This window comes from Arvicola amphibius, chromosome 4 (assembly GCF_903992535.2).
Source record: "Arvicola amphibius chromosome 4, mArvAmp1.2, whole genome shotgun sequence".
NCBI lineage: Eukaryota > Metazoa > Chordata > Mammalia > Rodentia > Cricetidae > Arvicola > Arvicola amphibius.
The window spans coordinates 128,436,490-128,490,524 of NC_052050.1; the positions used below are offsets into that span (position 1 = coordinate 128,436,490).

Below are 54,035 nucleotides of genomic sequence, written 5' to 3' on the forward strand. Positions count from 1 at the left end.
AGAGAGAGAGAGAGAGAGAGAGATAGAGAGAGAGATGAGAGAGATAGAGACGAGATATAGATATAGATATCGCATGCGATCGAGATAGAGATTCGATATCCGATATTCCTCCGCTCATCTCGCTCCATCTCTCTCTCTCTCTCCTCTCTCTCTCTGCTCTCTCTCCTCGCTCTCCTATCTCTCCTCTCTCTCTCTGCTCTCTCTCTCCTTCTCTGTCTCTCTCTCCTCTCTATCGCTCTCTCTCTTTCTCTCTTCCTATCTCCATCCCTCCTTCCTCTTTTCCTCCTGAATTCTTTCTGTCTGTCCCTGAAGCCAGGTTCTCATGTCTCATCAAGGTCACTTCTGACACTTCCCTCACTTCTGGGCATGAGGCTTTTCTGGCCAACTGGTGTCCTTGGATACCAAGTGTTACACTGTAGCTTCTGCCAATATGCTGGGGCAGGTGAAACTTAACGGGGCCACCCAGGGCCCAGCACACCAGCAGACTACATAGCAGGTGCCCAGAGTTTCCTCCTCTGAGCTCCTCTTGCTCCTGGATGTCGTCCTCCATGGGGCTACATTAAATTGAAACTACAACACCAGCCAGTCATTTCATCTCCCCCCTGGTGTCTTGCTGCCTCCTTTGCCTGGGGCAGACCACAAAGCCCTCCTTTCTTAAAGACCCCCACCGTGATTTTTTTCTCCTTCTATCCAGGTCTGGAAAAATCTTTATATAATCTTTGGATGGGCAGGTGGACAAGAAGCTTTGGTTTCCCTTTGATATCCTATGATGTGTTTATTGTTTATAAATGGGTTTTCCCTCTCTCCTTTTTTTTTTAAAAAATCATACTAATAATAGACTCTATTCTGATTTCTGAGTGTTTTGTTTTCCACTTCAGTGATACAGTATGTCTTGTTGGTTGTAAGAACAGTGTCTCCCAAAGCAAAGAAATCATGTGAAGATACTAAGGTCCTTCACAAAGGAGATCAAATTGTTGTTCTTCGGTTAAAAAAAAATGGTCTGCGATATCATGTGTTAAAGATTTGTTTATAATAACAAGAATAGAATATTTTGTATGAAACACTAAACACTGGAGGACCCAGTTCAAAATGCACTTGGAAAATCAGTCCAGTCAGATCTAACCGGCTTCAGCCACAAGTGTCAGCAAAACCAGAAGATGTTTGCAGGAAAGGTGTCATTGTAAGATCAACCAAGCCGGAAATTCTAAATACTCTTGTCTTGGATAGAGGAAGGAGAGGTCCTGAGATCCAGCAGAAAATGAAAGCTGGAAATCTATCTTGAGGAAGTGCGGTCTGCCTGACTCAGGGTGGATTGATGTCTGGGGCTGGATAGCATCCAAGCTTCCTTGGCTTCCTTGCCTCAAGCAATCCATGGTCAGCCTGACTCAGTTTCTATGGAAAGCAGAAAGCCTTCTGAGAGCACTTTCTTTCATGAGCGATTCTATGGTTTAGGAGCGTCCCTGCCTTTCCTTAGCCCCAGCTACAAATTATACTCCAGATTCTCCTAACAGAATCTTTCTTCTTTCTTTCTTCCCCTCCCCCATAAACATTTCATAGGACATTGAATACAGAAGTTATGGGAGCAGGAGAGATGGCTTAGCTGTTAGGAGTGTGTACTGCTTCGGGGTGTTTTCCAACAGCTATGTCAGGGAGCCCATTATCACCTACACCTCAGTTCTGGGGTATCTGACACCTTCTTCTGGTCCCCGAGGGCACCTACACTAACATTTGCACATGCTGACCCCCACAGCACACACACACACACTTTAAGAACATAAATATTTAGGAAGCACAGAGAGGGCTCAGTGGTCAGGAGAGCTGGCTACTCTCTCACAAGACCTGAATTTGGTTCCCAGCACTAATTTTTTTTTAGGTACTCAAGACACAAAGATAATTTATTGTACACACACGAGTGTTTCCGATTGCATGTTCACCTGCACACCATGTGTGTGACTAGTGCCAGAGGGGGCTTGAAAAAGGTTAAGGGCTTTTTATTTCTTAATTGGAGTTATAGCTACCATGTGGGTGCTGAGACTTGAGCCTGTGACCTCTGGAAGAACAGCCAGTGTTCATTACAGCTGATCTATCTCCAACCCCTTAAAGATAATCCTCACAAGAGTTAGAAAGTGAAGGTCACACAAAGAGCTGACACTTAGCAGTTTTTGTCTACAAAGCTGACCCTGGTGAAGATGTCAGGAAAACAAATTCTTGGAGCAAAGCCTTCTAATGAATCAATTCTACAAACGCACTGGAGAGTCATGCAATGATAACTGCATTCGATGCAATCCTGGGCCACAAGTCAGCTGTGGGTGGTTCACAACCTGCTGGGACTGCAGTGCCAGGATCTGATAGCCTGTTTTGTTCTCCAAGCACCCCACACCCACACATCCCCCCCACACACATGGCATATACATACAAAGATACATACATAAAAGTAAAATAAACCAAGAACACAAGTTATCACTGTAGCACCTTAAAGATGACCCACCCCAGAGCACACCCAGAGTCTCTGTTTGGATTCTTGTCACACTACACTTGCACACAACACTGGTTGACACCATCCCTGCTATGGGTTCCTCTCTCAGCAGTGACAGCCTTCTGAGCTCTGTGCCGTCAGCATCCTACGGAGTGTTTGGGAACTAGAAGCAACAGTCGATAATACTGATAGGAAGATGAAAAGGTGACACACGCCTTTAATCCCAGCACTCGGGAGGCAGAGGCAGGCGGATCTCTATGAGTTCGAGGCCAGCCTGGTCTACAAGAGCTAGTTCCAGGACAGGCTTCAAAGTGACAGAGAAAAGCCAAAAAGAAAGAAAGAAAGAAAAGGTGGGTGAATGGAATGGGAACCGATTTATGCCATTTCAATTCTGATGGAGAACAGTATGACAAAAATGAATTCACAGGGGAATTGACCAACATAGAGTGAAAATTTTCTATAACTACTGAATTTTAATAATAATAATAATAATAATAATAATAATAATAAGAAGAAGAAGAAGAAGAAGAAGAAGAAGAAGAAGAAAGGGCTGGTGAGATGACTCAGCTGTTAAAAGTAGTTACTGCTCTTCCAGAGGACCTGAGTTCAATTCCCAGGAACTGCACCAAGCAGCTTACAATTGTCTGTAACTCTATATATGTACACACATGGTACATATAAACTCACACAGCCACACACATATACACATAAATAAAAATAAACATTTAAAAAGATGATTATCATAGTTTCCACTGAAGCATTTTGGTAGATGCTTGTAATTTCTAAGTTGTGTGTTTCATGTGGGTGCCCTTAAGTGGGGACTTTACATGCAGATAATTACAGAAAACTTTGTTTTATGATCTATAAGAATCATGGAAAGAGCCAGGTGATGGTGGGGAAAGATGTTCATTTGTTTGTTTTGCCTAGAGCAGTGTGACCTGTGACCTATCTCTGGTCTTTATTGGGTAACTCAAGCATAGTCCTATAGAGTCAAGACAGAATTTAGCTGTTGAGGAGAAAGTCTAGTCAGTAAGTTTGTAAAGCGCTTGCCTTGCAAGCATGGCCTGAATTTGATTCCCAGCCCCCCCCCCTTTTTTTAAGGTGGCCCACTTTTAATCCGGTGCTGGGGAATCAGAGACAGGTAGATAGATCCCTTGGGCTCACTTGCAAGCCCGTTTAGCCTGCTTGGCCATCTTGGCCACTGAGAGACCATGTGACAAGAGAGAAAAAAATGGTCGATGAACCCGAGGAATGTCACCCAAGCGTGTCCTTTGTGCACACGCATGAATGCATAAGTACATAATTATGTATTTTAATTGTCTTTGCTTTATGCTAAAATTGACAGTGTCGAGCGTTCTGCTTCCTGGCGGCTGGAGAGGCACACTGGCTCCCAGGTATTGTGTTAGCACCGCCATCAAATTCGTAGGTGCTTTTCTTTTTTTCCGTGGACGTTTCCTGTTCTCTGGTTCCAATTTGGTAAAAGGGGATTTAACTCTGTAAAACTGTGGATTAAAAAGAAGTCCCAAAAGTCAGTTCAATACCTCATTGTCTTCTCCAGATCACGTCACCCGGCCCCTGGTATACGGTGAGCTAAGAGAGCTCGTCTTCCTATTATCAAGATGCTTGCACCATTCTGTCGCTGGCAGAGGGCCACGGAGCACTGGGGCAGGCTGGGAGACACATGTTCCGCCCTCTCCATTCTGTCCTGCCCTGTGTAAGTGATACCCGAGTCTTGTGATCACAGGCTGCTCATGCTCCTGAGGGCATCTGAGGCCTCCCTTTCCTGAGAAAATCCAACGACAGGGAGGACACGGCTGGGTTTCCATGGAAAGCTTCTTGCGTAGGATTCCAGCTCCGCTCCTCCTCTGTAACAGGATGAACGGAGGGCCAAGGAGAAACGTGGTATCTCAGAAAACAGCAAAGATTCTGATGAATGCAACTGAATGCAGCCATGCGATCGTGACTTATTGTCAGTTTAAATGTCTGTTCAACTTTTTCTAGTGCTGTTTTAGCACTTGAACAGCTGATAGTAAAAAGCCCAGGCATATTAGTTGGTAAGACTTTTTATCTCTTAAGTGTTTGTAGTTTTGTTTTTGTTTGGTCAAAGAACATCAATGAAGGGAATAAATCATAGATCTTTCATTAATTTTAATCCATTGCATAACTTAGTATATGACAAACCAGAATTAGTCTGATGACAAATAATAGAACGAAGGAAATACCGACTTAATAATTAATGTCAGAGACAGCAGAGATGGCTCAGTGTTTAAGAGCCTGGCAGCTCTGCCAGAGGACTCAGGTTTCAGTCCCTTTGCAACCAGCTACAACTCCAGGGAGATCTGACGCCCTCTTCTGCTTTCCTTCAGCATTGCAGGCATGTGGTGCACAGAGATCAACAGAGACACATAAAAAATATCTATAATTATTTTTTAAAAAAATCAATGTTGGGATATCCAAGAATGGTACGGAGAAAAGTGAAATTGGACCCGTATATCCTTATCCTAATGTTTTTCGTCTGTTTGTTTTAAAATAGAATCTTATCATGTAGCCCTGAGTTGCCTGGGGTTTGCTAGGTGGAACAGGCTGGTCTTTGGAGCTCACAGAGACATGTCTGCCGTTACCTTCCACGTGCCGGGATTAAAGGTGTGCACCATCAGGTCCAAACCTGTGTTAGACACCTTAAAAATAACTGAAAATGGTTTTTGTCCAAAATAGAAGAAAACATACTCGTATACCTATGAAGAGTTAATAATCCATTTTTAGAAAATATTATCATAATAACATAACATAAATAATTTTTAATATATTTATAATAATAATTCACTTTTAGCTAGATAAGCAACACTGAGAGAACAATATAAAACAAAAATCAAATGAGAAACAAAATGAAAAATTATTCAAAGTACTTATTGTCTTAATTGTTAAAATAAATACTCTCCTCTTGTGCCAGTGGTCAAGGAAGACTACAAATCTGCTCCCCACAAAAAAAAGAAAGGAAAATTCTGCCAAGTTAAAACGCATCTATAGTATATACATGGCTTCACCACAAGCTCATGAAATGCCACTAATAACTGAAAGATGTTCTTTTTAGGCCAATGTTGGAGGAGGATTTGTGAGAAAGAAGACCACATTATGTTAGTGGTGAGCTCAATTTCTCAAGAATAAGTTCTTATTTTAGTGTGTGTGTGTGTGTGTGTGTGTGTGTGTGGTAGTGGTGGGGGTCAGGACAACTTTCAGGTGTCAATTCTCTCCTTCCACCGTGTTGGGCTTGGGGATCAAACTTATGTCATCAGGTTTGGCCGCAAGGGCCTTGATTTGCTGAGACATCAAAGAGGCCCAAGAAGAATTTTTTTTTTTTTTTCGAGACAGGGTTTCTCTGTGGCTTTGGAGCCTGTCCTGGAACTAGCTCTTGTAGACCAGGCTGGTCTCGAACTCACAGAGATCCACCTTGAATGCGTAGCAAAAGCTACAAACTCTTTAAAATATTCAATGTATCCATTCTAATTTGGGATCATTTGAGAAGGAAACAAAGAAGAAATGAAGGTTTTGCAAGAGTGTTTAAATAGCAACATTGTTTTTCACAGTACCAATAAGCAACGTTTCTACCCAGCTGGTGCCTACCTAGAGTTTCACCCCTAAGGATTGGTGTTCACTGTACTAGAAAGTACTCTGCGTGCTACCAAGGGTAAACATCAACCCAGCTACAATCTACAGTGGGGACCCCTCCCCCAAGGTATGCTAAGGCAATAATGGCACAAAGCTTGTGGGACTAACCAATCAGTGTCTGATTCGATTTAAACTCCTCCAGCCCCGGGTTGGGCCGCCCTTCCCCCAGCTTCCCTTCCCTATATAATCCAGCCACTTTGGCTACCTGACCCTTTTCCTTTACTCTTTACCCTCCTGACCACCCTCCTGACCTTCTGAGTCTGACTTTCCCCCTACCCTCAGTCTGACTCTCCCCCTCCCTCAGTCTGACTCTCCCCTCTCCCTCAGTCTGACTCTCCCCCTCCCCCACCTGACTCTCCCCCCTCCCTCAGTCTGACTCTCCCCCCACCTGACTCTCCCCCCACCCTCAGTCTAACTCCCCCCCCCCTCAGTCTGACTCTCCCCCCTCCCTCCTCATGTGGCCCAGCTCAGGGTCATACTCACTCTGGACTCTTCCAGATAACCATGCCTCTGGCTATGCTCTCCCTTTTATCTACAATAACCCATTTCCTCCACCAAACCTAGGAGCAGCCATATCTTCCTTTTTTAAAATTTCCATTCAATTATATTACAGCTTCTGATTTTGTGTTTTTATGGGATTCCTGCTGCATGCAAACGTGTGTTTCTGTGTCTATATGTGTTTCTTGTGCTTTTTCTTTGACTCTTTTTCTTCTATTTGTCCTGTTTCTATTTGTTTGTTTTTGTTTTTTCTTATTGTGTTTTTATGTTACTCCTTACATGACTGTTTTCTAATGAAAGATGGAAATTGTGTGGACCTGGATGGCAGTGGGGGAGAAACTGGGAAGAGTAAGGGGAGGGAAAACCGTAATCAGAATAAGTTGGATGAACAAAATCTATTTTTTTTTTTTTGTTTTTGTTTTTTTTTTTTTTTTTCGAAACAGGGTTTCTCTGTAGCTTTGGAGCCTGTCCTGGAACTAGCTCTTGTAGACCAGGCTGGCCTCGAACTCAGAGATCCGCCTGCCTCTGCCTCCCGAGTGCTGGGATTAAAGGTGTGCGCCACCACCGCCCGGCCAAAATCTATTTTCAATAAAAGAAAAAAAAGGCTGCAAATTTGCTCTCACCCTTAATAAATAGAACAATTATATGTATATCATAGATAAATTAATTAAATTAGCAACAGCTCCAATACATAACTGAAAGGAAAATGGCTTCAGTTACTGCTCAATATTGATAGGCCAGAATGCAGAGGATACACAGTTATAATTATGACTAATATCTGGATTATATTGTATATGGAAATTGCTGGGTAAAACTGACGAACAGGCAGAACTGTAAAGTCCTTGGAGGGGGGCCCTGGGTTCTTCTTGTGTTACCTTTCGAGGCCACACTTCCTGGTAGACAATGATTACTCACCTAGCTAGAGAACACATAGATGCCTCTGGTGTTTGTCAGTGTCTCTGTCTTCTTTGACCTCCAGCAACATTGTAACAAGTCCTAGCCCGCATAGGGTTCACCTCGTTTCACCCAATTCCAACCTGCCCCAAATGCAGATAAATACATCACCTTTGTGTTTCTGACACCACGCTGACGGGTTCACCTTGTTTCCCCCACCCCATTCTAACTTGCCCCAAATGCAAATACATCACGCATGTGCTCCAGACACCCTGCTAATGAATGACCTCTGCTCTACTAAGTCTTTAGACTCTGAGTGACACACAGCTGCAGCTCAATCAACACCTACCCCGAAGTCGCATGGATCAGCAAACATTTAAAAAGATGAGTAAGCTTTGTCAAATGTCCAAAGGAAGATTAGCAAATGTGGGGAAAGACAGAGTAAGGGGCTTGGAGTTCAAAAAACAAATTGTACTTATTCTCGAGGAAGGGCCAGCAGTATGGAAAAATCTGCACGGTTATATCTGAACGGTCTTTAAAAAGAGGTAAAGGGGACTAAATTTCACATCCATATATTTAAAAAAAATTAACTGCAATCTCTTCCCCGGAATTAGAGATAGCACCTGGGCTCCCCAACCTCAAGCTGACTATTACAAAGGCAAACACAGCCAAGGATTCGACCTTCCTAGGCTGAGGGCTCCGATCCTCAAGAAGCAGCAGCCAGTCAACTGGAACCATTCTGCCCAGAATATGGTTGAGATTCCATTAAGAGCAAAGCTCTCCTTGAAAGCCCTTCCGAGGTCGGTCTATAGGAGAATCTCGGGAGCTGAGAGAGGGCTAAGAGAGGATAAAAGGGGAGTCTTGTTCTTAGGAGTCCTCTGGCTCCGGTGTCGGTGTGACAGGCTGAGTTAACAGAAAACTACACATCCACATTCATTGCCAAAACAGTATCCACCTAGCGGCCCTGCTTTCCGCTTTTTCTGATGGCGCCGAGTGCCGGCGGCGTAAATATTTCCTAGCGGATTGAATGGTTCAAGGATTGAATGGAGGGAAGTCGGAGACGGGAACTGGCCTGACTTTATGAGGCAATCGCGCATAAAAAGATGTTAGCATGCATTTGGGAGGAGCATAATTTATTTGCAGGAACGCAGAGCTCTGCAGAGGACCAAATCCAGGCAGCGAGCTCTAGTTGAGAACGCCTTGACAAGGAGGAAGGGGTGGCAGTCTGAAATCTCTTGGCCAGGAACACAACCGTGCAAGATCGAGGTCAAAGAGAGTTTCGCTTGAGGCACCGGGCCCCCCTCTCTGTCCCCGGCTCTGCCCCAGGCTAAACCCTCTGGAGCTATAAATACAACGGCCCGCGTGCAGCAGAGACACGGTGTTCCCTCGGCTCGCTGGGACAGATAACATGAATTTGCCCTTTAAATGTCCCAAGCTGCAGGCACAGCCCCCCAACCCAGCCCTAGCTCCCGGAAGTGTCTTCGCCCCCAATGCCCTCTGCAAAGGAGGGGGATGGAGAGGGGCTGTCCAGACACCTGCCCAGCCAATGCGCGCTGCGCGCTTGCCGGGGTCCCTCCTCCTCTCGCGAGACGCCGAGCCGGAGATATAAGGAGAGCTGCGGTCAGGCGGGCGGCCCCTTAGCGTCGCGCAGGGACGGAGACGAGGTGGCGGTGCCTGGCTGGGCGTAGGCAAGAGCAAGAGAGCGGCTCCTTGCAGGCTGTGTGCGCCCCGCTGTCAGCATGGGGGATCAGGCTTTGAGCTTCCTTAAGGACTTCCTGGCTGGTGGCATCGCCGCCGCCGTCTCCAAGACCGCGGTCGCCCCGATCGAGAGGGTCAAACTGCTGCTGCAGGTAAGGGACGGCTGGTGGCGCGGGCGGCGAGGATGCGGGCGGGCGCGGCGGGGCGCAGGGATGCGGGCGGGGCGCGGGGATGCTGCGGCGTGGGCGCGCGCGCGCGGCGCTGCGGCAAATCTGTGCTAGGCCCCAAACCCGGGGCCTACACGAAGGGGAAGGTGCCCTCTACGCAGATACAGGTCCGGCGTCAGTGGCAGATTCCTGGTGTCGGGTGGCACCCGCGTTGGGGTGTCTATATATGGAAACCCACCCGAAGCTGGTCTACCTCGAGCCAGATCCTGAGTCTGGTCCTGCAGCGGCATTCCACCCAAGGCCTCTTAGGCCGGCCTCACCCTTCGGCCGCAGCCTTTACACCTTCTTATCTGCACCCACCCTTTACAATAGAAGCCTCAGATTAATCATTGACTGGAGATCACACCGTGTCGCGTGCACTGCGCTATAGCCCGACCTTGATTTCATTCATCATAAATTACCTCTGCAAGAGACGAATTCTTTGCCATTATTTCACGGATGGAGACTCTGAGGCAGAGATTGTGAAGTAATTTTCAGGATAAATTCAGATCACCTTAGCCATCCTGTCCCCAAATCATTTTCTCCCTATCTGGACATCAAAGGGCGTCATCATCTGGTCCATCCCAAAGACAAATGCTGTTCAATGGGGAATAGCCATTTGGGAGTCTGAACGATCAACAACAAAAAAAATGCCGCGACAGATTGGCCACAGCTGTAATCGATTACCTGGATTATCTGCTTGAAAATTTTCTGGCTCTGGAGCCTGGCCAGCATGCTCACATCTTCGAGCGCCTACTGCTCGGCCTGCTCTCTCAAAGGACATTAGAGAGAACTGCAGAAGCTGAGGGAGGGATCTTTGTCCTTTTATATTTCCCATAAGCCTGTGGGAAACTTTTTTTAGTTTTTCCTGCAGATGCCTTGATAATGAATAGAATTTGGATTGTTTTTTAGCTTAGCCAAATAACGAACATTTATTGATATTTCCTTGATACTGTTTGATTTCCTGATACAGTAAAAAAATTAAAGTTCTCTTTTATCTCTTGAGGAGGATCCTGGGGATGGTAATGTTCATCTGTACGTCTGCAATCCCAGCAGTTGGTAGGCTAACACAAGACTTGAGTTCCAGGCTAGTCCTGCCTACATCAGATGATCCTTTAGAAAAAACAAAAACAAACAAAAAAAAACCCCAGAAAATTGAAGGAGTACAAATCTTTTTTTTTCTTCTGTCTTCCCTGTCTGTCCTCTGTCACCCACCCTGCCCTACCCCCAATTAGGTCCAGCATGCCAGCAAACAGATCAGCGCAGAGAAACAGTACAAGGGTATCATTGATTGTGTCGTGAGAATCCCGAAGGAGCAGGGCTTTCTCTCCTTCTGGAGGGGTAACCTGGCCAATGTGATCCGGTACTTCCCCACCCAAGCTCTCAACTTCGCCTTCAAGGACAAGTACAAGCAGATCTTCCTGGGGGGCGTGGATCGGCATAAGCAGTTCTGGCGCTACTTCGCCGGTAACCTGGCTTCCGGCGGGGCAGCTGGTGCCACCTCCCTCTGCTTTGTCTACCCGCTGGACTTTGCTAGGACCAGGCTGGCTGCCGACGTGGGCAAGGGATCTGCCCAGCGTGAGTTCAGTGGGCTAGGCGACTGTCTCAGCAAGATCTTCAAGTCTGATGGCGTGAAGGGTCTCTACCAGGGTTTCAGTGTTTCAGTCCAAGGCATCATCATTTACAGAGCTGCCTACTTCGGAGTCTATGACACTGCCAAGGGTGAGAGAGGGGCTTTGAAGTGAAAGGTGTTGGGAGGGGTGTGAAGAGAAGATTCTGTAGGACCCAAGACCTTTGTGTTGGTTAGTCTTTTCCCATCTCTGAGTTTTGAGGAGTTGATGTGACGTAGTTTGGGTAAATCAATAACCAAAGGAACCTCTGTGTCCTCTACTGATATTTCCTGTGGCTTTGAGGTATTCAGAGGATGCAGAGCTGTCCCAGCACAGCCGTCTAGTTGAACTAGAAGGGAACTCTGTGTCAACGGAGCTGTAGCTTCCCTGATTAAGGGAAGGCAGCAGCCAACTTTGGTTGGCTACCTGGTTGCATGTAAGGGTTCCTTGGGAGGAGAGGAGCTGGTTCTCGTGGAACGGTAGCGCATGGAGTTGGGTCAGGAGCCTTGTCTACCCCTCCACCTGCTTTTTTACCAAGCTGATGAGAAAAACACCTGATTAAGCCATTTGCTTCTTGGCTCTGCTCACAGGGATGCTGCCGGACCCCAAGAATGTGCACATTATCGTGAGCTGGATGATTGCCCAGAGTGTGACGGCAGTTGCAGGGCTGGTGTCCTATCCATTTGACACTGTCCGTCGTAGGATGATGATGCAGTCTGGCCGGAAAGGGGGTAAGCATGGCATGAACTCTCCTGATGTGAATCTTAGGCTTTGCCCCTGGGGACCACTCTTAAGTGCCAGCAGGCCTCGTATTTCTAAATTGAATGGCAGAATTACTCAATAAGAATTTAGGAAGCCGAGACTGTAATTTTCCCCTTTAACTTTCCCTTCAGGGATTTTTTTTTTCTTTTTGTTAAAGAGATTGTAAGAATATAAAAAAGGTATTTAGAGTTGGCCCTAGGCATCTAGCATTACATAGACTCAGGTCTTTTTTTCCTACAGCCTGGATGCATAAGCAAGGGCATGGGATTAGCTGTTCACTTAAAATTTGTGCTTCCTTTGTAGTTATTGGAAGTATGAATGAGAAAGAGGGTGTTTTAGCTGGATGAGAAGTGGCCTGAAATAGTCTACTTTGTTAGTTTTAGCTTCCGTAGGTAAAAGCATGAAAAGAAAGAGAACAAAACCACCAAATGTGAGGGGATTTTGTATAACCCAACAGTCAGACCTTTTCATTTTTCTTGCATAACCTTGGGCAGTGCAATCCGAGACCGGGGCTAATTTGTTCATCTATAAAAAGTCGTCCACAGAGTGTAGCAGTAATACTCCTTCCCCACGTTGCCTTCCAATTTTAGTCTGACAGTGTGTAACTTGGTCATTTGATTGTTCCAGTTTTTACTTTGCTAATCTTGAGTACAGGGATATTAGAAGATAGCCTAACAGTTCTGCAAGGAAGAGGTCTCGTTGACTATTGCATAGGCTGGGGATTGAGGACCCATAACATAAGGTGCTTGAGGTCTCTGAGGAGAAAGGAACCCTTATTCACATTTGTCTCCACAGCTGACATTATGTATACGGGGACACTTGACTGCTGGAGGAAGATTGCAAAAGATGAAGGAGCCAATGCTTTCTTCAAAGGTGCCTGGTCCAATGTACTGAGAGGCATGGGTGGTGCTTTTGTATTGGTATTGTATGATGAGATCAAAAAATATGTCTAAATGTAATTAAAACTCAAGTTCACTGGCTCCCAGTGGACTTGGTTCACAAGTTCACAGATCCATTGTGTGGTTTAACAGACTATTCTTAAGGAAATAAAAAGACAGATCTTGGATGAAACCAGACCATCAGGAATACCTCGGAAAAATGCTTCATTGAGTATTCATTAAACCACAAATGTATTTTGTATTTATTTTACATTAGATTCCCACAGCAAATAGAAGATAGCTTATCATACTTGTTCAATTAATTAACTGAAGAACTAATAATGACAAAAGTAACCAAATGTGAATCATTAATAAAGACTACTCAATACATTTTATCTCCCTGAACTCATTAACTGCTAACATTAAAACATTAACGCATATTTTCTAGCAAGATGCATTTGGCAGTGACTCTCCTGCATGCATGCCCTATTGAAATAGCTGTTTTTCAAACATAAGCAGGCCATGTACTATCTTGCTATACTGTTGCTGAAGGCTGGAAAGTGGCAACATGAACAGTTTCAGTGTGTGTACTTGCACAGTCTTAGGAATGTGAGCCTCTGCTAAGCTTTTCAGAGAGGTAAGAAATGTGCATGCCGAGGAAGTCCTGTTTTTTTTAGTTCCTGTACAGATTCCTTTTACCTAGAAATTTCCAACAAGTGGACAGTCTTCACTGAAGAACAGTTGTCTTAGTTTGGGCTGGAATGGCAAAGTGCCACACACTGTCTGCTTCATAAAACAACGAACATACTTCTCACCGGTCTGAAACCTCAGAGTCCATGAGGATTGACTCTGGTGAGAGTCACCTGACTTCGAGAATCTTGGTGGGAAGAGAGTGAGAGAGCTCTCGGGAGCCCCCCTTTGAAAGTTATTGATCACAGTGACAAAGGCACCATGCTGTGATCTGATTTCTTCCTAAAGGACCTGTCTCCTAATACTTAACTGTCTGTCATCTTGAGGGTTAGGGGTTGAATTCCAGTGAGTGGGGCACATCCACCATTCAATTCTTGGTAAAAGTTTAATGCCTGGGAGGCTCTGAAAGTGAACCTGCCCTGAAGCCTGAGTGGGGGAGAAGATGAAATAATCTTGTTATGTAAGTTGACGCTGTAAACCTTGGTTGGGAATAAGCAGAAATAGGGGGATGAGCGGGAGAGGGCAATGATAGGCACAGACCTTGCAAGAAAGTAACTACGTTTTGTATACAAAGTATCTGCTTGTACTTTCTGTACAGCTTAAGAACGAGGAGAAAGGCCTATTTGAAGGGCTTGACTCAGGGATTTGTGAGCAAGAGACAAACATTCAAGGGTAGGGGACAGCAGTAGAGATATGGTTCAAGGTTAAAAGTCTGGGTTTGGTTCCCAGCACCCACATGGAGATAACAACTGTCCGAATCCCCAGTTCCAAGGGATCACGCATGCTCTCTGGTTTCCCCAGAAATATATACAAGTGTTGCACAAGCAGGCGTGCAGGCTCAACACACATACATAAAATTGTTTGAAATTTCAAGTGGGGAAATGAGTGCATCTGGACCAGGAAAAGAACAGTTAATAAGTTTCCAATTTGTGTCCAGTCTGCAGGAAATGTCCACAGTTTGGGAGCAAAGCTTGGAAAGAAGGCAAATGTCTGCTTTGTGTTTCCTGATAAAGAGGTTGGGGTTGTTCTACCCAGGCCTCGGTGCAACATTGGCTGCCTTGTTTTTACCAGAGCAACCAAGGTGTGTGTGTGTGTGTGTGTGTGTGTGTGTGTGTGTGTGTGTGTGTTCCATATCCAGAGTTTCTTCTAATTTCAGTCTAGATGGATGGAAGTCTAAAAAGATCTCAATCCTGTCTCCCAAGGACAAGGAGCAAACAATGCTGCTAGGGGCCTTCCAGATACACTGCTTTGCATTCTAGAATATTAATGATGAAATGATGTTTCTGGTAGATAAAAGCAGCACAAGCTAGGAGAAAAAACTACCTTTGTATTGCATATCTAAAACTAGGGCTTTCCCAAACCTAAGGGTTTATTTAGACTGACAGGCCATGAATGTAATTGGGAACTGGCTGCGGGTGAACTGAACGAAGAGGTCATTACAGCCCAACCAAGAGCCCAATTGTTTCCATCTCCCTCCCCCCTTGCATGCAAGGAGCAGAGTGGAGGAACCGGCTGCCTGTTAAACTGCACATTAGCCACGTCATCTGCAGTATGCACATGACCCAATTGCTGGCTTTCGGTCTTTCTCCTGCCTGCTGAGGTTAAATCCAGCGCTCTTTGTCCCAGAGTCCTGCTGAGCTGGCCCTACTACAGCTACTTCACTCAATAAGAATTCCTAGAAGGAAGCAAGTGACGTCACTGTACAAAGCTCTCAAAGTCTGAAGGTCTGGAAAAGGGGATCACACTAAAGTGAAAACCTAGAATTCCTTGCCAGACTCTTAAAATCCCACCTCTGGGAATCTCTGCCATAACTGTAGACATAGCTCTTGGGAGACAAAGTATGGGATCTTAATTCTAGAGGGAGGTGCTTGCTGGCAAACCTGAAGACCTGAGTGTAATCCCTGGGACTCACATGGTAGGAGAAAACGGACTCTTAGACTTTGTCCTTGGACTTGATCATATGTGAACTATGGCACACACATGTCATGCCCCAAAATTAAAACCAGAGATGGCCCACAGCCTCAAGTCTCCATTACAGATTCAAAACACAGATATTGGCCCTGGAAAGATGGCTCAATGGTTAAGAGCATTTGCTGCTCTTCCAGGACCCTATTCGATTTCAAGCACACATCTTGCAGGGGATTCCTAGGTATCCCTGCATGCATGTGGTACACATACCTATACTAGGCAAACACACGTGAATAGCAATAAATCTTCACAACAGACAGATGCCAGCGTAAGTTATCGGATGCAAAAACAAGATGAACTGAAGTAATCAATGTGTCATCAGTGTAAAGTTCCATGCTGGGTGGTGGTGGCACACACCTTTAATCCCAGCACTCGGGAGGCAGAGACAGGCAAATTTTTGTGAGTTTGAGACCAGCCTGCCCTACAAGAGCTAGTTCCAGGACAGCCAGGGCTACACAGAGAAACCCTGTCTCAAAATAAATAGATAAATAAAAAGCAATGCCACATACAGCAGGTCAAAAATAATGCAAAGGAGAGAAAAGGCTTTGGCATCTGTACTTGCTAGCTTTATGTCAATTTAACACAAGCGAGTCTTCAGTTGAGAAAAAGGCTCCAAAAGACCCTCTGTGGGCAATCCTGTAGAGCTGTGGTTCTCAACCTTCCTAATGCTGTGACGTCATGTTGTGGTGGCCCCAACCAGAGCATTATTTTGTTGCTACTTCATAACCGTAATTTTGCTACTGTTACGAACTATAATTAAATATGCAACCCCTGTGGGGGTCAAGACCTGCAGGTTGAGAACCACCTCTGTAGAGCATTTCTTTTTCTTAGGGATTAATAGGGGAGGGCCCAGCCCATTGTGGGTGATGCCATCACTGGGCTGATAGTCCTGAGTTCTTTCAGGAACCAGACTGAGCCAGTCATGAGGAACAAACCAGTCAGCGGCGTGCCCTTCTGCATCAGCTCCTGCCTCCAGGTTCCCGCCCTTTTTGAGTTCCTGTTCTGACTTCCATTCATGATGAACTGTGATGTGGAAGCAGAAGCTGAATAAACTCTTTCCTCCCCAAGCTGCTTTGGTCATGGTGTTTCCTTGCAGGACTGGTCACCCTAAGGGAGCATTTGATAAAGAGTGGTCATTAGTGATTTGAATTCAGTAAGAAGGTAAACCAGGTGTGGGGGTTTGAATGCAAATGGCTTTCATAGATTCATGCACAGATTTGAATGCTTGGTCCCTAGTTGGTAGGACTGTTTGGGAAGGATTAGGAGGTGTGGCCTTGTTGGAGGTGTGTCACTGAGGGTGGGCTTAGAGGTTCCAAAAGCCAATGCCAGGCCCCGTCTGTCTCTCTGCTTCCAACATGTGGATAAGATGTAAGCTACTGCTCCAGGCCAAGACTGACTGCCACCATGCTTCCTGCCAATGATGATCATGGACTGACCACCTGAAACTGTAAGCAAGTCCCAAATGAAAAGATTCTTTCACCTTGGTCGTGGTGTTTCCTCACAGGAATAGAACAGAGACCAAGACACCAGGGGTTCTGTTCCTTCCTGTCACTGATAAAATACTTTGAGGCAAAGCAACTGTGGGTGGAAAGGGTTACAGAGCAGCACCGAGGGAAGTCAAGGCAGGAAACTGAAAGCAGCTTTGTTTGCTATTACCGTTACCTCTAGCTAGGGAACTCGCAGCTGTGGCTGGCCCACGTTTACCTTTCCCACATAGCTCAGTACCACCTGTGCTGGGAACGGTGCCACCTGCAGTGGGCTGAAGCCTCTGTTAGCTGACAAGACAATCCTCCACACCGTGCCCACAGGCCAGTGCGGTCTAATTAACTCCCCACTTCGGCTTCTTTCCACACGTGTTTTTAGGCCATGTCAAGTCGACGCTTAGGGCTACCCAGAACAACAGGATTTTGAAATCTTAGGGAGTTGTGGGAGGGGAAATAGATGCTCATTCCACACACCCTTTGCCTAGTCCCCTCCTGGACAAGGCAGTTCATGGACACACTCAACCTGGCTCCTGGGGAAGAGGATCTAGTGCATTAGTTCTCCACTACAGGGACCTAGGTATCAGTCCCACATGGGGGAGAGGATGTGGTGGAGTCGAATAACCACATTGTGGTAACCAGGAAGCAGGAAAGAATACTGGAGGAGGCTGGGGAAGACATGGCTCATAGACCATGCCTCAGGGATACACATCTTCCATGTTCTACCTGCTACGCTACACCACCTCCCAATGCTGCCATCCTGTTAGGAGTCCCTCAAGGGATTGATTCATCCAGAGCCTTTGCGAAACACCAGCACTTTAGTCTGGGTGCTTCTCACTCCAGTCACGTCGTAAGTGTTACAGGAGAAAGACAATCAGAATCTGGTGCGATAACTTGCCGAGTACGGTCAGCCCCTAGACAGAGACAGTGAAAAGAGAAAGCAAGTGACTTGTGGCTGGGTGTATGTGTCAGTACAGATAGACAACACAGGAGTGCTTGCTCACTGGGGCCTCAGAGAGCAGTGGACAACTCAGGAAGACAACTGAAAGAGCACCCCAGATAGAAGGACCAGTGTGTAGAGATCAAATCAGACTCAGCAGAGTACAGGAGGGCAGCTGGGGCATCAGGTAGAGCAAGCATTTCCCCCCACCTCAGGTAAGGAAAACCAGTGCTTACCTGAAGATGGACTGGCAAAAGTAGAGGGGGCAAGCGGAGACGAGGGCTGCCGACCTTTGCCCATCCTTCTATACTCCCTGTGCTCGGCCCTGAATACAAACAAGCAGAAGTCGGCCTGTCCGACTGCTTTACGGGAGGTGTTTCTGGAGCTCTCATGATGAACAGATGTTAGTTAGCATGTAGCGGCAGACCCACCCTGACAAAAGGCTAGAGGCCTGGAAGTAGTTCCGAAAGACAGCTCTGGGAGCCAGCAAGAGGGCTGGACGCATAGTCACTTGCCGGGTATGCGTGACAATGTTCAGCTTCCAGAGCCCACATAAGGTAGAGGAAAGTTGTCCTCTGACCTCCATACATGTACCAGAGGCAAAACACCATGCAAAAGAAAAAGACACCTATGGGAATGAAGAATTTCTAAAGATTTTCTATTCCGTATGGCCACTGATTTCTTTTTTCTTTTCTTCGGGCAAATGCTTAGGATGTAATATTTATTTTAGGAATTATGCTGGCTTAGTAAAGTGATGGTTTGTTGGCTCGCCTCTGAAAACCATGATGTCACTACACTGGGTGTCAGCTAGGTTTCCTGTACCAGGCATCGGTTCCCTCTTGCTGAGTGGGTCCAGTAAGGGAGTTGATGGTTATTGCTAAGGCAGGCACGACACGACAGCACCCTTAGGGTTGTCGTGCCATCCTGGTCATTGTGGCCTACTGGTGTCAGAGTAAGACTCTTGGTTGCTTACTTCCTTTGGAAACGTGAATGGTGTCTTCTGGTACCCTGAAAGTTAGTGCTCAGGGAGGAGGCTCTCAGCTCAGTTCCAACTCAGGGGTCTCTGGGCCTGGCTTGCACAGTGTGTGGTCACCAAATGATCTGATGTGCAGGTGTTTCCAGCAATAGGGATTTACCTTCTGCCTCTAGGGGACAACGTAAAAACCATTTCTATATTTAGAAATAAAAATTACCTGCCATAAATACAAGCCCATTTGTGCTCTGCATCCTTCATCTGTGCAGAGAAGAGTTCATGCACCTGTGGGAGCCACTAGCGATTTCTTCCTGTGGCTCCGGTTGGTTTGAGACATGCTCCATCATCACACAGCACAGGCTGCCCTGGAACCCACTGGAGTTGAGGATGACTCAGAACTTCTGAGCTTCCTGCCTGCTGGGCTTATGTGCTGGGAAGGTACTCAACCACCCTGAGCTCAAGGTCATCAGTAAGCCTGCTTTAAAAACAAAGGAAAAAAGCCAGGCGGTGGTGGTGCACACCTTTAATCCCAGTACTCAGAAGGCAGAGGCAGGTGGATCTCTGAGTTTGAAGCCAGGCTGGTCTACAGAGCGAGTTCCAGGACAGTCAAGGCTATATACACTGAGAAACCTTGTCTTGAAAACAGAAACAACAAAAAATAAAAATAAAGCAACTCAACAAAAGCAACACTCATTCAAACTCTAAAAGAATGTCCATTATACTGAAACATCATAGCAATTTTACAAAATGAATCAAATCATGTGGTTTGAGAAAATGCTGACCAGGAGCATCATTTTAAAGAAATATTCCCAAGAAACACCATTTTCAAAAATACTAACTAAAAATACCATCCAACTGGCAACTTCATTCTAACTAGTAGTTTTGTAGGGTACACAGAAATCTTTATTCTAATTCTAAAAGTATGAACAATCAAAACCTGGTTCTCTTTAATCTTTTCTTTCTTCATGAGGCCAAGCTAGTTTCTTCATGCCCCAAAATGACAAACTACAACACTTTAAAGAAAGATGGTTTAAAAGTTTCTTGCTAATCTTTATTCATGAACATAAGCAATTCAGCCATAACAGTGAGCACATTCTATGACGGTATACAGTCATTTACATTAAGATGACACAGTGTTTGATCGCTAACTAAGATAAAGTTTCATCTTCAGCTCTACAGCAACCTTAATACTCTGGAGCTGCTGTATCCATCGGAAAAGAGAAGCAGACCTAGACAGTCGCCTTTCGAAGCTGTGCAATCCGTTTTGAGGCTTGGGTGGAACACAGCTGCATGACTTTATTTTACAGGCAAACCACGAAGTTCAAGTGGAATAACTGTTAAGAGCAGTTTTTAATGGAGACTGAAGAAACTGGGGGAGAAATAGGTAGTAGCTACTTCTTAACAAATAATTTTAATAGTTTGAAATCTTTGACCAAATCTTACTAGAAAAGGAGGTAATAACATCTGACGGAGATGAGAACAGTTCTCAGTGGGCTCTGGCCACTGGCCACGGACCAGCATGCTTTCTAGCTGCAGGTGCGCAGCTTCAGTAAGGACAAGCCGGCCCCTGCACCGCAGCCCTCCACACAGTGTTTTTGTGCTGGGGAAGTTGGAGACGCTCGCGTACTCATGACACCTCCGCTACAAATGCCTCCTCCCCTAGCTCACATCGGAGAATCCTGTTTGTACTTCCTACCCATCCGCCTATCGTCGTCACGCAGCGTCTACAACCCTGTGGGCTGTTTTCAAAAGATGGTTGCCCTTTTCTTGAATCCCTGTTATCAGTAATACTTAGACAAACTTCTTTCAAACAGTAAAAACTAAGGCATAAACTAGCATTTAAAATCAAAGTACAGCGTTATCTATGGAACTTGGAGAGACCAAATAAAATGTACTCACAGGCTATGCCACTGGGAACATAAAATATTTTATATATACACACTTTTCCCCTCAAACTTACATTGTAAAAAGTGACTGACTCACTATTGGGCAAATGCCAAAATGCTGCATTCTGTTGTCACACAAACTTTAAAAGTTAAAAAAATTCGGACAAAAATAAAACCTTTGTTTATATAGCTGAAGGTTATATAAAGTAGCTATAAAATCTTGTTTACTAGAACAAAGAGACAAATCTCAAATAATGTTACAGTCCCCAAGAAGCAGCAGAGAAACCTTCAGTCGTGCTGTGTTCCATCCACTGTGTGTGTGGTGTATGCACATCTACCATATGCATGTGTGCACTTGTGTACATCTGTGGTGTATGCCCATTTACCATATGTATGGCTGTGGTTGTGCATTGTGTGATATATGCATATCTACCATATGTATGTGTGGTGTATGCACATTTACCATGTGTGTGTGGTGTATGCACATCTACCATATGCATGGGTGTTTGTGTATTGTATGGTGTATGCACATTTACCGTATGTATGTTTATGTATTGTGTGATGTATGCATATCTACCACATGTATGTGTGTGGTGTATGCACATTTACCACATGTGTGTGTGGTGTATGTGCTCAGCAATCTTTTTAGCCTCATCATTCCCAACCTTTGCTGCTCTATCTAAAATACAACCTATTAAACTAAGACCAACATCGTATGACCTGACATTGGTCAAGTGCAGGTGCCTTCGTGCTAACGAGGGTGACAAAGGTGTGGCAGACCTGCTACACTGCAGGAGCACTGAGCTCACTGTGGCTGGGGATAATTCCTATTTCAAGAAAAACGTGTCTCTGACTTTGAAACTTATTTATACGTCCTAAAGGTATACTAACAAGACCAGCAATGAAAAAGTTATGACTATGAAATATCACACTTTGTTCATAAAGTAACAGCCTACAGGCTGACACAAACATATTTTAGTCTTCATAGTCAACTATATTTATTGCATCTATGTGTCATGTGTCACTAGCTTCTAATGAAAAATGGTGCTTCTAGGATTTAGCCAAACCAAACCAAGAAAATTCACAAATGTTGTAAGAAATATATGATTAGTTTTTCTTGTTTATAACTGGTTTTCCTAAAGTGTTTCTTCCGGACTCTAACCTTCTATTAATACAGCAAGTACACAATGACAGCACACACTAACAGTATCATTTCAGACACTCGCTAACATACCCTGAGGGCTGCTTCTTGGTTCTTCAAGCTGGGAATATTGCTCACTGACCCAACAAATATTTGCTTTTATTTATGATGCAAATGATCTGGCTACAAACCAGCCATAAGATTACAGTAGGCTGTTAAAGCCACCTCTTTCCTCAGAATCCTTGAGTACTTTACCTGACTGCATAAAAACACAAAACAGGAGCTTCTAAAGCGAGCCCCTATTATTCAGTGTGAAATGGTTTGGAGTGGCTAATCAAACTCTTACAGAGAGGAACCTTTGGTGAATCAAGAATTGCACCAGTACAAGCTGCTCACCCTCCTTATCAAATTGAAATCAGCTCGTCCATGAAAACAAATTTCAAGACTTTTTTCATAAGGAGTGTAACAATCACATAACCAAGTGATGGCTCGTGTGGCAGGCACTCTAAAGACACAGCAGCATGAGGCGCATACAGCCACGCTTACAGTAATGAAAACAACAGAGTAAGCAGAGTGAGTGTCCTGGCTCACCAGGGATCATCACCAGCGTTTGTCAGCATCACTAGTGAATTTCCACAGAAAGAGCCATGCACAACACTGCTCTCTGTTAAACACACACAGAGCTCCTATACACATGCCACCATACAAAACACTGATTTTTACATGAAAGTGTGTTTTGGTAACAATTTTGCGCTGAATAACAATAAATTATACTCATTATTGTATAAATTGTTGAAAAAAGTATTACAGATGTTTACAAAGAGTTACAGTAATACATAAAATTACATTGTTAAAATAAGGTGAACAATGTATACCATAAAAAAAGATTTTACAACCAAGCAGTACGAACATTCGGGGGTTTCGGTCTTAGCAAAAAGCCACTGGATGCGTCCAACACTGATCGATCAGTCTTACAACTGAAACCACTGGTCGCACTGGATGTCCTGGAAGCTCCTCCTGAACATACACAAAGGAAAAACAGTCTCAGTTATCTGAGCCAAGTACACAAGCCATCAGCTGGTAAACCTTCTGTCCTAATTTTAGGTCCAGACTGGTGTCCTTCTTCCTCCCTGATGTGTCTAAAACTCTAATAAGATGATTTTCAATTCCTTCTTCCTCCCAGATGTGTCTAATACTCTAATGAGATGATTTTCAATTCCTTCTTCCTCCCAGATGTGTCTAATACTCTAATGAGATGATTATCAATAGAACTGTACTCTAGGATTCGCCGTGGAGCTTAAAAGCTACTGAAGTGATTCAAGTGAAAACAAAACACTTTGCATAATCATTTATATGTTTACTGACAGCTTTTTATGTTCAAGGCACAATACTAACTATCAGTTACTAGAATAAGGCCATATCTTAGTAATAAACCATGTTTTAAAATGAGTGAGATGATCAGTCAATGACTAGTCATATAAGCACTTGGGAACTCTCAGCACTACCGGGGTTCAATTTTCTTTAAAAATAGCTTAAATTTTTAAGAGAAATATAGTTTAGAATATATACATGATACGACAACATCCACTTTGGTAAAGGAACGGTCTGACTTTCTATCTGTTGTATACCCAGCACTAAAATTCCTACAACTCTAGGGTACACAGCTGGCTCATCTGTAACTGATCACATATCAAGCACTAAAAAGAATTAAGCTGTAGTTTATTGATTTTGTTTTAGCTATCTAGTAAGGACAGGAAAGATATATGAAAGGGTTACAAGGTATTAGTAACTGAGAGAATGTGTCAACCACATTCAATTAGCCTATCAATTTATTCTTTAAAAACAAACTGAATTAAAAGACTTTTCCAGTGTCTGAGAAAACACTGCTATTTTCACTCATTTTATCTTTTGGTTTTCTTCTTTTGCTACCATTACATTCTGTATATGAAGCCTGAAATTGAATGAACTATTCATGCCCGTGAAAACTAAAATGCATTCCAAAGTTAGCATTTTAAATCTCTATCATAAGAACACAAATTACACTTTGTTTAAAAAAACTAAAAGACTCAAAAAATAAATAGAAAATAGCTTTGATAATCTTACTCAGTGGGCTATAATGGCCAAGAGTAGATCTCACTCGTCTAATGGATGGTGAAGGGTTGAGATAACCCATATTTCGATGATAGTCCATCAGCTGTTCAGAGCGCTTCATGCCAACTGTTGGTTTCACAGCTTCAAGCCGTTTCAATAAAGCCTTCACAAAAATATGAAAGTTAATACTGTAATGATTTGTCCTGTCCCTTTAAAAGACACGCCCTGCCCCCCCAACCTGGTCAGCTGAGGCAAGGGGATCTTCTTTTGGCTTCCAGTCTGAGCTCCCTTCCCTTCTCTCTTTGGAAGAGGTGGCTGCTGCCATGGCTCCTCCCTCCTTTTCCTCCCTCCCCCTCTCCCCTTCCCTTTCCTTCCATAATCCACTAAATAAATATCCAAGCTCTTTCTGCATGGCATGCCTATGGCTCCTTGTGGGACAAGCTGCCCTGCCAAAGGTCAGCCGTGGTCTCCCCCGCCCCCAGCCCTAAACCCCCCGCAGTGTCCCAGCGTCCCACTGACACCACTTGGGGAACAGTGCTGCTTTATTCCTACCATTACAAATACTACATAAATACCAATAATTTCTAAGAGGTCAGATAGTCTAAAAAACAGTGTTTAGTCACTCCACACATACCAGAAATGTTCTGACCTGGGGTGAAGAATATGGCCACCCCAAATATTTGTCCACAGACCCACAAAGAAGTATAATCTCCCCTCTTCAAGGGCAACAGAAAAGACTTTACAGAAAACCACAACCAAGAGTGCAGAGTTGTGGAGCGCAGCCCTAATAGATACATCTACAAAACAAAGCTCAGGGAACACTGCTGAAGAGGGGTTGGCAAGGCTGTAAGAACCAGAAGATGAGGGCATTTGCAGTGAGACTGTCTCCCAGCAATGTCCACTACACATGCAGACAGAGCCTCCCTAACATGAGCTCAACAAGAACAATAATATACCAGAGCGGACAGGAAAAGCCCTTGAGATCTCACCCTTACACAGAAACTGCAGGCAACCAAGGAATGCCGAGACTGGGTGAAATCGTCTTCTTCAGGGAAAAACACACCAACTGGTTATCCAATACCAAATGGTTAGCCCGAAAACATCCATACGAGTAGCATTATATGATGGAGGAGAGTTATCTGTCTATGTTACTTTCATTGGTTAATTAATAAAGAAAACTGCCTTGGCCCTTTAAGAGACAGAAAATTAGGTAGGCGGAGTAGACAGAACAGAATTCTGGGAGAGTTGGGGAGACGCTTCAGGCAGTTGCCATAGTGAGTCTCCATGATTCTCCTCTCTGAGATGGACGCAGGTTAAGATCTCTCCTGGTAAGCCATACCTCGTGGTGCTACACGGATTACTAAATATGGGTTAAAGGAAGATATGAGAATCAACCAGTAAGAAGCTACAGATAATGGGCCAGGGGCCGGGCAGTATTTAAATGAATAGTTTCTGTGTAATTATTTTGGGTAAAGCTAGCCGGGTGGCGGGATATAGCCCGCCGCTTCCTTCTACAATTATACAGACTGAGTAGGTTGTATTTAGAAATGTGCATGTGTATGTGTGTGTATGTATGTGTGCATACTGAGGTCATTAATTTGAAAGAGTAAGGAGGACTCATTCTCTTTATATGGATGGACTTGAAGGGCAGAATGGGAAGGGGTAAATGATATGATTATAATCTCAAAAAATAATTAAAAGTTAGTAATCCATTTTCAGAAAAACCAAAAGGTTTTTCCTAACACATACACTGGCAGCACTCTTGAGAAGTGGCTGGGCTCTGGTCTCATCCACCTCATCTGACCTCATCCCCGGAGGAACTACAACCCAGAGGACTACTAGAAGGCAATGGAAACTGTGGGAGCTGGGCCTACAGGCTGCTGAGCGGGCTGCTGTGAGCATGCTCTAAGAACGCTCTATCTTGTCCCTAGCCTCCTCTTCTGGCTCTCTCTGCTTCCTGGCTGTCATGAAATAAGCAGCTTCCCTCCACTATGGCCTTCTACCATCATGTGTCTACCTGTCCTAAGTCCAAAAGCAATAGTGCAAGTCAGTAATCCTTTCCTCTCCTAACTGTTAATCTAGACATTGTCACAGCAGCCCACAGACAACCATCACAGACATGCCAGTCTTTGGAAAGGGACTACAAGAGCAAATACAGGAAACTTGATTTCCTTGTATCAATGTCAGGCATAGGAGTTATAATGCTAACAGTCCAAAGGTAAACCCTTGAAATCACCACCAATTATCAAAGTTATGACAAGTTCTACCTACACACACTAGAGAGCAGCAGCGCTGACTGCAGCCATGCCTCACGTGGAACACAAGGGAAGGAGGCTGTGTGAGCACTGACCTCACGCCCCATCCACACTTTCAATCTGAATGCCCAGTTGTTGTCTGTACTTTTTCCTTTACATACTTAGGACTCTGAGTAAAGTTTACTATAGAAAAGAAGTGTTAAGAAGTTAGAAAACCAGTTACTAAAGAATACAAAGCCTTTTAGAGGATATACAAATCCACAGGCCAAAGCAGCATAGTTGCCAATAAGAAGGCATATTCTTTACTATGACTAAGTCTATGTAAATATTCCTAGTTTTATTTTTTTAAAATATTTTATTTTATATGTATGTTGATGTAGGAGGGTCTTCTGTTTTGTGTTGATTTCATTGGTTAAATAAAGAAACTGCCTTGGCTTTTTGAGGGCAGAAAATTAGGTAGGCATAGTAGACAGAACAGGATGCTGGGTAGAAGGCAGTGAGGCAGACGCCATGAATCTCCGGCCCAAGATGGACATAGGTTAGGATCTTTCCCGGTAAGCCACAGCCTCATGGTGCTACACAGATTTAATGGAAATGGGTTAATCAAGATGTGAGAGTTAGCCAATAAGAGGCTAGAGCTAATGGGCCAGGCAGTGTTTAAATGAATACAGTTTCCATGTAATTATTTCGGGTGTAAGCTAGCTGAGTGGGACGGAACAAAGGGACCGCTGTCCCTTTTACTACAGTATGTGAGTGTGCCTGGAGTTTACTGTTGCCTAAAGAGGCCTGAAGATGGCATCTGATCACCTGGAATTGAAGTTATAGGCAGTTGTGAGCCACCATGTGGTCTCTGGGAATGGAACCTGGGCCCTCTGCAAGTGCAGGAAGTGCTGCTCTTAACAAACCATCTCTCCAGCCCTACTCATTCTTTCTTAACTCAAAACTCAAAAGCTTTTGATTTTCAGAGGTCTTTGAGAAAGGAACATGGAATAAGACCAAATGCTTGGGAACTGTGTGGAGGTCCGAAAAAAGTGAGCCCATTTCCACCTTGTCTGAAGGTCAGAGAAGTTGAGGTTGCTCAAAATTGTTAACAACAGGGCTACAGGTCCAGTCCTAGGGTGTGGTTACTTGGTCCTTTTGACATTAAGGAGGCCCAGGCAGTTGGATCCACTCCACCCTGACCAATGGTCAGGATATTCAAGCATAAGGAGGTTTGACCTTGGGAGTGGCTGCCTTCGGGGTCTGGGCTGGGGTCATGGCTGGGTTCACTGTCTAAAGAACAGAATGCTAATGACCTGATGTCTCTAAGTGTCGAGGCGAATACCTGTTCTAGCTGTCCTTTGTGTCACATTACAGCAGCCTTTTATCTTCTTCCCTGTCATATTGAGGCATGAAAGTGCATGGAAAATTAAACACAGGATTTTCCCTCCTGGTACTATCCTATGTTTCTGTTTTATTATTTCTACTTGCGTCTTCGTTCTCGTTACTGTTTTTCTACTCCCCATGCCTCTGCCCTGGTAAGTGGTATTTTTGTCGAAGCTGGTCTCCAACAGACCTGATTCGCAGTTCTGTTTTACTAGTTACTTAAAACATACAACCCTTTCTGGTGCAAACTGATTTTTATCTTAAGAGTCTGTCGATAGCACTAAGACATAAAATCAGTCTCACGAGTGAGACTTTCTTCCCAATCATTTTCTCTCCAGCTTAAGCACACCACTCAATCTGTAGCATTTTACAGCGTCCCTGTTGTGAATCACTGTAACCCCTTTCCAGACACTTCCTCAGCCTAGTGCTTTGCTCCAGGCTTCCGCCCTCTGATTCTGAGGTTCCATCACCAACCAGCACTGTCAACATTTCTGAGCCCATCTGAGGAAGGCAGAAATGGTAATTGTAGGACCCAGCCATGACAAGCTCAATAGAGGCCTGAGTCTCAGTAGTTTACCCTAAGGAAATACCTGGTTCCAAGAGAGACCACAAACTGAGACCACCCAGGCACCACCCAGGAACAGGCCATTCAAAGGAAATTCCTCATGTTCCAACCATTGTAGATAGGATCACCTGCCAGCACACAACCACTGCTTTCTATACTAGGACACTCCTAGACAAATGTCAGCCAATCAGGGGTCCTGAACCTTAGAAATCCCTCTCTCCCACCTTTGCTACTACAAAAACACAACCACTCCAATAAAATGTACACATAGAGTCCGAGTTTGTAAACTTGTATAAGAATTTTACACAGAGGACTGGGTCTCTTGGTTGGTTCTTGGAGGACTCTGTGATTTGGGCTTAACAATAATAAACTAAGCCAAAATATTCAGGGGAAGCATTGTTTAGAAGAGAGGAACAAAGTACTGTTAGAAATCCAAGCGTGGTGACTGACACATGACGTAGATATAACCACCACAAATTCACTGCTGTCAGTGGTGGGATGGGTCCTCTGTTCCCTTCAGAAGCCAGAAAAGCAGCCACTCCCTAGTGTAGTCTTACCAGCTACAATTAGTTCTTGTTGTGTTCAGTTAGGCTATGGCTCTGTTCCATCTGAATGTAGTTTCTATACACTTTCTAAAATAACACAGCATGTTTCTTTGTAGACAGAGGAGCTGTACAACAGCTGCCAAATTCTCCTAAAATGATGATCTTGCACAACAAAATTCGTAGGTATTATGTTTTCAAAGCATTTTACTGGAAAAGATAAATTTGTTATCTAATAATTTTGACATTTTTCAGTTAATCTGCTAAAATTGTATGTGTACATATATATGTGTGTATTTTTTTTCTTCCTTTTTTTTCTAGCACAGAAACAATGTTGGTTGGGGGATATAGCTCAGCCTGAGTCCTTTGCAGCAGAGTCAAGTGTTTTTTGTTTTGTTTTGTTTTGGAGACAGGTTTTCTCTGTAGTTTTGGAGCCTGTCCTGGAACTAGCTCTTATAGACCAGGCTGGCCTCAAATTCACAGAGATTCGCCTGCCTCTGCCTAGTGCTGGAATTAAAAGCTTGCGCCACCACTGCCTGGCTTCAATTGTTCTTAACTTCTAAATTTAGTATGTACAAAGAACCTGAAGCTAGGACTGCTGGGGATTCATTAGAGCATGTATGGAAAAATAGTAATGTTTACAAAATTCCTGATTTCATGAATTTATTCACCTAGTTGGATGAACTCTTTAAATCTTAAGAAAACTTCAGTGCTTATATACCAGAGGTAAAACACTATAAAAATAATGATGAATATTAAAATTTAAAATAATTTTCCAATAAAGTTTTAAAAAGCCTCATAAAACTACAACTCATTCTGTATTCTGATAGGCCACTTATGCAGAAACTTAGGGAAATAAGAGAGAAAACATGCAACTTTCCAAATCACATGAAACTTTAAAAAAATGTTATAACACTGTAACAGAGTGACAAAAGATATAAGCATCTAAAAGACGTGAAAGAGTGGAGGAAGGGAAGAAGTCAGAGATGGTCACCAGGTACAAAAATAAACGTAAGTAGGAGGGTAAGCTTTAGTGGTCTATATGACAGCGGGAGGACTATCATTTATAAAAGCTGAGTATTTCTTTTTAAAGAACTGGAAGAGAGTTTGGAGGCCTAGATTACAAAGAAATTTCTTTAAAGAGAATGAAATTCTACTTATTCTAATTTAATCATTATGCACTCTATGCATAATTACATGCTAACAATTACCTGCAATCGACTGGGGGCTAGTGTAGACACTGATTGTTTCTTAGCCAAACTATTTGGTAGGCATGTTGGGGTCAGAATAAAAGTGAAATAACATACAGCACCTGTAACAGTACCCATACACTACTAGAAATCTAATGCAGTAAGAATTTTGTTAGCATTAACATTGCTTTGTACAGTTTTCTAATTTTCTGACATACAACAATTTATCATCTTCAGGCTAGGTTATAAATTATATATCAGCCGGGCGGTGGTGGTGCACGCCTTTAATCCCAGCACTCGGGAGGCAGAGGCAGGCGGATCTCTGTGAGTTCGAGACCAGCCTGGTCTACAAGAGCTAGTTCCAGGACAGGCTCCAAAGCCACAGAGAAACCCTGTCTCGAAAAACCAAAAAAAAAAAAAAATTATATATCAATCAGCAGTATTTTACATTTTTCTACTGCTTTATAGAAAATAAGACATTACTACTGTTTAATAATCAAAATGATAGGAATAGTTCTTTAAAATCTAAATTATGATTCATAAAACCGTAAGACTGCCATTCAAACCACACTCCATGAATGAAGTTCAATATAATTTCTCCAAAACTTTTCTTGAGAAAGTTGTATTTTTTAAAATTATATCTATCAAGGCAAATGGTGTTTTCTTATACATACACATTATAAAATAAACAGTTACACTAGTCAACACACCAGCTCACAGTAACCATTTGTGTGTGAAAATTATAGTCTACTACACTGTCTACCAGGCTTCAGGTATGCAAGCTAAGAAAGTTCTGGAGACCTACTGTAAGTAGTGACAGGTGGTACTTCTGCTTTATGTTGTCTAAATATTTCCTTTATACACTTCTCAGGAAGTACTCTTGAAAAAAATTAATCCACTCGTCTTTTGATAGGAATGGTGAATGAATGCTAACAATCCAGCAGATATAGCGGGGAATCACTCATTGTTTTCAAAGTGGTGAGGCAGACTCTGAAAGGTCATTTAAAAAGTATCCAAAAGCCAGGGAAAACAGACAGACAAGGTCTGTCACATTTTCCCTGGCTAGAGCCACATGGCCCATGGGCAGCTTTCTGTCCGCCACAAAAGGATAAGCAAGAAAGAGGAAAATAACAGTACATGAATCACAAGTCATTCCAAGATTCTGGTGTAAGGTTCCAGTCAACCAGCAGATGCAGTTTTCACTGGATGTTTTTCAGATCTGAAACTTCTAAGTTTATGATACATTACTGTAGCTTTAAAATATATTATTCATAGGAGAACTTGGAAGGAGAAAAATTATGTCTGCTTTATTATCTACTTATCTGTTTTCTCTGGATAAAACCCTTACACACACACACACACACACACACCTTAAAAAGCAAAATTAAAAAATGAACAAATTAATTTTACTTAAGTTGTAGACTTAAGAAGTAAAGCTAAATAATATGACTATCCTTACTGAGCTAACTCCTGCTAAGACTACTTTTGTTTCTCTGAGCAAAAAGGATACACATCATGTATATACCTGTTCAAATAATACCTGTCCGTCCATCCATCCATCATCCATCCATCCATCCATCCATCCATCCATCCATCCATCCATCCATCGTTTAACAAGAACATTTCAAAATTCATGACTTAAAAACCTGGTCACTGTTTTAGAAATAGTCTTGCTGTAACTGAGGAAACAGGAAGCAAGCACCCCCTCTGCTGAACAAAATTACTTTTCACACACATTTTCTCTTCTCTGTCCTTCCTCCTTTCCTTATTGTTGCTAGGGACTGAACAAGCAACAACACTTTAATATCTTCTATACTGCCTTGATATTTATCTGTATACAATATTTAATGAGAGGAATGCTAATATCTGCTCATTGAAAGAGATTCTAAGGACCTTGAAATCTAAAAGGATACATTAACAATTGCTTTTAACCCATGGCTCCATGTTATATATAGTCTTCACACCTTCTCTGCACAGTACTTTATGGTCTTCATTAGCGTTCCTCTCATTAAATATTGTGTTCAGATAAACATTCTGATTAAAATGTAAATCAAGGACAATTGCAACAAACAGGAAGTATTTTATTAAGAAAAATGTCTCAGCTGGATGGTGGTTGTGAACGCCATTAATCCCAGCACTCAGGAGGCAGAAGCAAGTTCCAGGACAGCCAGAACTATTCCACAGAGAAGCCCTGTCCCCCTCCAAAAAAGGTTCATTATGAGGGACAAATGCAAAGGAAGTATACAAAAGTTATGAGAAGGTATGAAATTAGTTTTTGGGTTTTTTTTGTTTTTGTTTTTTGTATTTTCGAGACAGGGTTTCTCTGTAGTTTTAGAGCCTGTCCTGGAACTAGCTCTGCCTCCCGAGTGTTGGGATTAAAGGCATGCCCACCACCACCCGGTTTATGAAATTAGTTTTAAGAAAGAAGAGTTCAACAGAAAAGATTAGCTTTCTTCACAGTAACATAATAAATTTTGCACAAACCTTATTTTTTAAAGTTTTGATGTGTGCTACGATATGGATGAATTTTGAAAACACAGTAAGTGAAATAAGCTAGCTACAAAAAGAGAAATATTGCATAAAGACAGCAGATGATTCAAGGCCTAGAGGGAAATAGGAATGTTGAAACAGCAAAAACAAGATATTAAAACTTGGTGAACTGTACCCTTAAAGTAAATGTGATACACAAACTATATTTAAATTGAAGCTGTTTTTAAAAAACAACCCAAGACAGAGAATTAAACCTGAATCTGGGCTCATACCATCTCATACCACATGAGGATTAAATGACCCATATTTGCAAAAAGAGGCATATGATTATCAATTAAAACAGGCTTCAGAGAAAATGGACACATGAAATCAAAATTTAAACACTGATGTTTATGACATTAGTAATTCCACATTTTTTCACAAACTGAGTCAATCCCGCTAAGACGCGACACAGGTGCTGCTGTGCATCACACAGCGCATGACCGCCACATCACGGTGCCCACCTTTGCATGTGTGGATACCGCTTCTCAAGTGTTTGGCTATCTTGGGGCTAGTAATGGTATTACGACTGAATCTGTTAGCAGGCCAGGTTTATATAGGTTTAAACAGAGGCACACAGTGATGAAGCCTAATGAAGGTCAATTTTGGAACTGCCTTGATTTTCACAGCTTTTATATTCATTTGAGTTTGAACTTACAAAGTTACAGAGGTCTAATTTTAGTTTATGATTTCTATTTATTTAAGAGACTACACAGATTTAAGGTTTTGGCTCAGGTATGCCCTTTGGGTAGTTATTTAATCCTGTCAGGTTTTAGTTTATTCATGTGCATAATACCTTTTTTTTAAATGCCTAGATTAAATAAACTAATATATGAAAGATATTTAGACCAAGGCCTAGTATTCAGCAAGTAAGTTCAATACATAGCAATTACTAAGAGCTGAATTTTACTGAAGAAAATATGCTGTAATAGTTTAAATGTGACATTTTCAACGATCTTATGAATATATTCTTTAAAATTTTGACGTACAGAAGAGTATGTGTATCTGACTCCAGGGTACCATGTGCTGAAACTGTATAGTGATTTAACTAATCAGGAAACTACAAAATTTTTAGTATTTTCTTTTTCTTTGTTTTGTTTTTTGAGACAGGGGTTCTCTGTGCAGCCCCAGCTGTCCTGGAACTCGCTCTGTAGACCAGGCTCCCTCAAGCTCACTGAGACTTGTCAACTTTTACCTCCTGCAGTATTTTCCTTTAGTGACCCCTTAGTACACACTAAAAGACAGGCATGGTTAACTTCTAGACTCTCAAACTACCACAGTTTATGCACGTTTATCTATGCCTGCATTTATGTAAATAAATTTGAAGAGTTGGCTTATACTTAATTTTCTCTGTTCGTCGTACTTACAAGTCAGTACAAATGCAATTGTTCTGATGACTAAAAGATGTGTTACTTACCAAATTTTCTCTTTCAATCCTTTGTTGTTCCCTCTGTCTGTTGAGAGCACTATGGTATAACTTAGGGGGATGGCCAATCGATCTTCCGGGAATTGTACTTTTGCTTCCTGGTTTTTCAGCCTGTCTTGACAGTTCTTTCAAAAGCCTCTGATTTTCCCGATCAATCTGTCTCACCTCTTCTCTTGTGAAAGAGTAGTTTTTCCTAGGCATTACAGAAGGCTGCTCAAAGTGATGTTTTTGTGGTCCTTTTTTATCTAACTGCAGAAAAGCTGCAGAAGTAAACAAAAAAGTGAAAGTGGCTTAGCAAAGTAGCTATGATGGCACATACTTTAATTCTCAAAAGTATAATCTAAGCTAACAGAATGTATGAAATGAGCTAATGACTTATTTGTGTAGGAAAAAACTGGATGTAGCTTAGAGTTTTATGTTCTGACTCTCTGGGCATAAAAGCTCATGCACATCAGAGAATGAAGGTATGTCTGTGATACTCTTAAGCAGCTGATTCACAAAAGCTATTCTTGCCACATCTGTTTTGTTTTCCGACAACAGCTTTAATAGCTAGGGATTTAGGAGCCTCTGCACTGTGTGCTCTGATACAATAATTTAGGTACTCTTTTGTTAATGGGGGGCATAATTTTACAGTAACAACAAATGTTCTTGGCAAGGACTGAGGGTAACAATGGAAAAAATTCAGACCAGTCTAGAATTAACAGCTTAATCTGAAAGTATTACACCATGAAAGCCATAGTTTTCATATTGTTATAGTACTTTTGCTGTGAACGCCAAACATTTTATTTTGTATTAAGTATAAGATGAAATGAACACAGATAAAAGATATTTCTAGCCAAGAAAAAAAATTGCACACTATGATTACCAAATGATTTTTGTTGGGTGGTGGTGGGAACTGAACCCAGGGTCTTGTCCATTCTAGCCAAGCACGGTACTACTGAGCTACGTCCTCTGCCTGAAAAGAATTTTTAACAACACGCTTAAAAAATTGTTAAAAAAAGTTTCAGTAAGCATGACTATTACAACCCACTTGTGAAACGCTTCTAAAACCACCGAGTTTGGTGACCGTTCCTACTTCACCATATTCTAAAGTAGTAATATATTTTATCAGATTAACAAGTTTAGTTTTGTTTTGGTTTCATATTTTCAGAGTTAAAAAAAACAACCCATCCTATTCTGTGTGTGCATGATCCGTATTTTCAGGGTGCATGCCAATGAGCACAGGGAGGCCAGAGACAACCCTGTGGACGTGGCTCTCTTCTTCTACTTCTACTTCTACTTCTATCTTTTTAAAGTAATGTTGCTACTCGACTACACGCGATTTCTTTTTACCTGTCTAGTCTAGCATCTTACTCTGCTAGACACAGTGATGTAAACAGAAGAGGTTTTTTTTTTTTTTTTTTTTGGTTTTTCAAGACAGGGTTTCTCTGTGGCTTTGGAGCCTGTCCTGGAACTCACTCTTGTAGACCAGGCTGGTCTCAAACTCACAGAGATCCGTCTACCTCTGCCTCCCAAGTGCTGGGATTAAAGGCGTGCGCCACCACCGCCCGGCTCAGAAGAGGTATTTTTAACCTCCATTTTACAACGAGTTTAATCCAATCACTTGGGCAAGTGAGAAAAAAGCAGTAATTTTATTTCTTATATTTATACCAAAGACTACAAATACTACCGAAGATTATAGAAACAAACAAAACAGATAAAGCAGTAGCTTCCTCAAGAAAAACCAAGGAATTGATGGTTGATAATTAGTGAATGGTAGCTGAAAACCACATCAATGACTAAACTTGAGCGATAGATACATGTTCTGAAAGTTTCATATACACTATACATATCAAATTACCTTCCAATACCTATGTTTATATCTGAAAAGGTTTCTAGATTAATTTAGCTATGTTGAGGAATATTATTTTAAGGTGATTTTGTTTATGGCTGCATTTGCTATCTCTGTGAAGCTGTGATTCTTTGCCTGTCTAAAACACCTGATGGTCCAAATAAAGAGCTGACCAGCCAATAGCAAGGCAGGAGCAAGGATAGGTGGAGCTGACAGACAGAGAATAAATTAAAGGAGAACTGAGGGAGAGCAGGAGAGGAGGACGTCAGGGCCAGCCCCCCCCCACCAACACTTCAAGAGTAAAAGTACAATACACAGAGAAAAGGGAAAGCCCAGAGGCAAAGTGTAGACGGGATAATTTAAGAAAAGCTGGCAAGTAACAAGCCAAGCTATGGCCATTCATAAATAAATAAGTCTCTGTGTGTGATTTATTTGGGAGCTAGGTGGTAGGCCCCCCAAAAGTCAAAAGAGTAAAACATCACACAATGTATTTATATATGAAATTCTTTAGAATCTCATTCTAAAGGAAATTAAGCTACATTTCCTAATGATACCTTTTTAAAAGTAAAAAGAATAAATAAATAAAAAGTTTACCTCATTAAACAATCAAACAACAGCCTCCAAAGGGCAGAATTTAAGCTTTTCCTTCATTGAAAACCACAAAACAAGGTACTTATTTACTGAAAGCAGGTATTACTATGACATTTTTAAAAAGTGACTCCATGCTGACATCAAAAATATGATCCAATTCTTCTAAATAAAAACATTTAAAAACAAGTTTTAACAAGTTCCTTATTTAAGAAATATAAATAGTGCAAGTGGGAAAAAAAGGAATATAGATATATAGATGCGTCTATCTAAACTTACATATTTACAAATAGTTTTCTCCGGAATTTTCCTTTGAGAAGCAATGCCACACAAACTCTACGCATAGCTCTGGGTCTGACTCCTAGCATCTCACAAAACTGGGTGGGAATGGCGGCATGCGCTGTAGTGCAATCTGATTCTAGCACTGGGAGGTGGAGGCAGAAGAACTGGAAGTTCAAGGCCATTCTCAGCTACTAGTGAGTTCTAGGCTAGTCTGAAATACATGAAGCCATCTCAAAATAACAAAATAAAAATCTGTTCTGTAAACAGTCATGATCTCTACAGAAAAACCCGCTATAGCTATTTTATATCAGATCCAAATTTACAAGATTAAAAAAGACTTATATATTTTTTAAATATTTATTTATTTATTATGTATACAATATTCTGTCTGTGTGTATGCCTGCACGCCAGAAGAGGGCACCAGACCCCATTACAGATGGTTGTGAGCCACCATGTGGTTGCTGGGAATTGAACTCAGGACCTTTGGAAGAGCAGGCAATGCTCTTAACCTCTGAGCCATCTCTCCAGCCCCCCAAGATTGATATATTTTATGTATATGGTCAGGTCCCACGACAGATGACTGTGGCTGCTGGAAGAGCAACTAGTGCTCTTATCGGCTGAGCCTTCTCTCCAGCCCTACAAGATTTCTTATCTGCATGCACAACTAAAAACTTGTTAGATGAGAAATTTTTTGACATTATTTTGTGTTCCCCTCCTTTGGATTTTTGTAGTCTTCTTACAGCTCTGACCAACAGAGTACTGTCAAAATGGTAAGTTTTAATTTATTTTAAATATAACATTTTTTCCTTTTTTTTTGGTTTTTTGAGACAGTTTCTCTGTGTATATCTTTAAATATAAATTTTTAAAGATTCAATTTATTTTTATTTTTTAAATTTTATTTATGAGTATGGGTGTTATGCCTGGTACCCTGGGAGGCTGGAAGAGAGTGTCAGATTCTCTGGAACTGGAGTTACAGATGGCTGTGAGCTGCCATACAGGTGCTAGGAATCAAACCTATGTACTCTTTTTTTTTTTTTTTTTTGGTTTTTCGAGACAGGGTTTCTCTGTAGCTTTGAAGCCTATCCTGGAACTAGCTCTTGTAGACCAGGCTGGTCTCGAACTCACAGAGATCCGCCTGCCTCTGCCTCCCGAGTGCTGGGATTAAAGGCGTGCGCCACCACTGCCCGGCAAACCTATGTACTCTTAAAGAGCAGCCAGTGCTCTTAGCCACTGAATCATCTCTCTAGCCCCCAAGATTAATTTTATTTATGTATATGTGTGTGTGTGTGTGTGTGTGTGTGCTTGCCACATGCATGCAGGTACCCATAAAGTCTAGCAGAAGTGTAACAGTCCCTGAAGGTGTAGTTATAGGAGGAAGTGAGCTCCCTGATATGAGATCTGGGCCCAGTTTGTGACTTTCAAGCCTAGGGGCTCTGTACACACACACACACACACACACACACACACCCTGTTTGCAGGAATACTTGTGCCTAGAGCCTAGAGCTACACATACCTGATAGTAACTTGAGGTTGTCATATGTGAGACCCCAGATCATTAAAAGGAAACCATATACAGAAACTTCCATCCTATCATTTAAGACATCTGAGTTGTTGCTTCACATAACTTGAGTTTTGTGATTTGTTATCAGAGCAACAGGCACTACTACAATATTTAGCACAAGGAAATGAAATGCTACTATGACAAGCCCAAAGTTCATGGCTCGAGGTATGAAACCTGATGGCAGTTAAGAGCTAGAGGAGCCTGGAGAAAGATGTTACTAGGGGCTGGAGAGGCGGCTCCGTGCTTCAGAGCACTTGCTGCTTTTGCAGGACGGGTCTGGTTATCAGCTGTGAGCTCACAACTATCTGTAACTCCAGTTCTAGGAGATCCAAGCCCCTCGTCTGGACTCCTCTGAGACTTGCATGCACATGTTGCACGCACACATCTGCTGACATACATAAAATGAATCTAAAAAACAAAAGGTTGTTGATGAAGTCAGAGAAAGAACTGACCGATTGTTTAGCAGCACTGTTATGGGGACAAGGAAGATGGGAAAAATTCCTACTGGGATTTGGGCTAAGATATTCAAATTGTGTATATATATTGAAAATACAATGGCTTACATTATCCATATAAGACAGGATAGAGAAATACAATCTAAAACCAGGAACTGATCAGTTTTCAAAGAAAATATAGAAGCGATGCAAAGAGCCAGGACTTACAGGTTCAGAATAAAACAATTACTCATCCCTTACCTCCCCCAATAGAAGAAGCTCAAGGTACCCAAAGTTTACTCACTGAACCACACCTCTGGAATCTTGCCTGGACCTGGACCGCTGGAAAAGGGAATGCATTTTATATATGGGAGAAACAAGTAGTAGTAGAGATTTTGAAGCTATTTCTATAATTTGACATTTATCTCATTAAGAGGTAGGTCTAGGCTGATGATGCCTCTCAGAAGGGTACTTGCCTAGGGTGCCTGAAACCCTGGTTTCATGGTTAGCACCACATAATACTTTGGCATGGTAGTATATGCTTGTAATCCTAGCTCTGAGGAGGCAGAGGGAAGACAGAAGTCCAGGCCACCCTCAGCTACAGCCTGGGTTACATGAGACTGTGTCTTAAGAAACAGAAACAAAAAAGGCAGGGTCTATGTCCAACCACTTTAAATTTAGGAAGTTCATAACCATTTCTACCAACACAAGGTATAGTGGTCCATGCTTAGAATCCCAGCAACTGGGCAGCAGAACTGGCAGAGGATCACTATAAGTTCAAAGCTAGCCTCGCTCTATATAGCAAGATTTAGGCTGGTCAAGTCTCAAACTAAGACTGTATCTAAAAGAAACCAAGCAAACATAAAGGGATGCTACATGACTCTATAAACTAAGACATAAATAGTTCTGAGACTTATGTATTATTTTCTGGAACACTCTGCTTGGAATCCTTAGTACCAAGAAGTCTAATTATCCTGAGGCCACCATCTTTGAAGAAGCTAGGCCTAGCCACAGAGAGAATATGACTGAGTTCTTGTGTTTGGTCCAAGTCCAGGTACCTGGCATGGGTAAACAAGTACTCAGGCAATTCTGTCCCAAAGCCCAGTTTTCAGTGTCTCTATCCTACAAGAACTGGGGTAATCTCTTCAGTAGCAATACTTACTGCTTCTTTTCTTTTCTTACATTAAAAACAAATGTATACCAGAGCCAGTACCTGTGAATCAAGGGCAGCCCACATACACATTTACACTTTTAAAACACTACTTTCTCCTTATGTGGTCTGATTTTGAGTCCTCCTTGGTAGCTTGATCTTTATCAATTTATTGTCCAGTTCTGTGTATGTATGTATGTGTGTGTATATATATGTATATATATAATTTGCTAGTATCAAATGTACATATTACTATATCGATATTATACTCTTAGTGTACTTGTTTATGTATTAATATAAACACCCCTCTGTCCCCTACAGCACTTTTCACAACTTGAAATCTATTTTTATACTAACAGGGCTGATGCTCCTATTTCCTCTTTTTAAAGGAGACATACCTGACATCTCTTCCAAACTTCTTTTTTCATTCTTCCTATCACTATTAAACACCTTTTGGGTTGAATTTTTGTTAATTTATTCTCTTCCAGTATAACTGGTATTTATTGAGTATTACAGTTACCATAACAGAAAGTATCTAAAGAATTAGTGTTTTCCCTTTTTGACTGTAGCAAAACAGAAAAAGTCCAAAATTTATCAGGCTATATTCAGATGCACTGTCTGTTCAGTGATAGTACAACTCATTCTCTATAATGCTGTATGTTGGAAAACTAGAAGTTATAATCATAAAAAAAACCCTCAGTCTTTGTCCCCTTTTTCTAGATCCTGGAAAAGACAATTCTGTCTCCATGATTTTGACTAGGATAAAAGGAATCACAAGAATTATCTATGTGGGTATGTATGTGCTCACACATCTGTAGGTGTGCGTGTTCATGTGCATGTGTAGGCAAAGAGTCAACCTGCGGGCTCATCTATTAGGAGAGCACCATGCCTGCCTTTTCAAATGGCTGGGAGATCCGGAACTCTTTAGAGAGCTGCCAGCCTGCAATGTTTCACCTAAGATACCGCTTGTTACAGCCTCCCCCACACTGCAGCACAGACCAGATATTGCTTCCTTTTCAAGACTGAGTAATATTCCTCATTTCATTTTTTTAACATAACCCTAATGTCTTCTAAGTTACAATCTTTTACTTATATTGTTCAGCCTCCCTTCCTACAGTTTTTAAGTACAGCTCCATTTTTTCTTTTTTAAAAGAGTAAGTTAAAAATATTTTCTCAAAGATTTTCTTCAAACTTCAGAATATAACGACTACTACAGTAATAAATTCTAGTTCCATTTTTTTTTTTTTAGGAGTTCTTAAACTTTTTTGTTTTGGGTCCTAAAGGTTGAGACATCCAAATACCTCCATGGGTTAATATCTACCAATATTTAATATGTAAAAACTCAACAGAACAAAAAAAAAACCCCAAAACTAAAGATATTTACCCATCCCCCTGTCAGTAACAATAAACTAATTAAATGTCAACATAATATTTCTATTAAAAAATAAAAGGGTCTGTAAGATGGCACAAAAGATCAAGGCCCTTGATGCTGAGCCTGAAAAACTGGGTCTGGTCCACTGGACCCACATAGTAGAAGGAGTGAACTCTGGCCGGGCGGTGTTGGCACACGCCTTTAATCCCAGCACTCGGGAGGTAGAGGCAGGCGGATCTCTGTGAGTTCGAGGCCAGCCTGGTCTACAAGAGCTAGTTCCAGGACAGGCTCTAAAAAAAAAAGCTGCAGAGAAACTCTGTCTCGAAAAACCAAAAAAAAAAAAAAAAAAAAAAAGGAAAAGGAGTGAACTCTGATCTATACACACATGCTCTGGTACATCTGTGCTCCTATACATACACATGCTGTTACACACATACATTAATACATACACAGAATTTACTTTTTTAATAAAAAAAAGTGTGTGGAAGAGTTTAACAGCTGTATCCATTTTAAGCCTAGCTTACGACAGACGCTGGTTTCTCCTGCTGCTTCTGCACCATGTGCTGTCACTGTCATGAAGCACCTCAGAGAGAATGCATAAAGCCAAGGCAAGGCTACTTTTATTAGTTACAATAGCTTTGTCCTCATAGATCTCTAAAAAATCATTAGCCTTGCTTAAAAATGAATCAATTCTCAGTAATAGAGTTATCAATGATGTAGGCCCTCTGTTGCCTTCGGCTTTTCTCAAATGCCTGGTAATACAAGGTAATGTGTTTGAGGTCTTCACAATGCCAATCTGCCCGTAACGAAGAGATGAAACTGTACTGCCAGGCAAGGCATGCTGGAAGTTGATCGCATCAGAATAGGCATCCTCGCTCATGGACAGCAATGGGTCTGTAGAGCATTTCCCTTAATCCCCTCCATAACACCCACACAGATGCCTTAGCGAAAGAAAACCTGTAACTGCTTCCTTCACTACCAATGCTTCCTTAGTCTCAATTCTTCCTCTTATAATTTCCTTCTCAAAAGTGGAGATAAACTTTAAAGTCATAAATTTCTGAAATGTTTTTACTTTGCCCTTTCAGAGTCCTTCAAAAGTGATCCAATTTTATATACATGAAGTATGAAATGTATCTTTAATCCAGTTCATTCAACTCCTTAAATGTTTACCAAATATATCAGACTCATGGTATAATCTCATATCAAAATGTGTTTACTGCTCCATTTTCTAAGTCCCTCAGTGCTTAGTCAAGTCCAAGGTTAAATATCTAATTCCAACACAAGTCTTTGGACATTGTGGGGAATGGGAATTCCCCGAGTCAACCTCCTTACAGAGCTGAAACTGTACTAATCTTTCAAGGTGTGTTAAAATTATGTCTAGTACCAGGCCACACTGATCTTTTAGTTTTTGGTGAACAGCACAACTCTCAGTCTAGACTGGACTCCAGCAATTATATCAAGTACCACAACCTATACAGGGTTACTGTTTAGTTCACGAACATGTCAATAACACCAAAGACTAAAGCTTTGTGCTTCAATTTCCAGAATCTCATCTACTTCACTAAGTGCCAAATTCAATACTGTTTCACCATTCCACTGACTACACTCAGATATTTGCTTATACCCTTTTATTAATCTTTATTAATATCTATTTATATTCAGTAAGCAACAATCTTATAACTATTTTACACTGTTTGCTACATGGCAATTTGTGAAATTTTTTTACTCAAAACTCATTACAGGAAATGGTAAGTTCTTCTCTTGAAAATGTTTCCAGCCGGGCAGTGGTGGCGCACGCCTTTAATCCCAGCACTCGGGAGGCAGAGGCAGGCGGATCTCTGTGAGTTCGAGGCCAGCCTGGTCTACAAGAGCTAGGTCCAGGACAGGCTCTAAAAAAAAAGCTGCAGAGAAACCCTGTCTTGAAAAACAAAAAAAAAAAAAAAAAAACAAAAAAAAAAAAAAAAAGAAAATGTTTCCATTGGGAGGACACAGTGTGAACTCCAGCCTCAGCTGTTTGCTGACAGGATCATGTTCTACTAGAAGATTTTAAACACGTTATGCATTGGCGTGATCATCTTCCCTACATTAAGCAGACTGATCTTGCAAGCAGTGAATGCTGTGGAACAAACAGACGAGCCAGAGCAGCCTAGGAAAGGCCGTCTGGGGAAGGTGAAAGTGATGAAGTGTTATGAGACGAGCACAGAAAGGCACAAGTGTGGATCAACTGTATCAAGCCCAAGGTTTAGGCACATGGTGAAAAATACAGAAAAGTTTCAAGGATCTGAAAAGCTTCATGCGGTAAACTGAGCATGAATAATAGTTTTAGAAAGCTAAAGATGTATCTTATACAACTGAAAAATAGTTTGAAATGTTTTACTATAAAGACTTCCCTGGGGGACTATTATTCATGGAGTCCACCAGTAAATATGCTGCTTAACAAAATGTCCCCTTTGTTCCCCTGCCTTTGTTAGAAGACTTTAACCCTAGCCCTCAGAATTCAGGGAGGATTCTGTAAGAGGATCATAAAAGCTCAAGGCCAGCCTGGGCTGTACAGACTCTGTCACAACAACAAAAGGCCAGAAGAGCTACTGCAAGTTTCCTACAGCAGAGCTTGCCGCTATACAGCGAACAACTGAATCTAGCTTCTACATTTCATACTGAAAATTTTCCATGGAATTGGGGGATGTAATCATTGTTCTTACTTAAAAATTATATATATATAATTTTTATTATATATATATATATATATATATATATATATATATATATATATAGGTTCTTAGCATCCAGCTAAGTTTTAGAAAGAGTTTAGATGGTAAGAAGGATGCTGTATCTACTTTTTCAGGGTTCTTTATTGGAGGTTTGCCCACAATGTATGTACATGCACCAGGTATATGCAGAGCCCAACAAGGCCAGAAGAGGGTGTTGTATCTCCTGGAACTGTAGATAGAGATGGTTATGAACAGATGGTCATGGGTATGTTGGGAACCAAACCTAGGTCCTCTGGCAAGAGCAGAAAGTGCTCTTAATCACTGAGCCATCTCTCCAGCTCTTGTTTATCACTGTATCTGTTGTCACATACATCACAGTATGCATGGAGAAAACTATGAACCTCCAGGAAGTAGAAATGCAATCAGCACTGGCAGGGTTAATAGTTTAGCTGTCTGGGTTCTACTTTTACCATATGCATTTGAATGAGATTCTAGGGACCTTGAAGTCTGAGGAAGTGCAGTGAACAATCCTAATTGCCTCAATTTGCACCTCTTCCTATCTTCCTCCATAATAGACCTTGGGCCTTCCAGTCTCCAGCCCTAACTCCAGCAGGAGTGTGATTGGCTTTGGGTATCTCTCCCCTGGTCAATGACTGGTTCAGGAATGAAGAGTGTAACTAAGTCAATTTGTGGAAACAGAACTAAGTGTGCATTGTCTGGAGATCCTTCTTTAAAAGATTCTTGCACTCCGAGAGCTAGAAGTGTTTCTCTGGACACCGCCATGTCTGAAGGTGAATGGTGTAAACCAGGGCAGATGCTTACTGCTAGCTCAAGAATACAGACAGAACTGCCTCAGGAGAGTGGTAGCATTCTGAGTTTGAGAGGAATTGAAAACTAGTCCAAATTTCTGGACCTAATTGATTATCTTTCCAATTATCTGACAATTCAAATAATATTCAAAGTGTTTTATGACATAATGGAATATATCTGGCAAGTTATTAAAATGGCAATCATCTCAAAGACATTGACTACAAAAAATCCATGCACATTTATAGCATATATATGTTTAGTTTCTAATATACATACTTAGTATACAGAATTTCAAAAATTACCTTTCAGCAGATGATTAAGGTCCATGGTGTCATGTAAGACTTTCTGTTTGGATCTATGGTCTAGATTTGCATCTAACACTGATGATTTTGGAGCAAAATTCTGCCCATGCTTTTCTTTCCTTCTGGCTGATTTCAGAGGTCTTGGTTCATGTTTTAAAGCCTCCACATCCTCATACACATCCCGGCTCACATTTTCTTGCCTTTTAACTTTTACTTTCTGATCATGTGACGGTCCCAGTTCAAACGACTGGATAGGGCTGATGTCTGGAGTTGACAAAGGAGTCACGTCTGTTACAGCGTCCTCTGATTCTTCATTGTAGTTACCAGATTTTGGTTTAGCACTTGCAGGCTGTGCACTCACTGATTTTTTTCCTGATTTACACCTCTGTTTTGGTGGCGAGAGGGTTACACCAGAAGCATGTTTCCTTGGTGAGGAGCGTGAATCAGATTTATGGGTATCGGATCCTGTATCTGAGTAGTCTGAGCTTGACCTTGAAGATGAGGAAGACAGAGAAGAGGAGGAACTGATTTTGGAATACTTTTTATTTGCGTTTTTTCTGAGGTTGTTGGAGGGCTTGGCTGACTTGGCCCTCACACGGGACGTTTTCCCGCCCTCGCTGCTCTCCTCCCCGTCTGTGTAGTAGTCATCCTCCCCCTTGACGACGCTAGCAACTCTATTTGCAACAGGCAAGTGTAATTTATGTCCTTCTGCATCATCACACGATTTTTTTGATCTTGAAGAAGCAGTCGACAACGAGGAACCTCTTGATTGTGTAGGATCATTTTCTACATGGTATTCCTTTGAGGAAACTTTTGCTTTTCTTTCATTTCCTTTCTGAGTAAGGTAATTTTCCTTTGTTTGGATTCCAAGTTCCAAGTTCACATTCTCTGTATCATTATCTATTCTCTCTTTAAGATCATCATCTTGTATTTCAAATTTCAAGTTTACATTTTTGGTGTCCTCATCTATACTTTCCTTAAGGTCATCATTTTGCTTGTCAAAACCTAAACTACTATCACACTTTTTTGCATCTTCAAAATCACTGTCAAAGAAAGAATGGTCCACTTCACCTTCTGATATATCTCCAAATCGATCCATGATGTCAAAAGTATATCTGAAAAGAAACATTCAACCATCAGACCGGAGTAAATTTCTAAATATATTTTATTTTTATTTTCCAAAATGAGAAATGTTGGCAGTACAAAAAGAGAACTATCAGCTAGGCAGTGGGGGTGCACATCTTTAATTCCAGCACTTGGGAAGCAGAGGCAGGCAGATCTCTGTGAGTTCAAGGCCAGTCCAGTTACAGGACAGCCAAGGCTACACAAAGACATCCTGTTTCAAAAAGCCTCCATCGAGAAGGAGATAGAACTATTAAAAATAAAAGAAGTTTGTGAGGTCATTATGGAGTCCTTGGGATTATACCGATAGTCTCAGAGCTCACAAGAAAACGAGATCATCGGGGAAGGCATATCACAAACAGCAGTATCTTAGCCCAAATGAAACCTCCCTTCTGCACAGTATAAATTAGAGTTTAAATGAGGAAAGACAGGCTTTTAGGACAAAACATCAAAACAAAACAACTTAAGGAACGATTTCTTTCAGCTCATGATTTGCTCCTCCGTGGAGCCAAGAAGCAGAGCAAAGGTACATGACAGGCCCTTCAATGACACTCCCAGTCATTCTCTACTTACTCTCATCAGGTGTCATTCTTCAATTTCCACCACCAACCCAAAGACTCCGTCGTTAGGGAAAAGCCCTGCTGATTTAACTGTCCCTGGACATCGCCTCACAGACACACTCAGGTGTGCTTTGTTAAATCTCTCCCAGGCATCTCTCAATCAAATCACACTGCTAATCACGGTTAATCATTATAGTTAATATTAGCATCAGCTAAGCCACTTCAATCACCAATTAATCTGATGGTAATAATGTGACATAAATCAGTGAGCTTCGGCATTTTACTACTTGCTGATCACCCTATTCTGTTCTTTTACTGCACATATTGAACACGAAGCACACAGAGCTGTGACTTCTATTAAATTCTCCACCCCCCCATTCTCATTGAGCAACAGAAATCCCCAAGATACAAAAACAGGCTGTACAGGTGGCTTCCAAATAAATGTCTGAATATTTGATCACAAGCTGTAATATATGCAGGAAATATCACCAGACTATACATGACTCAGGGCATCAGGGGTCTGGTATGAGACACTCTGCAGCTGTTGGCCATCTGTCTAAGATCAAAACACATGAAATTCAGCATCAGAGGAAATAAGTTAACTTCTAAATAGACACTATTTGGTATGGAATAAGGACACTGTTTTGTTACTTAAATTACTGGATGTATAGGTTTATGCACATAAACAATGATTTTAAAAGTTCATGTAAAATATCTTACATCAATCAGACTAAACTGAAAAGATTACTATAAAACTATAGTCTTTACAAAGTATTTCCTCACTTCTGTTATCACAGTGATCTAAAAGCATTATCATGTTATTAGTGATAATCTTAGTTTAGTCTTTAGTTTCCAATCCTACCCTCCATTAAAAACAAACCCCGCAAAAACCTAAAAGGAAGAAGTTGGAGAGTCAATTCACCAAATAAGAGCACTTACTGCTCTTTCAAAGGACCCAGATTCTCAGCACCCACATGATGGTTGTAATAGTACAGGGAGATCCATATCCTCTTCTGGCCTCCACAGACACTAGGCAGACACATGGTGCACAAACATGCCTTCAATCAAAATACCCAGTCACATACACACACAAATAACAAGACAAAGAGTCCCTGGCAGCTGATGTTATTACTGGAAGCAAAGAATCAGCATCTTACCGTAGCCTCTGAACTGTTGGCAGGGAGCATAATAATCAGATAAGCCTGCAGTAATGGTAATGAAACCAAGAAGAGAGTTAGTTTGCTCTTGTGAAAGAATACTTAACACGAGGCAGCTTAAGGGAGGTTGGTTCATGATCCAACACAGAAAGGAAGGATGCAAAGCAAAGCTGCACATTTCATGGTAGAGAGAAAGCAAAGAGGCTGCAGCTGTAGGCTCTCCCCTCTCGCATTCCATCGGGGTCAATGCTTTAAGCCAGTGGGATGCTCACCCACATGCATGATGTCCCCCCCCAACCACTTCCAGAATGTCCTCACAATTACACTCTGAGGTATTTTTTAAACTAATCTAGGCACTTATCAACTCAATCAAATTGATCAGTTCAACCATCTCAAAATTTAAAAGGGCTGACACTGTACAAGTTTAATATATATATATATATATTTTTTTTTTCATATATATATATGAAAAATTCAGCAGGAACTCTTAAGCCCACAACAAAATTAAAAATGGACAAATAAGTGTTATATTGAAAAAGAGACAAACGTTTTGATTATTAATAAGGAGCCAACCAGGCAAGCATGTACAAATTTAAATTATAATTAATTCCAGCACAGTAAATAGGGCACTAGAAGATTATGCAATGTGTATCTACAGAAGCCAGAACACACTGAATAAATTATATTTACTATTGCGTGGCCCTACAGCCCAAGGAAAGACACAAAATAAAGAATGGAAACCAGGTAGTGGTGCACGTCTTTAATCCAAGCACTTGAGAGGCAGAGGCAGGTAGATCTCTGTGAGTTTGAAGCCAGCCTGGTCTACAAAGTGAGTTCCAGGACAGCCACAGAGAAACCCTGTCTCCAAAACAAACAAACAAAAAATAAGCAACAAAGTATGAAAATAATTTAAGAAGTAATAAAATTTCTAACATTAACAATATCAAAGTAAGTATGTGTATTCACACATTTTATCAGAAGAGTAACTTTTCCTAGTTTGAAGTCTTCTTATATACTAGAAATAAATTTTGTTTTATGCTTTGTTGAGACACAGTCTCACTCTGTGGCCTTGCCTGGTCTGGAACTTGCTATGTGGACCAGGCTGGCCTCAAACTCAGAGACTAGTTTGCTTAGGCCTCAGGAAACAGGGATTAAAGGCATGTGCAACCATGCCCAGCTAGTCATAAATTTTAATTCATTTATTTATTTACAATTTGCATTGTTGAGGATTAAACCTGAGGTCCTGGACCTGCTGGATAAGCTCCCTTCCACTGAGCTACACTTCCTGTCCTTAGACTTGTAAAACGCTGACTGTAACCTGTGTTTAAATGCTTTAGGGAATCTGATTGTTAAATCTGTAATTTTTTTTTTTTTTTTTTGGTTTTTTGAGACAGGGTTTCTCTGCAGCTTTTTTAGAGCCTGTCCTGGAACTAGCTCTTGTAGACCAGGCTGGCCTCGAACTCACAGAGATCCGCCTGCCTCTGCCTCCCGAGTGCTGGGATTAAAGGCGTGCGCCACCACCGCCCGGCTTAAATCTGTAATTTTATAAGCAATGTGTAAGTGTTTAGAATGATTTCCTTGGCTAGATTTATAACTGTAACTTGTTAGGTATTTGAAATACTTAAACATGAAATATAGGTTAAATTATGATGATGATAAGCAGGTTCACAAATGTCACATATAATGTCCAGGAAAATTTGATATTTTATAACCTAAGTAAAGATTGATAAAAGTACAAATCAGCAAAAGTCTAGCACAAACCCAGATCCAAACAGAAGTGCAGACCATTAAGAAGCATCAGGCGCCAGGCTGTGGTGGCGCACGCCTTTAATCCCAGCACTCGGGAGGCAGAGGCAGGCGGATCTCTGAGTTTGAGGCCAGCCTGGTCTACAAGAGCTAGTTCCAAGACAGGCTCTAGAAACTACAGGGAAACCCTGTCTCGAAAAACCAAAAAAAAAAAAAAAAAGAAGAAGCATCAGGCTACTAAATTTATACTCGATTAAATTCAAGACTCTAGTTTCAAAATGCGAGCATAGATTAATGCTTTCTTTAGAAATTAAAAATTCAAACTGTCAGAGGAAAACTGGGAATAAAGGTTAGAGGTAGAGATTTTGATGTCCAGCAGAATCCCCTCACATATCTAGGGCAGTTTTAGCTGTTTACTTATCTGTATAGACATCAAAGTCTGTTCCCAAATAATTTATAAAATTAAAATTTGATTTTTAAAAGATAAAGGAAGGAATCCCCTTTATTCCTTATCAAAAAATTAACAGCAAATGTAGATTATATGCTTTAGCTATACATTATTGTTTTTGAATATATTTTTCATTGGGAATTTGCAACATTATCCTCATTAAACATTATCCTCATTATCCTCATGAAACAATGTAAATTTTTCAGGGTCACTTTAACAAAGGAAGCATGGAATTGAGGGCAAAGAAATGGAGACTTTTCTATTCAGATAGATTTAAACTTATCTGTACAGAAATGCCTATTGCTGCTTTAAACTAACTTTATGAATAGTAGTTCTTGTAGTAGAAGTCAGGTGAAGTCCCACCAAGTATTTTAAATAAATTTCAATGACTTGATATTTAAGTGCAAATTAGAGATTTAATGTCTTCTTTACTACAAATATGTCTACGACCTGAGGTACAGAGTTGTTGTCTAGAATCTTGTATAAGGCATAGGGACATCAACACCAGCGATACAAACAGCAGAACATTGTGTGTGTGCACGTGTGCGTACACCTGAGTGCAGTACCTGTGAAGTCCCGTAGGGTATGTCAGAGTGTATCGACCTATAACTACAATTACAGGCTGTTGTGAGATGCACCACAGTGAGCACTGGGAACCCAACATGGGGCTTCTGGAAGAGCAGTGCAGGCTGCTAACCACTGAGCCATCTCTCTAGCACCTGAAATGGTTCTAAAAAGATATCTGACAATTTGTTCAGAGACATAAACTCTTTGAATCACAACTTCATTTGCAGACACTTATAAGGATAAAAACATAAAAGGCAGAAATGGGTGTAATCACAGAATTACTTGTAACAGGCTAAAAACTGCATACAGTAAAAATATTATTTCATGAACTATTTAGATCCCAGGCCAGCAAACTACTACAGGACCAACTCTGGCTTGTTATATTTATGCAGACGGTTTTACCGGAACACAGTTCTATTCATGGGTTTATATACTGCCTCATGCAGCTTTCCCATTACAACTGGGAGACTCAACATTTACTACGTAATTTACTTGCCAAGCTTGTAGAACTGATAGTATATATAAATGAAAAAATATAGTTACCTGTAGTTAGTATATATAAATGGAAAAAAATACATATACAGTTACCTGTACTGGAAGAATAATGTACATATTTTAAATAAGAAGTTGAGGAGACAAATCATAAGCTGACCTGCTAGAATAGATTCCACTGGATTTTTAACACTTCCCACTGCTATGACTACAGTATAGGTACAACAATAAGAGGAAATATGCTTAGTGTGCGTAAAAGGATAAACTGAGTCAGGCATGCCCAGGCTTAAAGCTTTTTCTGGGATATTTGTTCGCACTGACAATCCAAAACTGCTAATAAAGTTAAACCTTGAATCATGGGGTGGAGTCCACGACTGGCCGACTAGAATTACCATAGAGATTTTGGAGGGTAGATAGAGAGGTACAGGGAGAGATGAGGGGATTCCTTCATAGGAAACTTCTGCATAGCCTTGAGAATGGCTATCATCTGGTGGTCCTTCTTGTACAGTAACTGGATAAACTAAGGCTGGTTTTCTAATAACCTTGGGCCCCTCCTCTTCAGTTTCATCATGCAATGGAGTGGCTGTGGTGATATTGTTTGTAATCTAACAAATAAAGCTTGCCTGAAGATCAGATTGCAGAGCTAGCCACCAGTTACCTATAGAGGCCAGGCAGTGGCACACACCTTTACCCTGGCACGGGGTGTGTGTGGGGGAATCTCTTCTTGTGAGTTCAAGGACACCTTGGGCTACCTGAGAACGACCCTGTCTAAAAGAGAAACAGAGCCAGGCAGTGATGGCTAACACCTTTAATCCCAGTTCTTGAGAGTCACATGCCTTTAATCCCAGTGCTGGGAAGGTGGAGACAGGAATAGAAGGCAGGAGACTGGAGTGCATTTTATTCAGTCTAAAGATTTGTACAAACAGAATCTTGCCTCTTTGGTGCTGAGGATACGGGGCGGTTAAGAACTTTAGTGCCTGGCTTCTCTGATCTTTCAGCATTTACCCTGATATCTGACTCCAGGTTTTTATTATTAAGATCAATTAGAAATCATGCTACTTTAGGTTCTGTTCTAAAATTCCTCTGTGTGGACGGCACCTGAAGTTGTCCTTTGGCCCTCTACACACAAGCTGGCTTTTCCATTAATTTCCAGAGTCCAACAGCAGAACGAGAAGATAAAAGGTTTGTCGAAAACTTTGCCTACGGTAGTCTCCTTATCATGCCAACTACCAGTGAGGCTGAATTAAGAGATCACTTGAGCTCTGGCGCTAGAGACCATTGGCCTCTGAAACATGGAGAGAAGAGGGGATGGGGTGAGGAGGAGGTAGTACCATTCTTACCAGACCAGGAGTTCCTGATGTCTTGTGAACCTTTACATCCCCAATGTCTAAAAAAGATCTACAAAAATTAGGTAAACATTTAGAGAATGTCTATCCCACAAAGGAGTCTAGAGACTTAAGACTCAGCCCGGGTTCTCGCTCCTTGCTTCCTATGCAAACCAAACCAAACCACCAGCTTTTTAGCTTACTTTACTTGATAATTTTCTTGTTAAGAGGTGGCCCACTTCCTAGTGCACGTGAAATTTCTGAGGTGGCGTTTCCACTGAGTTTCTGGTAAGAGCAGAAGGTGACTTGACTTAACTTCCAGGAAAACTTATCTGACAGTCTCACCGGTTAGCAGTTCTTTTACTAAAATTTACATCAAAGTTGCTGCAATTCAGTTTACAATGATGGTTTTACAGGATAGTTAAGATTATCTTACAACATACCAGGAAAGGATTTTGACAGTTCGTCAGACCATAATAACCCTCTGGTGGATACAGACAGGCTTCTGTCAAAGCTACCTGGAAGTTTCTTGAACTCTGACAAACTCACACAGAGCTAGCAATAGAAATAAGGCTTTCACTGGATCTGTGAGTTCAAGGCCAGCCTGGTCAACAGCGCTAGCTCCAGAACAGCTAGGGCTGTTGTGCAGAGAAATCCTGTCTCAAAAAGCAAACAAACAAGAAAGAGACAGTGCTTCCATAATACACCAGAAGGAATACATAAATAACCTGGAATTAAAAATGCCATTTTGTACATTTGTGATAGTCCTCATCTGTTGAGATATATATTGCAGGGCCCCAAATTGGGTATGCAGAAATCTTGGCTCAAACTGTACACCTGTTTTTCAGGAATTTGAGGCTTTGTCGACGGCCCCATTAAGTACCCTCTCCAGACTCTGGGACGTAGAAGTCAAAAGTCTGTGAGTTTTCAAGAACCCACAGAAGGGCAGCAGCGACCACACCTGAGAGGGGCTCGGACCCCGCCTCCACGCCACCTCCCGCGTCCGGCGGGCCGAGCTACCGTTTCCACGGCGGAGGGCTGGTGCCCCCGCCAGCCGTTCTCGTAGCGGTTACCACGCCGCCCGTGGGGCTGGCGAGGCCTGGGTGGCGGCGCCGAGTGCTGAGGACAGCCTGCCACCTCCCGCGGAGGCGCGGTGGTACCCACCCCGGGTGCTCGTCTCCGTCGGGTCGGGCTCCGAACCGGGAAAACGGACCCCGCTCGCTGGGGAGGGACGGTGGCCCGCCCGTCGCGGACCGATCGGATGGGGAAGCCCGCGAGCCGCTCACCTGCGAACTGCGACCGCTAGGGACTCTCGCGCCGAGTCGGGCGTTCCGGTCCTCGCTTGCCTTGCGCACGCGCAGCCGCGCCTCCACCGTTCTCCCTCCTCCGCGCCGGAGGCTAACCGAAGTGCGCGCGTGCGTGAGCGCCGGCGGGAGCTTCCGGAGATCGAGTGAGCGGAAGAGGAAAGGCGGGGAGGTCGGGGAGCCGAGTCTCCGCGGAAGAGGGTCCCGGCCGCGCTCCAGGCGTTGGTAGATCCTGGAGACCTCGCCACAGAGATCAGGCCATCGCAGCAGGAGCGACAGCTTCTCGGCGGGGCCTCGCGAGGACTGGCACGCGTGTGGGAAGAAGCCAACCATGGCCTCCCGTCTGTCCAGGGCATCATCGGCTTGCTTACCCACGACGCAGCGGTAGGTCTAGGCATCCGGATGATTTCCTACAAAGAATCGCTGCAATCTTGTACTTCTGTAACAAGACGACAATAATAAAAGTAGAGGGCGACTTTGTCTTTGTGGTATTTTATTTCAGCAAAGCTCTGTTCACACAAACCAGTCGTGGTGGCGCATGCC

General features: G+C 42.1%; 2 protein-coding genes across 7 annotated transcripts; one reads left to right on the forward strand and one right to left on the reverse strand.

Moving 5' to 3' along the window:
* The first annotated feature begins 9,151 nt into the window (after positions 1 to 9,151).
* Slc25a4 (solute carrier family 25 member 4) lies at positions 9,152 to 13,083 on the forward strand. Its single transcript, XM_038326562.2, has 4 exons — positions 9,152 to 9,384; positions 10,674 to 11,160; positions 11,639 to 11,779; positions 12,606 to 13,083. Exons 1-4 carry the CDS (start codon positions 9,274 to 9,276, stop codon positions 12,761 to 12,763), a joined length of 897 nt encoding a protein of 298 aa, XP_038182490.1. The 5' UTR covers positions 9,152 to 9,273; the 3' UTR covers positions 12,764 to 13,083.
* A 6,683-nt stretch (positions 13,084 to 19,766) lies between these two features.
* On the reverse strand, positions 19,767 to 53,574 carry Cfap97 (cilia and flagella associated protein 97). 6 transcript variants are annotated; one of them, XM_038327000.1, is made up of 7 exons: positions 53,475 to 53,504; positions 52,204 to 52,261; positions 44,772 to 45,886; positions 34,596 to 34,685; positions 33,722 to 33,990; positions 23,871 to 24,021; positions 19,767 to 22,784 (listed from the first exon to the last, which is right to left on the reverse strand). In XM_038327000.1, exons 3-7 carry the CDS (start codon positions 45,868 to 45,870, stop codon positions 22,657 to 22,659), a joined length of 1,737 nt encoding a protein of 578 aa, XP_038182928.1. In that variant the 5' UTR covers positions 45,871 to 45,886; positions 52,204 to 52,261; positions 53,475 to 53,504; the 3' UTR covers positions 19,767 to 22,656. The 6 variants fall into 6 exon arrangements, with proteins under 6 accessions (XP_038182928.1, XP_038182927.1, XP_038182926.1 ...); XM_038326999.1 differs by lacking the exon at positions 52,204 to 52,261 and having other exon boundaries at positions 53,475 to 53,574; XM_038326998.1 differs by lacking the exon at positions 52,204 to 52,261 and having other exon boundaries at positions 53,353 to 53,509.
* Positions 53,575 to 54,035: the final 461 nt, after the last annotated feature.

Excerpts from the sequence above, each read along its gene's own strand:
- Cfap97 (XM_038326999.1), bottom strand. The coding sequence starts at position 45,870 with ATGGATCGATTTGGAGATATATCAGAAGGTGAAGTGGACCATTCTTTC. Across the intron at positions 24,022-33,721 it reads GGATTGAAAGAGAAAATTTG|GCTTTATTGAAACGGCTTGA; the intron begins GTAAGTAACACA and ends ATTTTTGTGAAG. Across the intron at positions 22,785-23,870 it reads TGGCCATTATAGCCCACTGA|GAGGAGCTTCCAGGACATCC; the intron begins GTAAGATTATCA and ends GTGTATGTTCAG.
- Slc25a4 (XM_038326562.2), top strand. The coding sequence starts at position 9,274 with ATGGGGGATCAGGCTTTGAGCTTCCTTAAGGACTTCCTGGCTGGTGGC. Across the intron at positions 9,385-10,673 it reads GGGTCAAACTGCTGCTGCAG|GTCCAGCATGCCAGCAAACA; the intron begins GTAAGGGACGGC and ends ACCCCCAATTAG. Across the intron at positions 11,161-11,638 it reads AGTCTATGACACTGCCAAGG|GGATGCTGCCGGACCCCAAG; the intron begins GTGAGAGAGGGG and ends CTCTGCTCACAG.